We start from the raw sequence: 72089 nt of genomic DNA, 5'->3' as shown, positions 1-72089 counted from the left end.
AACGACTTTCCCTCGGCTCAACTTCCACGAACACCATTAAACCTAGGTGTACGCAGTCTCTAATTGGGTCACTGCACCTCCATGCTAAGGAGGCGTCTACATTCGTTTATGTAGTCTTTTTCTTCTCGTAGATAAGCTGGTGCCTGACTACGTTTGCCCCATGGGCTTTACATAAACGGTAGTGACATTTCACTCCAATACCGCACACTGAACACGTGTAGTTCACAAAACATTTTCTATGAAAACAGCAATACCCCTCCATCCTACATTTCCTACCGCAGGTCTCAGTCTTCCCCCTAAGTATGTACTGACATCGGTACGGGGCAGGTCTCATCTTTTGTATACTCATATGAGTACTTACACTAATTGAGAGCTCAGGCAGATTGTGAGAGAACGAGGTGTAGTGGGTTACTCTCAATTGAGGAAACCCCAACTGTTTAGCTTACTCGACATACAACCCCCTCCAACGGTAAAACAACTAAAACTCCGAGCGAAAGAGCTGGGGCTGACGGGTCATTCTCGTATGAGGAAAGCCGACCTAATCGAACGGCTGAACAACCCCGTAGTAAAGACCCACACTGTGAAACAACTCAAACAGGAAGCCCGAGAGCTGGGGTTAGTAGGTTATTCCTGTATGAGGAAGCCTGAGCTAGTCAAACTATTGAGTCAGCTCAAACTCCAAGCTGAGCAGCATGGGCTGGCGGGTTATTCCTGCCTGGGGAAAGCCGGGCTAGTCGCTAGTCTACAGAGTATGTAGACAAGAATATAGACATCGGAGACGTCAAGCCTCTGATCGCTGACAAAGTCAATGAGGAACTGAACGACCTGGGAAGTCTCAAGTTTCAAATCACGGCAAAGATGTCGCTCGATAAGCAGCAGACGGACGGTGCCATTGAGTACGTTCAGCCTTACTTCCGGGGTAAACAGGAGGTTGTGTTTCAAGCAGTATCAACTCGATCCCGCGTGGTACTACACCAGACCCGGTCTCTCTTGGGATGCCTTGCGGAAGAAAACCGGAGTTAAGCTGGAACTCCTCACCGATTACAACATGCACCTGTTCATCCAGAAAGGATTGCGAGGTGGGATCTCCATGGCTGCCAAATGCTATGTGAAAGCCAACAATGAGTACGTGAAGGGCTACGATGCTAGCAAGCCAACCAATCATCTCCTCTACCTCGACGCCAACAACCTGTACAGCTGGGCCATGAGCCAGTATCTACCCACCTGGGGGTTCGAGTGGGTGCCTGAGATAGACGTCATGAGCATACGGCCGGATTCAGGGGCAGGTTACATACTTGAAGTGGACTTGAAGTATCTAGCAGCATTACACAAGTTACACAATGGCTACCCCCTGGCTCCAGAATGTTTGATGGTGGACCCGGACTGGATGTCTGACTACCAACGGAGGATGGGGGGAAATAAGCCGGCCAACGTTGAAAAACTCGTACCCAACTTGATGCCCAAAACCAAGTACATCGTTCACTATCGCAACCTGCAGCTGTACCTGTCACTGGGTATGAGGCTGAATAAAACCCATAGGGTGCTCAAGTTCAACCAAAGCCCCTGGATGGAGCCCTACATCAGAATGAACAGGGACCTGCGAAAACCAGTGACTTCGAGAAGAACCTCTACAAGCTCATGAACAACTCGGTGTTCGGTCAGACTATGGAGAACCTGAGGAAACGCCTGACCGTGAAGCTGGTTCGGTTTAAAGAGGAAGACAAGCTCAGGAGACTGATAGCCAGCCCGGCATTCAACCGGAGCAAGATATTCACTGACGATCTCGTGGCCCTGCAAATGAGGAATAGCCACATCAAGTTCAACCGGCCCGTTGACGTTGGGATCAGCATACTCGACCTCTCCAAGCACCTGATGTACGACTTCTACTAAAACGAGCTCAAGAAGCAGTACGGCAACAGGTGCGAGGGGCTGTACACGGACACGGACTCCCTACTGATGGAGATTCGAACCGAAGACGTGTACGAGGACATGAAGAAGCACATCCATTTGTACGACACCAGTGACTACCCCAAGGGCCATGCCATGCACAGCATGGTTAACAAAAAGGTCCTCGGTAAGATGAAGGATGAGTGTGCTGGCACACCCATAGCGGTGTACATAGGCTTGAGGCCCAAGATGTACTCCATCCTGAAGGCCGACAATAGCGAGATCCAGAAAGCGAAGGGGGTCAAGAAGTACGTGGTGAAACAACACATCAAACACGCCAGGTTCAAGGAGGCCCTGTTCAGGACCCGCACCTTCAAGCATCAGATGAACACGCTGAGAAGCGAAGGACACAGGATATACGGGCTGACGATAAACAAGACGTCCCTGCCGCCGATGGACACGAAGCGTTGGATAGCCGCAGACGGGATCAACACATACGCGTAAGGGCACGAAAGATTGAATTATAAATAGACGTATGTATACGATGTCATGGAACCAGAAAAAGTTTGAGGCTATTTACTACAGCCTGCGTGGGTACTGGAAAGGAGCGAGCGCCATACATAAGCTTGCCAAAATGGCAAGAGTATCCCCAGACGAGGCCAAAGCATGGCTTGAAAAACGACCTCCTGTTCCTACCCCACGACAAGAGGTACAAGGATGCCCTAACCGTCGTTGACGTGGCAAGCCGCTACAAAGAAGCGGAACCCTTAACCGCGAAAGATTCGACACTAGGTAGCTCATGCGTTCGAGCGCATATACAAGCGCAGTCCACTGACATGGCCAACAGAGCTGCAAGTCGACCCTGGACGGGAGTTCATGGGTGAAGTGTCACAACTGCTAGCCAAGCACGGCGTCCAGGTCAGGCGTGGCGTGGCCGGGGCTCATCGCAGCCAAGCCATAGTCGAGAGGTTCAATCGGACTTTGGCCGAGCTCTTATTCGGACATCAGTATGCGAGAGAGATGGTCAATCCAGAAAAACGATCGACGGAATGGGTAGCGCGGCTCCCTCGAGTGATGTCGGCTATCAACCACGAGGCCAATCGCCTCACCGGTAAGAAACCGGCCGGCGCTATCAAACTGAAGTCAGTGACGGCCGAACCGGCTGCACCATCGCGTGGGAAGGAGGTCCTTGTGAGGTACCTCTACCAGCTGGGGGAACATGAAGGAGACACTCGAAAACGAGCTACCGAACCGACATGGTCCGTCAAGACTTACAGCATAGATAAACTGGACATCAAGGCCAACGAGCCGAACTTGTACTACTTGAAAGGGGGTTCGTCAGGGAGGAGTTGCTGATCATACCTCACGGCACCATGTTGCCACCCAAAAAATAAAGCATGTGCTAAGCATTTGCTAAGCATTTGCTAAGCATTTGCTAAGCATTGCTTGGCAATGCCTAGCACTTGGTAAGCCACGGGTTGGTCGGTCTTTAGCACGAGCTTAGCATGCTACGTCTCGGCTAGCTGCCTCTTCACCCGTTCTAGTTTGCTCATCACATCGTTCTCCCTCAAGCACTCCTCGAACGAATCCCTCTCCTTGCAGTGGAAGAAGGCTACCCATCACGTCTGAGGTATTTCAACATCGAGTTGAATTTATGCGTCAGCACCCAGACGCTGTGCTGAGCGTGCCGGCCGGAGAAGGCCAGGTACGATAGCATGTCTCTCTTTTTTGTTATCTCCTTGTTAGCGCTGCAGTCATCAAGGATGAACAGGGTCGACTCCCCCTTGAATTTCTTATGGTAAGCCTTCAGCCAGTCCTGCAGGCGTGTTCTTGGGTCGACCCTGTGCATTTCCGGGTCGGTCATCACCCAAGGTCTTTCCGTGTACGTCCTGTTCATATGCAGAGTAGGGCACATGATAACGATGTTGTCGAACACGTCCCGGTAGTACCCCTCCAGCATATCCAGCACAAAAACGGTCTTCCCACAGCCCATCTGCCCGCACACTATGGCGCAGTGTGGGTCGCGGGGTAGATCAGTAGATGGCTTGCACGAATCTCCCATTGTCTATATTAAGCTGCGCATCCATAATCGGTTGAACACCAGTCGGACCGTGCCTGGTACGATGAGGTCATTCTCACCCAGGTTTGGGAATCAAACCAGCAGCGTTTGGTTCTGGTCTATCTTGCTGTGATTGTTGGTGATAGTCACCGACTAACGCACGGCTCTGACGCCGAGGGGCTCTCTTGATCTCAATAAAGGGTCTAGCTTTCTACCGTATGACATTGTTATATATACAAAATATATAAGTTTAATATAATTAAGTAATGGCCGAAGGTGTTCACGATAACATCCAGATGGATGACTTGTGGGATGATAGTGTCCACTCGTTCGGAGAGGAGGAAACCTAGTTCTCGCAAAGCAACCGACTCCTGAAGCAGGCCGTCAATGAATACTACGACGCGTTGAAGTCAGATAGAAACTACGTTGAGCCGTGGGGCCGAGACTATTCCAGGTTAACCATCGACGAGAACGGCACGCTGCGATTGAAGGCTAACCTGGAGGTCAATCTCATGACCGTGCGCACGAGTTAACCGCTTGCCTTGGCTACCTTGGCCAGTCGCCATGGGGTCGGCCTTATCCATGATGAACTAGGCCTCATAGATTACGGTGGCGCACGGCCCAAGATTCCCCCGAAGGTCGTCCAAGATCTGCAGGCTACCAGGGCCAAACTCAACGATGAGCCCCAACGTGCCATCGAAGAACTGTTGGCCACGTACCATAACAAACCCTTACCCCGGGTTCGAATTTACCGTTCGGGAACTGCGGGGGCTGGACAAGGCCATGCAAACCATTCGTGAGTTACTCCTGGACAACACAGCCAAACTGGACGTGATCGACGCCCACATAGCCTGTTAAAGAACCAAACTCAGCGAAGCCGATGTCGGATCATGGAACGATTGTGCAACCTGGTAGAGGAAAGGTCGACCAGGCTGGAAGCGGCGTCCTCCTTCCGGGAACAGCTTCGATCCCAGATCAGCCGCGTGCGGGAAACCATCGATCGAGTCCTCCACCAGGACCCCACGCTGGCCGACAGGATCCGAATCCTCTTCCGAGAGCAAGGGATCACCATCGCCAGCGTTCTGACGGCATTGGGCTTCATCATATCAACCCTGGTCGTGTCGCTGACGGGTGGAGGTACACCAACACCCCACCTGGTGGCGATGCCAGAGACTGGGTGAGAAGACACCTGAAATCTCTCGGGGAGGCCCTGGCTAAACTCGCGGGTAAAGCCGCCGAGGCCCTGCCCGGCATCCTCGGTAGCATCGTCTCGTGGCTACTGAGTACGCTGGCTAAAACTGTCACGTGGCTCGGCCAAAACCTGTGGGCAGCCATTGTCGCCGTGGTGGGGCTGGTTTATGGCGCGTTTACTATCGAGGTGTTCCTTGTTTTCAGCCACCCGGTGTGGTGGAAGGGGCTGTCGGGGTGCGGGCTGAAGCCTGGGCTCCGGTGGTGGCACGACTATACCCGTTTCACCGGACGGTGGAGGTGGGACGTGACTCACGTTGATGCCCGGGTTGATACCCGACTTCTGGTCGGACCATGGCGATGACTATTTTGTTGTTGTAGCCCACCACTTTGTTGACTCTCAGTTGCATGTCGCTTGGAGCCATGTACAATCCCACTCCGAACACGTTGTCGACTTTCGACCGGGCGTATTCCAACACGTCTTGGTAGCGTCAGATAGCATTCAGCAGATCGACCGGTCTAGCGATAACATCCTCGACGTTGACCACGAACTGTTTCTGCACGTTGTAAGCAGTCCCGGCGCCCACGATGCTGGACCGCGTTTGTGATGTGATGATACGACTTGTACCCCAATTCTTTCATCTTTTCGCTGGCTTCCACGAGGGGCATGTTGTGAACGATTGGGATACCCAACCCATGGTTCGGCTCCGGCAAACGCCAATCCGTCTTTGGGTCTAGTTCGAATTAGTTGCAAACGCGTTCGTAGGCCCGTCGTTCGTACGGGTTCTTTACTGCGTCCCATGCCTTGTCCTGTGGGAGCGGAGCGCTGATCTCTTTGAGGATATGCCTGACCTGGTAGTACACGTGAAACGTGAACACAGACCGGCCCAGCGGGCCCCGCTAAGTGTCGCTCAGCGTCAAGCCACACCCCATTGTAGCACCACACGGCGAAGATGAGTTGGTTCTGCCAGAACTGCATAGGGTTGTTGAACCAACCGTGGACTGCCTTGACGTTCATCACCGAAAGCATATACCGGTCGAACACATCGATGAACTGGGTTACGAAGTACAACCCAGCCATGTCAACCACGATCTTCATGTTCGTGAAGTCTATGTCCATCTTAGTGTAAAACACTCCCGGGGTGTACATTTTAAAAGTATTATATAGTGGTATATATACTCTAATATGTACGTGACACTTCCAGGGATAACGAGCAGTGAGTCCGTTCGACTGATGCACATGATCGATAACACGTCGGGTCACATCGAAGTCTCACTCTGCGATATCACCTACCTGCTGCGATGGACCAACATCAACGACAGCAACAACAAGCTGTTCGTCAGTGGCATCCGCAACCACATAACCGACGGCTACTACAGCGTGTGCTCGCTAAGCGATGAAGTCTTCAAGCCCATGGGAGCTGAACTCAAGATGAACGACACAAACGGCACAGTGGTGTTAACCAACAACGGAATAAACCCCTTGAAGTCCCCTCCAGCGGTAGAACCATAGGTGATATAGTCGATACATCAGGAGTGGCCCTCAACACTCGGTTCGACCTAGTCCGCATCGGTGATAATAGATGGTCCGTATACCCGTCGTTCGGTTGCAAACTGTTCAATTTAGAAGATGTCGAGAGCACGACCGTCGCCCGAAACAAGCAGTATACCCTCGTCTTCACCGACGACGACAAGTGGGTGTTGTTACCCTCTCAAGTAGACTGGTTTCTCAACATCACGCTCGGCTCCCCCTACGTGTTCACGGAGAACAAAGACAACTACCTAAACAAAGTCGTGAACAACGGAACCCTGCTCGTGGCTTACGTTCCGGCGCAGAGGTGTAGCGTAATCATCAGTCCACTCCCGAGTATGGAAGCCCACATGCTGTCGAGTAAGCCCGGGGTACAAAACGTGGGGTTGCAGGTGGTGTCTGAATTCGAAGGCGTGTTCAACATCCTGGAGAGTCTACCGGCGAATTCCACGCTTGTCATCCAAGTCTACCTAGGGGAACCATCGCAGCGCGAAGTCGAAGTCGTGAAGGGGATCAGACTCTGGTGGGCCAAACAACATCAGTATCACGTTTGCACTGTTTACGTGCGGGTGGGGGTCGACTCCCACACAAGTCTGCAGGGGATCACCGTGACCATGGAAGACACGATATCACTCACCAAGATATTCCTACCCGACAACATACACCTCATGGGGGTGAGGTGCACCCCTGAACTACTATCAGAAAGACAGTTGGAAACTATCTTGTAATAGTAATATAGCAATGACCAGTCATCGGCCCAACGTCACGCTTGGCGACCTAGGAGACACAGAGGGGTTCGATTGGTATTGCGAGGAAGACGCCTTGTACGTCCTACACTTAAAAGACAACGTGTATAGGCGGGTGTCCCTGGCAGACTTTAAAGAACCCGAATGGTTGATCAACATGACCCTCACCGCCCCTTACATCTCTTTGAACGAGCATAGACATGTCACCGAAGTTAGGAACAATGGTATCTTAATCGGGTCCTTCACTTCGGGTGTTGGGGTAGAAACTCGTCTAATGCCAGATCACACGGGTAACATGATAAGCGCGTACGGTGGTGCAGAGTTAAGGTTTGACATACCCGATTCCCAATTGGACCTTATAACTATGAAACCGTACTCCACACTCGTCATAGAAGTCCATCTAGGGCACACTCCTGATGATATAGTACAATAACTTTTACCTGGGATGACAATACACTGGGGCGTCATAAGCGCTGGCCGACGTTGCCGTATCATCATACAACGGGGCCCAGCACACCCACCGATGCCGATATACCCCGAAGTAAGCCTCCGGGGGTTCATGTAAGCGCAGATTTACCTACTAAACTCTCACCTATTTCCCTGGGCATGAACCTAAACCTTATAAGCCTCAGATATATTGAACAACCAATAAGGGATACACAATTAAAAGATGCTTATAGAATATATTATATGCACACAGGACGGGCCTGTACCCAGTCGTAGAAGAATTAGCGAAGACACTGGAAACCGTAGACGGGTTCCGGTTGAGACAGTTATGCGACATAAAACGCCAACTAGAACAAGACCATGACAGACAGACAGCGTTATGCAAGAAGTACCATAGGGCTTTCAATGTCGTGGATGGGGTTGATACCGCCCTTATGACAACCAGCATGGGACTAGGGGCGGTAGGTGTCGGGTTGTTGGCCACCATCGTAGCCGCACCCATAGTGCTAGGCATCGAAATAACAGCTGGGGTGTCAGGGTTGGCTGTGTTGGTGTTTAAGTTTGCATCCCGCAGACTGCACCGTAAAGCGTTGAAGCACGAACGAGATCAGGGTTCTGGCTGAAGCAAAGCTGAACATGGTAAGCGACCACATCTCCACCGCACTCACTGACAGTAAAGTCTCCGAGGAGGAGTTTCGTTTGGTCCTCTCTGAACTCACCAAGTACCACGAGAAGAAGCAAGAGATCCGGACCAAGTCTCGTAAGACTCCTGTCAGCAAAGACGAGAAAAAAGTACATAGAACAAGGGGTACAACAAGCCCGGCAAGCCTTCATTACGAAGACCAAAGAGATCATAGGCGATTCACATTAAACAGTTTCATCGAGGTCAACATGATGTAGGTTGGCCAGGAAGTATGGTTCGCGGTCATAGTGACCAGGAAGTTGGTTGGGGGATTCAAAAGTGGTATATACACTGGGGGAAGAGATCGGGGCCTGATAAAGGCTTTATCTATGAAATAAAGCTTTACAGAGGCCTTTGGCAAAAGTGATCTCGTACCCCTGTTGTATATACTACTAAACCGAGATTGTTATGTTTCGTAATGAACTCAAAGCAAAAGACACTGAACTCAGTCAGTACAAAGGCGACATAAGCCCATCAATCATATCTGTTGACAAGAGCGTACGCTCTGTCGAAGGTAAGATTGACCTGATGAATACACGCAACAAGCTCATGTATTCAGAGGCTGTCAAGAGGGACGCTATGGATACCCACCAGTCGGCCGTCAAGTTGTTACCTTTCAGAGTCAACGGCCGTGTCCACAACAACCAAGCGAGGCGATAAACAACACTTGCGACAGCAGAATGGAAGACAACACTGGTGATGACGTCATCATCATGGACGACAACGTGGGACAGAACACTACCGACGAGGATTTTAACCATGATGACAATGGTCGTGATAGTGCTGATGTTACCCATCCTCATGACCAACGCACTATCACTAATAGGAAGGTGACTTTCGATAACGAGTGGTCATGGTCATTCAGTGGAGTATCAAGGACGCGTAATAAACAGTATGTACTCAGTTACGTGCATGCTGATAAACCGTTTGAGTGAGTGAGTGAGTGAGTTTAGTTTTACGCCGCACTCAGCGATATTCCAGTTATATGGCGGCGGTCTGTAAATAATCGAGCATGGACCAGACAATCCAGTGATCAACATGATGAACAACATGACATCTGTCAACCAAGTCAGCGAGCCTGACCAGCCGATCCCGTTAGTCGCCTCATAGGACAAGCATAGTCGCCGTATTTGGCAAGCATGGGTTGCTGAAGACCTAGTCTACCCCGGATCTTCACGGGTCCATGGGTTGCTGAAGACCCATTCTAACCCGGATCTTCACGGGTCATGAAACCGTTTGAAGTTGGGAAAGATTCTATCATTAACTATGCCAAATCACGGGATGTTGCCGTCACAAATGCAACATTATTGAAGCACTAGGACACTGGACGTAACGCCACACATACGATAAGAATCGCAGTATCCAGACACACTGTACATAATCTCCATGATGACTTCTGGCCTGATAATGTCTTGTGCCGCAAATGGATTCCTCGAAAAGCTTGGTACAACGAACATACACGTTCATGACCTTAACAACCATGCATATTCTTCACTGGTGTCTTATTACAATGGTGCTTCGCATTGCCACTTGGAATGTTCGTGGAACTCAGAACTGTCTAGCCGATATTGAAGTCAAGCTAGATAGCACTGACGTCATGTCTGTGAATGATCACTGGCTAGACCCATCTCAGTGTCATGTCCTTGAGACTCTACATAATGACTTCAAGGTGTTTACTAAATTCCATGTAGAACACACCTCCAAACGAGGTGCAGGCGGTGTTGCTCTGTTTGTGAGAAAGAGTACGTTTCAGAGTATCGCTAGTATAGATTTAGATGTAAGCAACCATATCATTGGTGCTAAATTAATCAGAAACGGTGCACCCCTCTACGTTATTGGTGTCCGACTACCGTCTTCAAACGGCCTGGACAGTGTGTACTTTGATGTCATGTATGATATGCTAGACGTGTATGACGAATGCTCTCAACTTGGTACAACTATCTTACTCGGTGATTTTAATGCCAATATCTGTGTACGTGATTCTTTAAAAGGTAGGGCAAAGTCTCCCGCGCGTAACCTTATTTCAATTGTACCACTAGATAGCAGCTGTACATACACATTTAGGGGTAAATGCGGCACTGTTAGAAGTATGATTAACTATATGTGTTCATAGACCTTGAACCTCGCAGTAGTGTTGTAGGCTATTACGTAGATACAAGCGTCCCATATTCTGTGTCTGATCACACCCATGTCTTAGTATGTTTCAATATGGACGCTGATAACGTAAGTTATCATGGTGAACGTCCCAACTGGCGGAAAGCAAATTGTACTGACTTTATTCTATATCGGTATGAAACCGAAAATTACTTTAGAAATGTACAGTTTGATATTTCCCATTTTTCATCTCCTGATGATTACATCGAGTATCACAATAGTTATATGACAGAATGTCTACATGCTGCAACTATACTTGCAATTCCTACTTCAAAATTCCAAGCACAATTAAAGCCATACTGGAGAAAGTATAAACTTAAAGAACATCATGACCATATGCGTAATTGCCGCAAAAATTGGATTTCTAACGGCAAAATCCACAGCTCAGATTTCAAATATTTTATTGAATATAAACAAGCTAAACGTGCATTTCGAAGAAACCACCAGAGGTCCAGAATACTTTGATGCTGGATTTACAGAGCATGTTGATAAGTTTGTAGAAGATGCTGTATATAACCCTGTAAACGACGACGGTGATTCAGTCATTCTCTCCCCGTTTACTAAAGATCAGGTACCTGATACCGTAAAACGTCTTAAAAACAACAAATCTCCAGGTCCAGATGGTATTTCAAACGAGCATGTAAAGTCTGCTGGTCGGTCTGTTATTGACCATATTGTATCACTATTTAATGCCATTGTATCGTTTGAGTATGTACCAAATGCATTTAGTGTTGATAATATTTTACCAATTCACAAAGGAAATGGTAAAAGCAAGCATGATCCATGTAATTATAGATGTATCACTCTTACACCTGTTCTCTCAAAACGTTTTGAAAGATTACTGTTCAAAAGAACTGAAACATGGACAAAAGCTGAAAACGATTTCCCACACCCTCTCCAGTTTGGATTTAGGAAGGGTGCGGGGGGAGAAACGGCACCTGTTTATTGTGCATTCCTTGATAATGAGAAAGCGTTTGATAGAGTTTGGTTGAATGGACTTTTCTATAAGCTTTACAATTTCAGAATTCGAGGTAAACTGTGGAGACTTATAAACACTATGTACACATCAATGAAATCATGTGTTAGCACTGGTGGCAGTATTTCTAACTTATTTGATGCAAAACAGGGGGTAGGTCAGGGTCGTGTCTTATCAGCTTGGCTCTTCACTCTATATATAAACAACTTACTTCAAAACATCGTTCACTCTGGGCACGGCATATATTTACCATGGGGTAAAAACACCACAGGTGCTGTTAGCCGACGACCTGTCTTTGTTAAGTGCATACCCAGATGGACTTCAAAGTTTGCTTGATGTTGTACATAAGTATGCGCAGACATGGCACTTGCGTTTTAATGCATCAAAGAGTTTATTTCTTGTATTTGGAGAAACAAAAAGAAATGTCCATCCTAAAATATACATTGATGAGAAGGAAATATCTTCCAATACACATGTAAAAATTTGCTGGTCTCCAAATGTATTCATCTGGTAGAACTATAGAACGTACGCAGTTTGTATGTGAAAGGCTTAGGATACTTTTTAATGCCAATAAGAACCATGGCCTGAGTTTTGGTGGCCATAACCCACTTCGTTGTGTCCGTACTTGGGAAAGAGTTATTCTGCCATGCGGTTTGTACTCTTGTAATGTATGGGCCCTTTACCTGAAAAGGAATATGATATGCTGGAAACTGTACAAAACTAGTTTTGTAAGAGTATCCAAGGCCATTTTAAAACGTGGATGATCCACAATAGCCAGAGACAGAGAATAGCCTGGTCACACTACGAAGATATATGCACCAGAAATCCTTGCTATTTCTCGGTAAACTATGTAACAGCTATACTGAATTTGTCTTTAAGAAAGTGCTTGTGCATAGACTCTGTCAGTACAGACAGACGTCATCACTGGAGAAAGAGCGATATACCAAGTCATCGCCAATCTTCCACAAGCTCAATCTTGTAATAATGTATGACCTAGATATGCATTTGTACAACTATGTAAACCATCTTCCATCTTAACGAAGGCTGAGTGGTCTGTACTGGTTAAAGAAAGAATACTTAAAGCTGAGGGTACATATGTTGCTTCTGTATCAAGGTTGAGACTTGCTCTTGAAACATATCAGACTATCAGATATCCTAAAAATATTCACAGACTATGGTCTGCATGTTATAAAATGCCAAAATGTTTCAATAATATTGCTGCTCTTTTACTTATCAGCACACTTAGCATTTAGTCTCTTGAGTGTGAATGTGGCATAGATGCCTATGATATTGTAAAACATGTATTTCTACACTGTGCTCTCATACAAGGTAGTAGAAACGTTTTGATTGAGTCACTAGTTGACATGCTAGATGTTGACACTTTTGTCAGTTTATGGAATGATGAAGACCTATTTGTCGCATTTATGCTCGGTGGTCTACCAAATGTATATGCTCAAGAGCTCGAACAAGAAATGTGGTTTAAATGTATAAAACTTATCGCAAGCTCTGTAAAACCCTGTCTACATCAACTAAAATACCTATTCTAAATTTGATTGTCACACTCTGTAACCTGTAAATACATCTGTATAACCTATGTTACAACCGGCTGTATCTTCGACTTCGGAGGAAATAAAGATTATCTATCTATCTGCCTGTCTTCATTAGGGTGTTGATTTCCTATATAGGTTTTCAGTGTTTGAGTATGGGAATATTTGATATTTAGTTGTTGGTTAATTTTAACATATCCTCAAAACTTAATCCTTAGCAAACCATGAATGGTAAACAGCTGAAACTAATCTAAAGCAAGGGCACATCGGCGCTTGAGTGGAAAACAAGTTATTCCAAATGATAAATGTCTGTTACAGCATAATATTTTTAGAAATATTACAAGTAATCATAATCTCAGTGTTAATTCTAACTAGCCTGGTTTGTTTGACTGCATCATATATGAGAAAATAAAGCACAAACCTATCAATTGATTGTATGTGCGATGTTAAAAATCGGAAACAAGAAAGTCAGTTTCATGCTCACAGATATGAAATATAAGTTCCTCGGCGCGCAAGACATCGAAACACATAAACAACCAAAGGGCGACATATATCAAATACGCAGCCATGGAAATGTATACATGTATATAGTATAATACAGCAACCATTTGGCGACATATATAAACTGAGCATCATTGAAAACGCACCAGTCTAAAATTGTCCATATTTTCATCAAGATGGATTTTAGCATGACAATGATCAATGAAAATAACTAACACAAAGTCGAAGGGCATGTCCAGTTGAAAAAACGCTTTAGAAACAAATTCCTGTCCACAGTATGGCTCTTAATTCCAAAGTGCATCAACATGCAGCCACGCCATGAAAAAAACGCGAATTTCATTCTGAAATCATACTGACTGTGACATTAAAAGCGGGTGTATGAGAACCGATTCTCACTGCTTCACTAACGATTGTGAAACGAGGACAGAGATGCCGAGGTTAACACCTCACGAAAGAGAACGTGCACTAGGCATGATTCAGGTTGGCACCAGCAGCAGGGATATTGCTCGACAACTTGGACTTGGCCACTCCACCATCGTTAGGCTTCATAGACGACATAAGTAGACAGGCAGCACCCGTGACCTTCAATGACCTTGGCAACAACGTGTTACGACGCTCCATCAGGATCGCCATATTGACCCTGTCCACATCAGTGATTGAACACTGCCGACAGCCAGGACTGCTGCACTAGTTCAAGGTTGACGTGGGGGTCATCGGCGCTGACTCCATGCGACCCCGTCTACAAGCTACAGGGCTCCCTGCTCGACGTCCTTACGTTGAACCAATTCTGACTGACAGACACCGTAATGAGCGTATACAATGGGCTAGCAGGCATTTTCAGTAAAGGTTACAACAATGGCATGGTGTGGTAGTCACTGACGAGTCACGTCTTCATCTACGTAATGCTGACGGCCGCTTACGTGTTTGGCGTACACGTGTCGAACGTTATGTTAATGAGTGTGTGGTTCAGACAGACCTTTGGGTGGTGGGAGTGTCATGGTCTGGGGTGGAATAAATTACAATCAAAGGACTGCCTTCATGTCTGTCAAGGGAGAGTTAATGCCCTTTATTACCGTCAGCAAATTCTTCAGAATCACATCGTATCTGTTTTCAATCACCACCAAGATGTCCATATTTTTCAACAGGGCAACGCACGGGCACACACCACAAGACTTTCCATGCAGTATCTGGCCCAGCAACACATCCAGGTTATTCATTGGCCAGTACAGTCGCCAGATGTGTCCCCAATGGAGCACTTGTGGGACGAAATTGACCAAAGTCTTTCACGGCGAAAAAAGATGCGAAACATCCGGGAACTTGAGGCTGCACTACTGCAGAAGTGGAATGCCATCCTCAAGAACTCTATTCGGATGCTTATTGACTCGATGAGGAGACGTTGAACTGCGTCTTTTCTGGGTTGTTGTGTTGCGCAGTGGAAATAAACAATGGTGCAGAGCTATGCTATGTGACTGAAAACCTAATCAACTAAAATTTTGAACTTACCTTTGGCCTAAACAAGGAACTAAACGTGACAACTATTGTCAGTGAGTAAACTATGGATGATTTACAAGGAACTAAACGTGATTCTCTTAAAGATGAAAAAAATGAAGAAAATGAACCTCTAAATAGGAACAATTACATGTATTGTTAGTAATTATTAGTAAACTTACCTCTGGATTATGGTTGCCTTATTCCTGTGGATTCCACAGACACATACAGAATGGAAATGAATTTTTAACTAAGTCATAGCTATCCCTAGTGGTATGAGTTAAAAGAGTTATGCAGTTATCTCCATTGGCTGTGACGTCACAACATAGTTGTTGAAAACCTCTCATGATTTTTCTGAAGAAAAACTAACATCTTCTGCATCTCCTCATGGGGAGGTTGGGTGGGCACTAGATCCCATAATCCAGAGGTAAGTTTACTAACAATTACTAACAATACATGTAATTGTTCCTAATTATAGGCGTAAACATTCCCTCTGGATTATGGTTGCCAGAATCACACATAAGGAAGGAGGGTTTATGCAGATGATGAATACAGCAATACCACTAATTATCCCGTTGTAGTCCATGACATAACAATTAGGATAACTATGACTTAGGTGATGAAATGTAATTTATATGGATTACCTAGATCATTCCCTGGATATTCCAGTATTCAATTACCTAAAGGAAAGGATCATACTCGTGAGGGAGAAATATTTGGTGTTTGGAGAAGACTGTGACGTCACTTCCGGTCCAAGACGTCATATCCGGTTCTGTAATAGTCTATTTGACCGATTCTCATTTTAACCGGTTTCTGTGACGTCACTTCCTGTTTGATGACGTAACTTCCGGTTCATGACGTCACTTCCGGTAAGTGATTTCAAGTCTTCTCGTAGATTATTTAACTGGAGTAATAAACTGCAGCGGATATAATAATTCCACTTACTGGTGATAAATACTAGTAGATAAGGTTCTTCAAAGATCCTCATCCTTCCGTTTACTGTTAACCTGTTACCTCCCTCACAGTCCAAAAGAGTGAACCACTGCTGAGTTTGGAGATATGTACACACACACACACACACACACACACACACACACACACACACACACACACACACACACATATTATTTTTCCCCTTCAAGGGAAAACAGGTGGAGGAGAGGCGCTGTCTGTAGGCTCGCTAAGGGTGGAATGACGTTTCGCAAAAGCAAATTGGTGTAGGGATTAGATATATTCCACCAGCATGCAGCAACAATCTGATCTATTGAAATGGACCCCCCAAGCTGCAAGTTGGTAAACAAAAGTGATGATCCTCCTAAGCCAAGATGATATAATATGCAATCAAGATCTCCAAATCAACCATTGTCTTGCATGAGATAAAAAGACAGCAGCAGCTACGTCTGATATTGAGAGTACGCTGGAGATACCATCTCAGAGCTCGAATAGGTCATAGGACCCTATGTCTGTCTGATCTAGAGGCAGAGGTAGGGAATACTTGAATCTGGTATACTCTGTGGATGAGAGACCGCTAGCAGATGCCCGATTCTTGCCAAGAAAAAACTGGTAAACTTCCACATGACAGCCATCTATAGCCTCCTGTAAAGGTGATTGACTAAAGTCTATGGCAAAAAAGTTATGGTATTCTGGAACTGGAAGCTGTAGCAATGACAAGTAGAAAACCCACCTTTTAAGGAGAAGAAATGTCAATGAATTTCCTACATAGGTTTGGAAGACGTCTGGAGGGACTACAGAATTAGACATAAAGCCAACTTGGGGAAGATTGTAGGACTAGGAGCTGAAAAAATAAATAAATAAATAAATAAATAAATTCTGAACTGGATTGATCTAATCGGCTTGTAGAGCAAGTGTTAGAACCACTGCTAGTCCTTGTATATCCTAAACAGAACGATTGCTGATCTGTAGTCCACCATAGGACTGTGTTTCAGTGTCTTAACGTCACTAAGATAAAGATAGAAATCCGCTAAGAAATCTGAATTCCCCCTCAACATAAAAAATGGAGGATCGATATCAGAACAATGAAAAATATCCAGAGATTGGTGAAACAATGTCCTCATTGGATTGTTCTGGAAGATTCTTATCTCCAGTCAAGAGGTGAGATGGTACTATTGCTGCCGAATGGTCTAACACAAACACTCAAGTGTGATTGGCATCGGAAAACTGACGTATGAAAAGATATCGATCTAGTATGCATGGGCTAAAACCTAAAACTCCCTTGGACTAGGAGGAACGTGATTTAAATGAGAACGAAAGTTTGGGATAATTTCGAGGACAGGTGTGAGAAATCCCTATCAATTTGAAGCACTGGCGAGGAAAAACAAACCCATCTTATCAAGGTTGACATGGGCTTGTCTATCCATACCCCTAGCCGAGGATGCTAAGCCTTCGTATTTACAATATTGTGACTGAATTGTCCTGCCACGTTGTACAGTGAACGCAGACACGACATCACAGAATAATATCCCCACATGGTGCATAAAATTCTTAAAGGGCATCTCCAATGGCGCGTCATATGTCTAAACAAACATACCTTCATAGAAAAAAGATATCACTAAGCAATGCGCCGTTGATTAAACCCATGATTAAACTCATGTCCGCCCGTAACACTCTACAACCTAACAACACGATGTTTACGGCGCCCATTTACAATGAAGTAGCTCTCGGCCAATCAGCTTCATTCAGTCCGCAGTAAATACTATTTATCAGCCAATGAAATAATTCGCTATATTGTAGCTTACACAAGGTCTAAGCTGGTTCCCAAGCTGGTTCCCGGCTCCCACTGTGCTCGCGAACTTGCGCCACATTGTGTATATTGCTATCAGCGAGACGGGCTCAGCTTAACACAAGGTCTCAAAGCATAGCAGAAGTAGGTAGACCAAACGGAAGATGCCATTAGCGTGTTGAGGGAGATGAGGATGATGAAAAAGTAAACTAACGACAGAATACACCTTCCAAGATCCGTCAGAATGCAGAGGGATAAATGGCACTTGTTAGAACAATAAATGTGCCCCATAACACGCCGTTTCCAGGTACAAGGCACATGCTCAAGGTGTTGACATGTTACCTTTTTATCCCCCCGATAACCCATGCTGCCAAGAGGCGAGAGAAAATTGAATAGCCACATGATTTATCCCACCAGGTACCCATGTACCCTGCTGGGTTATATAGAGTCAATTTGAATAAACTCACTTGCCTGTATTCAGTGATTGGATATCAGTCTTGTTTCAAACCTAACGGTATATCGCACGTGCCATCCCCGTTATCTGATTCATTCACCTGGCCGTCACCTGGTCCGACGCATCTACTACCTGAACTGCCGTCGCCTCGTGGGACAGCGGATTGATTTTGAACCCTGGCCTCAAATATAGCCGTGGTGTTGCTAATTCAGTAATAATAATAATAATAATAATAATGAAAAGTTACATATCACGCGAAATCCAACCACAAAGTGGATTCTCAAACGCTACAAAGTGAGGTTTGAGTTAATAGTACAGTGAAAGAGATGCATTGAAAGATGTGATCTGAACGCAATTAAAACATGGAAACAGTTTATAGCGAGGAACAGACTATTCCACAGTGATGGCGAGCAACCACTGAAAGAGCATTCTCAATAAGAGGCCAAGGCAGTCTGTAAGAAGGAGTATTCAATAAGAATTGCTTCCAGATCGCAGTTGTCTGGGTGGTTGAAAGGGCAATTCACTGAAACGATTAGAAATTCTGGTGCTGTGCCATTAAGACCCTTGTATGTGATACAGAGCACTTTAAACAACTGTACAGGGTTGTTTGGAAGCCGTGGCCTCAGGTAGATTCCAATGGAACGAGTGAATACCCGAAGTAGTAGACAAAGTAATAGGCTTAGATGATGAAAAAATATATATCCACTTGTACCACACCAAGTGGAACAGATTGTCCAGTGGAGATGAGATCGATAACTCCCTGACTAAGAGTTTGTCGTAGGCATAAAATATTAGGAGTCATAATGACTCTCTAGTGTCATATGAGAAGGAGGCATGGACATGTTTTGTGAGTCAACGTCAGTTTGGAACTTCCATTTAGACAACAAATGTTGATTGTTTAATAACGACAAACAAAACTAAGTAAGACAGGTATATATGCAGCACTGAGCAGTCAGGGCTTAGAAACCAAGTTAGATTATCTGAGCTAGAGGCCCAGTAGCAATGTAACTTGTTAAGAGGAAAGTAGTAGACGAAGTAATAAGCTCTGATGACGAAAATCTGTAGCTACCTTAAACAATGCCAAGCGTAACAGATTGTCAAGTGGAGACGAGATCGACAACCCCCGAGTCCCTTATACCAGGAGTTAAGGTGAGAATTGCAAATGCCATTAACCAGAGAAGGATGGCAAAGAGAAGGCACGTGAGACCCGTCGGCTTGTCGTAAACGGTGACTAATGGGATCGGGTGGTGAGGCTTGCTGACGTGGGTAACATAATGTGTCACCGTATCCCAAGTGCGTAGAAACCACCTCCGTAGTGTAGTGGTTAGAGCGTCCACCCGGACAGCGGAAGGTAGCGGGTTCGATCCCAGACCGCGTCATACCAAAAGACGTTAAAATATGGTACTTGTTCGTCCCTGCCTGGCGCTCGGCATTAATGGATACAAGAAGGACTGGGCGCCTCGGAGTCAGTGTAATGTGTCCGAGTTGGGTATTCATGCTTCACTGCAGTATGGTATCTCAGTGGGCTTGCACTAAAAACCCAGCTGAAGTCTGGGCTAGTACAAGCAGCCGCACATACACATACACACGCATGCACTTCATCATATGAGCGAAATATTCTCAAGGACGACGTGAAACCCAATGCCACCACACCTCACCAAGTGGCGTAGATCGAAGCTCAAGTTGATCACTGGAATGTCTGATCCAGACTTGATGAATTACAGGTCGCTGCCATAAACTGGAATATTGCTCAGTGAGGCGTGAAAACTTAATTCGCTCACTCCATGGTTGATACTCGACTTCCCGGGTACAGACTATAAAGCATCCCAACTGTCTACAAAATATAGACTCTAGACTATGGCTCTTGCCGGCGTTATATGAGTTGTACGGCTTACGACCCCGTGGGCGTGCCCCAACCACTGCCGCTGCCGTTGAGCTGTTGCGGCTACAACCCCACCATGCAGGCAAAAAACGATTGCCGTCCGTCGACCTCGTCGACATACGTGTCAGGCTGAGCCGGGACGTATCCCGTGATGCCAGCCCACCTACCAGCCGTGCATACGGCGCGGCCGGAAGATCCGCTTGCCTGAGGGATCCCGTGGGTCCCCAGCATAGGGGGGTGGCGGGACAGGAAGGTCCGAAGCCATGGAACCATACCCGACGCCAGTATGAACCAGTCCAACAGACCTCGACCCGTTGTCTCGTCAGGGACGGTTGGATGGATTGCCGGCTGTGTCTGTGTTTGTCCCGTGGACGCTGACAGAGTAGCTGTGGCCATGGGTCGAAACGCCATGGGGAACACGGACTACATGGAAAGTTATAGACACAATGAACATCGATTTTAAAGAACAGGGAGAGATGGATAGCCAGCTGTGTCTGTGTTTGTCCCGTGGACGCCGACAGATCAACAGACTGAATAGCCATGGCCATGGGTCGAAACGCCAAGGGGAACACGGACTACAGGGAAAGTTGTAGACACAAAGAACATCGTTATAAATAAAGCAGGGAGGACCCAAGCACAAGGCACAGACAAAACACGTGCAGAAACGCGCTTGTGACATATGCTTTTTGGCGGGAAAAGTAGAGTTCAATAAAGTAGAATAAAACGCAAGCAATATGTACAAAATATAGAATGCGATGGTCAGAAACATCAACCAATGCGACACTACTGACCGGGAGTCTTGTAGTTCTTTGAAAATTTGAAGAAAATTTTGAAAATACTTCCACTCTGTAAACACGTCTTCTGTGTTGTCCATACAGAAAAATTATGAGAGGTTTTCAACAACGACGCCACGTGAAGATCGTTATCTTGTGACGTCATCACGTCGCAACAGATTTGCAAGTGCACCAGATCTTGCTCAAAGTCTTCCGCGGACTACGGGAACACGAGTGCATCTGCAGCTCATCCGTAATCGTCTCCATTCTGCTTGGCTCCGTTTAACCTCAAGGCTATACCGTTAACGCCACGTCATGTTCAAGAGCGGTTAACATAGACGCGTGCCCATCAAAGATGGCGTCTTGCTCAGTGCAGGAATCTGCTGCATCACAACATTGACGTCTTAGCATGGCCAGCCAGACCACCATACCTTGAACCAATCGAACACGCCTTGGACATAATCGGGACATCCAGAATGTCAACAACCTTGGCAATGCATCCAGAATGTCAACAACCTTGGCAATGCCATTCAGCTGGAATGGGGAAACATCACCCTTCGGCAGCTCATCATAAGCATGAGAAAAAGTTGTGTGGCGGTACAGCAAGCTGAGGGCCGACACACTCCATACTGACCTCTTCTTGATTTGTGTGAATTTCACGGACCCACCCCTCTCACTTCGTAGTGCACCTTCTTTCCATTTTGTAATGACGTCACACCTGTTTGTTTCAGTTTTGTTATCGAAAATGGTCAAAGTAAAGTTTAAAACGATGCAGTGTCTCTTATCCTCATTTCTTCCGTTTATTGGACTGTTTCATTGTGTGCTGCTAAACTTTTGTTACTGAGTATATGTCAGCAAATGATCGTTGTGGGATGTTGAAAACAGATCTATATGAGTTTGTGTCTGAAGGATTCCACTGACAGGATCTTGTCAGGGCGTGATAGAACATCTCCATGGATGTTGATATAGGCAACGACAGTGGCGTTGTCCCAAGCAACTAGTAGGGAGGATTTCTTGAGGATTAGTGCCAATATTTGCGTGAGTGAATGAGTGAGCATGGTTTTAAGCCGCCTTTAGCAATTTTCCAGCAATATCATGGCACGAGAAATGGGCTTCACACATTGTACCCATGTGGCCTTTGGCGTGATGAGCGAACACTTGCCAGTATTAAACAGCTAATAATACTGATCTCATCTCCAAGCTGTTGATGTGGACTGGTGAACTCCAGGAGACTTGATGCTGTCTTGTATTCTAGATGAGCTCTACCCGTGAAGATCCGGCCGGTTAAAGTTGGTCTTCAGCAACCCATGCTTGTCGTAAAAGGCGGCTATTGGGATCGGATGGTCAGGCTCGCTGACTTGGTTGACACGTCATCATATCCCAATTACATAGATCGATGCTCATGGTCACTGGATTGTCTCGTCCAGACACGGTTATTTACAGACTGCCACCATATAGCTGGAATATTGCTATTATTGAGTGTGGCGTTAAACAACACAACAACCAACAACAACAACAACAACAACAACCTAGATGAGCTCTTCATCCTTGAGAGAGGCATCTGTGAAGAGATGAGGATCTGTAAACACATCCTGATTGGATTGTATGAGGTTGTCCGTAGATACTATGACAGAGTGTACCCGTTTCCCTCGATACTGGCTGATCAAATAATGAATGAATCTTTGATGAGTGAGTTTAGTGTTACGCCGCCTTTAGCAATATTCCATCAACATCACGGTGGGGAACACCAGAAATGGGATTAACATATTGTACCCATGTGGGGCAGAATACTCTTTCTGAGATTCCATATGGAGTCCATTCGAAACTTTGGGATCTTGGGGGTTATACCAATCGCCTATTGGATTGTCATCCAAGGAGGTCTCTGGGCAAACTGAAGATGACATCCGTCCTTGAGGTTCCACTGGTCATTTGTTATGATTTTAAAAATCTAATTAAGTTGACAAATGCTCGCCCACTGGATCCTTAAATACCTTCACTGGGAATAGTGACATGTGTTTCCGATTACCATTGTGAAGAGTCTTTGCTGCTGCTGCAAGGGAGATTTGTGAAGAGTCAGCTGGATCTAGGTCCACAATTGCCATATTTGGTGGCTGGGAAACACTTCCCATATGCTCTAGATGGGGTCATGGGCCTGCTCTTGCTGTCCTGACAGAGATCGACGCCCAAGAACTTGAATACATGACGTGATGAAGGAGCAGGAATTCCCTCTGAAACGTTGCATAAAGAATAGAAAGAAGTTATCTATAAAAACGTGTCATATATTCATGTTCGTCCAGCTTCTAAATGCCTTTATAAGAACCCCTAGAACTTCTTTTGTGTAACCAGTGTGGCCGGTTCCCTGCAGGGGCCTTTGACGAGAGGGCTTGCTTTGTTGGAGACTTGTGTGTGAGGATGAAACCGAAGTCAAAGGTCTGTGTAACTTCCTGTTCTCCTCCAACTTTCAGGCCTACTTTATAGAAGCTAGTCCTTTGTTCAAATCTTTCAGTGTATGAAAATGAAAAAATGATGGTGGAAACTTGTGTTTCTGTCTGATATTGAAAAGGGGAGCTTCAGGACTTTGTACCTCTGCAGCAAAGTCTTCTTGGACCGGCATCAGCAGCATAAATTCTGGTTAATAAAACATCATTGACAAAGGTGTATCTAAAGGTCCACCGTCTGCGGCATAACCACACCATATAACCATAGCTGGTGTGGGATGTGCAGTCACCTTCCATGACTTCCGTGCGCAAGGATACTCTTCTGATGATGTGATGGTTGCTGCCGGTGCTGGCCATGACTTAGACTACAAGCATGGGCACTTCCTTGGTGACAGCATGGCATAGTCTTCAGTCTTCTCAGCAAGAGCTGTTAATTTATCCGATAGACCTTCTACAAGATCTAGAAATGGCTTTAGGGCAGCAGACAAAATCTTCTCAGTGACATACTTCGGTTGTAGGGCTGGTGTAGATGAATAAGGTGTGACAGGCTTAGACAGGACAGGAGGGATGCCTAAGTCCGACTAAATGTTATATAACATCTCATCTTCATCGGGCACCTGCACAGGGGTATCGCGATGCAGTTTCACAGCTAATTTCTTTTCTTGAGCTCTTCCTTATTAGCAATGCATATTCCTCAAAAGGTGTAGGAGAAAGTTGTTGGCAGAGGTCACTCCTGGAGATGAAGGAAGATGGCATAACAACATATTTAATTGCACACATTTGCAGAGAACAAGTAAACACATGCGCTCAGGTGTGCCCCAGGGGCACTCCTACAGATAGCTCTCGAGAAGACCAAAGGGAAGAAAGAGAAAACAAAACCATTGATTTTAATTTTTTTATTCAAGCTAAATCTTTGGATTAGAAAAGGTTTCAGGAAATAAGGCAATCAAGTGCTAGAGAGATATATTTATAAGAAAGTTGTGATTTCCTGACCAATAATGTATTACATTTTGTCTGTTTTAAGCATTGAAGGTTCGGTTTTCTTCATAATCAAACAACTCGGAAATTGTCACTATACGTTTAACAAGTCACAGTGTACTCGGAAAGTATGAATCTATGTATTAATATTATTATCATTATATGGGTATTTATATAACGCTATATAGTCCATCCCATGCATATGCATGCTCAAAGCGCTAATCGCTATGTTTTCCCATCCATCAACCATTGGATGTCAATCTCAACAGCACATCATATTTTTCAATCTCAACTCAGCCAGTAGGCGCACCAAGGTAACGTGGCTTTACCATCCTTTCGAGGCACCCTTTCACAGCTGGGTGGACTGGAACATATAGTCACAGTACTTTGTCCAAGTTTTACTGCACATTGCTGTACCTGCAACTAGGTGTTACCACTTATTCATGTGGCCAGCATCTGGTGATTTACCAATTGATTCGTGGGTTCTTTTAAGTGCACAGGGTTGTGTACTAAACACTACGGGTTATGACAACACTGAAAGAGTCTGTACAAAAAGCTGACTCCAAGGCTTTTACATTCGGTCACCTTTTACAGCACCTTAAACTCACTAGATCACTAGCCTGGCGCCTTAGACAGCTCGCCCACCACGGGAGGCATGGCGGGCGAGCTGTATAAGGCGTGAAGTTGGTTACATCATTCACAACTGCAATCAAATGCTCATTTCTCTTACGGTCACCAGTCATATGGAAAGGACTGGATTAATTAAAACAACAAGGGTCATGCTCCCTACAATATAATAGACTCGTGCACTTTTCTTGTGGGGGATCTAACTGACAGTCAAACATAAAACTCAACAAAGGAACACTGTATTCACTGGCTATTCATCACTTCACTCAGGCAATCAGGAGGAAGGTACAAGACCTGGGGTTAGCGGTCCAGTACATGGAAGACCCGGTTGTTGGTTCATGGATAATAAGAGCTTTAGCACTAGCCCAGCTCCCTTCAACTGAATGCCTAGGTCGACACCTTGGGTGACACTCCGCCGGTCAACAACGACTAAATTGTGACCACCTCAATCTTGGACCACAAACAAACAACAATCTGGGGAGGTTCCATTACCTAATGAACATGACCCTGCCTCACAACCATCCCATCATCTTCAAGTCTGTCCAGCTAATCCAGAGGATCGAGAAGTCTGAGTTAGCAAAGATGGCACAGGCGGCTTTTGGAGCTGCTGTACACCCCAGGAAACAGGTGTATCGTCAAAAGGAGAACAGACTCGTCAGACTCGGGGATCCACATCAACCTTGCCAGAAAACGCCTCTGGAGTTCCTGCTGGATAGCTGTATGTGCCAGAGATCCAGGTAGTGAAACTGACTGACTGTATGGTGTAAAATAAGAGAAAAGTCAAGATTTTCCCTGATGTAAAATCAGAAGTACACAAGAAATGTTTTATATATTCATAAGTGTTATAAAATCAAATAAAATCTGCTTGTTCTGTTGCTGATCTGAGAATGCTTAAAATATGTAACCTATTGCATACAAATTTTGATCCAGCCAAAAATTTCTTATCCTTATTAGATGATTTGATGAACTCTTTTGTTGAGGACATTATATCATGCAAATTGTGGTATATCCTCCAAACCATTTGAGACCTGTGAAGGTCCGTGTTAGAATATTGATCTTCAGTAACCCATGCTTGTCATAAGAGGCAACTAACAGGATTGGGTGGTCAGGCTCGGTGACTTGGTTGACACATTTCATCGGTTCCCAATTGCGCAGATTGATGCTCATGTTGTTGATCACTGGATTGATTGGTCCAAACTCGAGTATTTACAGACCGCCGTCATATAGCTGGAATATTGCTGAGTGCGGCATAAACTAAACTCACTCACTCATTCCAAACCGTTTGAGGAAATTGCGTTGCTGTTACAAGCCAGCAACATAGGAAGATGTCTGTGACCATTGGAAAATTGGTTAAGGTTCTGTGATTAAGAAAATGTGCTCAACAACAAAAGCTATCCATGAAGATATGTGAACAATACTTGAGCAATTCATGTTGCTCTTCAAGAATGAATGTCCCAACCATTACACATAATGTGTCAAGTTCAGTCAGACAACTCATGTGATTATATTTGAAATCATCACTGTACACGATAGATTAAGTATGTCATACACAAACATACCTGTAAACAAAAACTACTTACAAATGTGAGTTTGATGTTAAACAAGTCTACCTGATCTAAGTAATACTACAACTGACAAGGTTATTGAATAGCATCAAGATTCTGCAACCCGTCTTAAGGTATAAAAAGGTGTTTGGAGCATCCAGTCACAAGAAGTCAGCTAGATACCATCCCAACTGAAACCCAAAATCAAATACACAATGTCATCCATGGGGTATTTGCTGATCTGGTGTCAAAGAGATAGCTTGTTGTAATGTAGTAATGCAATTAGTAATTAGCATCAATAAAGATCTACAAAAATGTAAATAACAATACCAACCATTGAGAAACTTTCATCAGATATAATTGGTCCAAACATACACAAAAGTTCTTTCAAAGCATTAGAATATAACACATCACACAGTATCTGACATTAACAATTCTTGACTGAAGGGCGAAAGTAAAAAATATCTTTTTACATATCATTAAGAAAGCTACAGACAGTTCCTCAACTTTGACTGAACATGGCACATACTGCTCTTCTATGTGGACCATATTATTTTCATATTGTTATATTTCTTCATATCAACATCAAGTTATGGTTTTGATACTGTTCATCAAACTTATCTTCTTATGCAGATACAAATTGACATCAATAAATAAATAATATCAAGTGCCAATAAATTGGCTTCTCATCTTTCTTTATGACCCACATCTTTTCAATTTTGATGATGTTCTCAGCATGACTTGGTAATCCTGTGCTGCTCATTAAAAGCACTCGTATCAATTTCCTTTTCTTCCTCCACTGGCCTTTCCACTATTTCAGGCATAGAAGGTGTATGAGGGGAATTATGGGGTGTATTGCTGTCCTGTCGCTGCCACTGAACACGGGTACGAATATCTTCCAAATTTTCACTGGTCCTTGTACGTCTATTTCTCATTTCATGCATATACAATGCACTGAAACTCATATCAGCTGACATCAACTCCCGTGTACCCTCATCAACAAAACGGGATGAGGCAATTGCACTTAGTCCACTACTGAGAAGATCTGAAGAGCTCTGTAAGCTGCCCATACTTGAGGTATAGAGAGGTCCATCTATGCTGGTGAGCGCTCCCCGAAGACGAGCAGGAAGTTGTACTGGGTGCGAAGGTCCAGGAGTGGTCATTGTGCTCTGAGTAGCATTACTTGTCACCATGTTGCTGAACTGAAACAGTTTCACAGCAGAAAACTCACCATTGTGTGCATCACCAATATAATTATTTTCACCATACAACTACAAGATAGCACTATGCTACTGCAGCTCACCTGGTACATCAATAAACCAAGCAGTTTATGTTGAAAGTTGCCATATATGCAGTAATTTATAATATGTTCCCTCACAGAGGCAGAAAGTGAAGATCTAACAATACATTTTCTATTTCATTATAAACCCGAAAATAATCAGCATTTCAAAAGAGAGCTAACTCTACTTACCTCATCAAAAGTACAAGTATGACCCACATTCGAAAATACTTTTGCAGAGAATATACACTAGCAAAGCAAACATATTATCAAAAACTATTTTTGTAAATATGAAGTATGTTTGCTACATGTTGATTACATTAGGATGTACAAATGGGTAGAATTTCAACATAACTCACTTCTACAAACATGCATCAAAACTAGAATAGTCTTAGCAATGACAATGCAGTGTATTAGATGCCATGTGAAAACAAATTGAGATTGACCCCTCTTTCCCCAAATGAGACACTAATAAAGGGAAACAATCTTCAACTTTGCAAGCATCGAAATATGGATTGGTTGTTTCTAAGGGGAATACAAATTTGATTATTAAAAGCTATAATTTGCACAGGTTTGACTTGGGTTCAGCGCTATTCTCAGTACGCTGCGCAAAGTGACACTGTAAACCGTAACCTAGCAATCAACTCTATGCACATTTTTCATAAATCTACAAGCGATTTGGTAAAATAGAGTACCCCAAAATATTACTACAACAAATTTTGGTACAATGATTGAATGAATGTGTTATTTTATCAGGCATTATATATCGTAATATTGAGTCATATAAGTTGCCACTAAATATATTTTACAGAATGACAGCATTTTGGAATAATTGATTGCTACAGCCGGATAAGTTTTTCATTTGGAACAATTTGATCAGTAACCACTGAGGCCTTACACGTTCCTGCTAAATTAATAAAAACAAGTGTTTGCCACTGATATGGCAATGTCCCCCGCCGCTAAAAAATGGAATATCTATATTTACTACTTTTTTTTTTTTGGTCACATACAAGATGCCTGAAATGACTGGTGTCTGCATAATCACCCAATGTAGGCTGTCAACATAATTGAAAACATTGGGTGCAATGTTTATGAGATATTGCGCTTAAATAAGTTTGAAAAGCTGTCAAAGTGTCGTGGTGACCTTGAAGATAAGGTCCAGGTCACCCAAAACGACTGGTGTCTGTGTAATCCCCCAATGTAGGCTGTCACCAAATTTGAAGACATTGGGTACAACAGTCGATGAGATGTCGCGTTAACAAGAGTAGGCTGTCCCCAAATTTGAAGACATTGGGTACAACATTTCATGAGATATCGCGTTAACAAGAATCGGGATGGACGCCGCTGAATACATAGTCCCCCGTTCCGCGTTGCGGCGGGGAACAATCAATGGGCAAATATCACAAGTACAACCAAAAAAGTATGATATCAGGCAGTTATCTAATTTGAGGAATATGTCCGTCCACACACAGAGAAAAATACCCCATACATCTAAAGCTGTACAACAAAACTTGTTTGATGTGACTTGTCTTTGTAGCAATCTAATATTTAATATTATCTAAAGTGTTTCTATTACACCTGTGTTCATCTCTCAACTGACTGATCATTTAGGTTTGTTTCAGCTGTTTCACATCGGTGTGATGTCTCATTGGTCACCTGATATAGCACACATGATATCTATGTTCATGATATCCATGGTCCTTTAAAATGTTTTTAATTTTGTAAGACCACAATGAACAATCAATCAACATTTTATCTGAACAAGTGAGTGAGTAAGTGAGTGAGTAAATATTTTTCGTCACATCTGCAATATTTCAGCCATTGTGACGACAAAAAGTCATAATGAGAATAAACATATTTATACATCTTTTAAAAGCTGTCAGCAAAGGACAGTATCAACTAGATTATCACAAATTAATTAAAACTTGTTTGAGTTCAGTGTAAAATGCTTGATCATTTCAAAACACAATATAAAAGGGGCTATAGATCGCCAGCAACTGAAGGTAGGTCACCATGCTAGGGACCATGGGGACTTACAGCCACAAACAATCACAGTTGTTTATTCATTCAACCAAATTTAAAAAGAACTTATTAATTACAGCACATGATCAAAAATTAGGAATCAAATCAATTTCCTTTAAAAAAAACAAGAATTAAATGAGGACTTAAATTAGAAAGATCCTTTAAATATGAAACTGTGAAATATCGATCCCTTGTAATGGAAAAATCAGTACAGTAAAGCAGGACATGCCTGACTGTGATTCTTTCTTATAAACCTATGCAGATGTCACTCTATTGTCTCACAAGGTTCTCCTTTTATCGGGTCAACCTCTACAGGCAGTTTCGCAGGCATTCTCCAAGAAATCCCAATGATTTTCTACAGAAATTGCCCAGGCCCCGAGGATTTTCTTCCAAACTGCCCGGTGATTTTCTGAGGAATAGCCCCTGACTTAGAATTATTTTACTTGTACCAGAGACCATATAATAGAGCGACGGCCCTCTCCAACAGTTTATCACTAACCATCAGCGCTACAGCCTGGCATGTAACTGATACACATCGACACCCTGCTGCTAATTTCCCTCTACCGGTACACATGCGCAACAGATGCACAGACATTCGCAAATGAGCACTCTGGTAACCACGTAAACAATATTGCGTAATATCCGGGCCAAGAGTTAATTCCAAGAGTGGGATTTTACCGGCTGCGTTTGACAGTTAAACATTACATGGACAGCTCCAATAAACTGAATACAATAATCTTAATTTTTATCATATCTCTCATTTGCACATGTCAACTGACAACATCGCAGAACATGTATCATTCGCGAAATGCGTGTCGTCATAAGCCTGGAAAATTTGTTTCAACATTCGGCATGGCCATGGACGAATTAATTCATTCACTGGGATGATTCCGACTTGGACCTTGATACTTACTTGGAGAATTTACAGACTACGACAGGACAGAGAATATAAACGAAAAATACAAAAATCAAACTAACCCAGTCAGGTAAAGGCAGTTTTAACATTACAGTTGCCAATATCGTATCGCTAAACGTATCATCACATGGCTAATCTCAAGATTTACTTGCAAGTATTCGTTGGCACAAAACGAGGGTGTGATAAAGCAGTCGATGAAAGTAAAAATTCACGCGAATTTATAAAGAATGTGCAGATTTGCAAGTGTTGGCCAATCAGAGGACTTGCTTCGACCACACCCCTGATGAGTCCGGACATATCGTCATCCATTTGTGTCAAGATCGTTTAGTTGAGAGTCAAATTCGGTTTTCAATCGACTTGCAGAAATAACAACAAAGAATTGGTAGGTGTCATGAGTGTTGCTCGATAGGCCAATCATCCATGATTATGTTTACATCAAGTTTTAATCGATTGCATGCGATTGTAGCGTAGGGATCGGCAACGCAGTCGGGCAGGGTGCACCCTAGAAGTGTCCGGCCTTGTCATTATGTATTGTATTGTGAAGCATTTCGAGTCGGGGTGTCATCTCAAAAACAATATTTTTAAAATCATGAATCCTCAGAAAGACACGAGGGCCTGTGCCTGGCTGCATGGTGTTTCACTAAATGACGCTATTATAGTCTCTGATTCTAATTTTATATTAATTCGCATAATTTTATATTATAAAGTTTATAGTCCCAACGAAACACAATTTCACATTATCCAAGAGCGTTAATGTTTTTTTAATGCCAGGTTGGGGCTAGCAGTGATTATGCTTTCCTCCGAGCCCATGAAATATACATGTTAAATGGGCTGTACTACATTACCCTATCAATTAAAAAATTTCAGCAAAGTGTCAACTTTAACTTGGCAGGAAAATGCAACAAATAACATTAAAACAGAACATCACACGTTCTTATATGTACAATGTATTTATTGTAGAATAGGACCATATATCTATATGTACAATCATGTATTACAAAATTCAACCATTTAGATATTCTTTCATTAAAAACACAGTAAATGTGAATTTCAACTGTTGCAAATAAACTCTAAACTGAAATTGAAATTAAAATTATGCAATAGTTGGTTGCCAATGCTCTTTCAAACAAGGTATATCTACTCAATCAAGATGGGAATATTGTACTTAATAGTAGGCTCTTTGAGTAGCCCTTCCGATGAGTGCCGATGAAAACTTTCTTTTTCCTGGGCATCTACAAAACAAATGATAATTTTATGATATAAATATAATGTTGAATAATGAGTTCATTTTTCATTTTTTTTGTTGCATAAGACAGGCTGTTGGTACTGTCTAAGCCCAGGTAAACTCATAATCAAACTTCATTAGGAAGAATAATGATAACAGAAAAATATATTAATTGTAGTCATGATAAAATAAGGGAAGATGATAACTTATAAACTTCTTGCAACACAACCTGCATAGTTATGTTGTCCATTTAGGACTGATTGTGAATGTAAAACATAAAATCATACAAATCTGTACACAATCTTAATATAACTTCATTAACAGATATTTTAGATATCCATGAAGTGAACTGTACATTGGATTTTAATTTCCATAATTTCTACTCATGTACTTTATTACATGTTGAATTATTAGGCAGATATTGTTGAAATAGCTCCTTCACTTATGCCTACACCAACTGGAATCAAGTCTGCAAATCTGTCTTCATAATTGCCAACACAAACATGGTATGTAGACAGTTTTGATAAAAGTTTCTTCATATCTCTTAAGAGTGGAGAAAAATGCAGGTAAACCAATCCAGAATTCATGATTTGGGCCAAAGTCACGTCAATGTGCATATATTGCAGCTGTAAAGGATGGCTTGATGACTACTGAAAGCTGGACTGAGCCTACGTCAGTCATAAAACTGCACAATAGTAATGTTTTCACGCTTATTTCTTGCAATTGTAAAATTGCCTAGCTCATCTACATGCTGAAACAGCTCCGTTTTTAATGTTAAATATTGCTGGTATCACAGGATGCCATCAACAAATTCATCTACATTGTTGTCCGGATGATACTGGTGAATTGTGTCAAAAAACCCAAAGAATTCATCAGCCGAACAACCATCAGAATCTGTTGCTTCTTCCAAGAATGGGGTATCTGTGGGTTCATCGGTGAGGTCAATGAAGAATGACTTCCATGCTTAGTCCCACAGTGCATCTCTTGAACTGAAAATGGAGATACACAATTTTAATATTAAAAAAATATAATTTGAAGTGTTCTAAATAGTTGTTAAAATTATGCAATAGTTGGTTGTCACTGCTCTTTCAAACAAGGTCTAGTTACTTACTCAAGATGGGAATATTGTACTTAATAATTTACACTATACCTTTGTTTTTACATAAGAAAAGATACAATATTAATATTTGATTTTACAATTGCTTTGATATTTTAAACTTATTTCTGCAGGTACCAGATATAAAAATACCAATAAAATAAATAAATACCAATAACCACAAAATATCAACACAAAATTACTCATTTTTTTTCAAAGACATCATTTGTGAATTTCTTACTTCCATTATTACTTACCTGCAATCATCAAGAACAGTTGATTGAACTGATGAATAAGAATGTCAAAGAGAGAGGAAGAACTGACACCTTGTTGTCTCGGACCCCTCTTTGAGTAGCCCTTCCGGCGACTGCTGATGAAAACTTTCTTTTTCCTGGGCATCTGCCAAACAAATGATAATTTATTATATAAATAGTGTAATGATATAAATAAAATGTTGATTCATTGTTGCATAAAGTCAGGCTGCTGGTACTGTATAATAATATAATAATATATAGCAATATAACTCATAACTTCAGTAGGAAGAATAATGATAACAGAAAAATATATGAATTGTTACATGATAAATAAGGACCTTTTCCACAAATATAATCATCAAAATGAACAATAATGGAAATATGTACTTTTTTTTAAAAACGATTAGGTGAATGAGCCTATTATAGAATGATTTAAATATATATTTGCGTTATATTTATGAACAAAATGAATGTTATGTCGTCTGCTACATGATAATGAATGTTCAGTATACGACGCAAATATGGGTTTACGCCAAAAATCATACAAAATAAAATACTGATTGTAGCCATATCAAAAGTGTACCAAGCAAAAGAGGAAATCGCCGTGAATGTTCACGTTTATTTCAAACATGCTAGTAATGAGCTGTTCTTGTGAAAGCGTGCGAAAATCAAGTGATGTGGAGTAAATATTTCGGAAAACATCATATTTCATCGAATTGCACGAGCCAAAATAAGGAATGACGCGACAGCCACAGACTTATAAATGCCCCTATACCAATCTTTATCTTATTTTCTTTCATTACACCCCGGTAACTAAGGATTTGTATTGAGAATTAGTATCTGTTATAGAAAATCAAAATCGGGACTTTCGCCGATTTTACACCTCCGCCATTGTTCTCACAGAACGACGAGCACACATGACAGTATTCATCAAATACAAAGACAAATATATGCTTTAGCACCCCTAATACAGCTCTAATGCACTGTTGCAAATTTAAGTATATGCATGAGAATACATGAAAAAAATCAAATCTTACCTTTGCAATGAAACTACGCGAAATCGATGACTTAAGTCAACACACGTTTTTGCCAGCTTCCGGATAGGCTGTGCAGTACAAGCGGTGGTTGATGGTTTTGCGCACTGGCTCGAGGGCCATCCCTCTATTATATGGTCTCTGCTTGTACAAGTTTTGCATACGATCATAAAATATCATATGATTGAAAACTTCCAATCTAATGTGCCGGTGCTTGGTTTCGAATCTGCAACACTTCGCTTACTAGCTTGGCAGTTTTATCCACTAGGCTACAGAAGGATCGCTTATAAATTTATTGAACATAGTGAGTAGAAAAAGGTGATGAGAACTACATTCTGTAAGAGTGATCAAAGTCTTCAGAGGCATATGTTTTGAGAAGTCTTTAGAAAGTTGCTATTCAGCCTGCAAAATATCTGCAATGTGCATTAAAGTAACAAAACTGATAATTCAGTCACTTTCATCAGCAGATTCCTTACCCCATAACCGACACCAATGCCTAGACTTGGCATTGGGCTGTACAATGAGGAAAATGCTGCATTTTCCTGCTGCATTACACTGAGTGAAGCCACATCCTTCTGGGCTGAAATGCAAAATACTTTTTAGCTTATTTGGCAAGTGTATACAAAAGTTGGGATGCTGATAGGTAGGGGCGTGTGTGTTTGGGGATGTTTTAGAAAGAGATAAATTCTTTAGAAGTTTACTGGAAAAACAATAACTGTATCAGATTTACAAAAAGAAACTTTCTTAAAATTGTTTATTTGGCATCCTGTTTGTCCAGAAAATGAAGAACATTTTGGGCTCATCTTTTCAGAGAAAGTAATAACCAAGATGTTCTGTCCTGTAGAAATTCCAGGCTCCCAAAGAACATTTCCTTCAAAGCCCAAAGTGTACTGGCTCATGTTGCTGGTGGGAAAAAATCATTATCAAAAAGCTCAAAGCCAAAACGTGTAAATGATTATCAAACTCAGTTGGCACAAATGAAAAAACAATTTAATCTCCTATGACACACATTCAGTCACATATCTTCAGGTACATTCAAGAAAATTTACAAACCATATGTTCTCTTCATGTTAGATCTTTTAATGTTTGAAAATTTGACATATTTCATTAAAAGATGTCTGTTTTTCAATGTCTATAATGTGGTAATTATTTGTGCAATAGTCTTTTGTTCAATGAAACCCCTAACATTTGAAATCACCCACAGCGCCTTGTGTTTAAATCGATTCAGCAATTATGAAGCTAGAAATGGAACAGACTAAACGTTGAAAGGCATCCTTATACACATGTGGATACACAGAGATAATGGATTGAAAAATATCCCATATACCTTGTTCTTTTATTGTGTTTACAAAAACACTGCAGTTGTCTGGAAGTTTCCATTCAGGATTTGTAAGCTGAAGCAGAGATACAACAAGTCAAGTTCATGAAACCAACATACCTTATTCAGATGGCTAACAATTAAATGCATGTTACTGAAGCTACCTGAATATGTAGTCAAAAGAAACATGTGACTAAATTTCAATATTGTTTTCTTGACGTGTAAAACAGGTGCATCTGAAGTATTTTTGTACTGATACTTTGCACTTTGTATTCTTCTAATGGATCATTGCAAAAGTAAATATCATTTGTTTTATGGTAAATACTTGTTTTGAAAACATCAACTTATAATAATGATTGCATGTCAAATGTATTTTTGAAAACTCCCAAACTATCAAAAGGCACTATACTTTATAGGCACTAGCCCTATTAATGTTCCAACTTTGGTGAAGAAATGTATGGTTTTGAAGATCTGCTCCAGAAACATCTTGCTTGGATGGAAGATGCAGATTGTAATACCCCATACATATTGCAGGGTATAAAAACAGGTACACACACAAAAACAAATATTCTTCATGTAGATATCAGGATAATTAAAACAATCCTAATCCTAATAAAATCTGATATAGCATGACATCTTTTGGTTTTGGAGAAAATGCCTGCTTACTGTCGAGGAAATGATTTGTAGATGTTACAATAAGTTTTTAGACCCGTGGAATGCCGCTGCCGATCGAATCTAGCCCTACATAGGTGCTGTCAACGTGGCTGGAATTAATAAACGAATTTAAAAGGTGAGTTTTCGCTGTCTTGGGTGATCCATGATTTTGGCTTGGAATTGCAGAGGTAGCTGTTTTTGGTGAGTCGTGGCGTATAACTTTTGAAATAATGATCCGATTGTGACCATTTATAGCTCATTTGGTAGGGAAATTATCTCGCTTTCGCTCCGGAGGCCTCGACAGGGCCTTAAAAATAGTTTACATGGTGAAATCTAACTTTCATTGAGTAGGGGGTGGTTCCGTCGTTACATCCCTTTCCTTTTATATAGGTCTAGGGTAGGGTCTATATACCTATATGTCTTTCTAACGCCGTTTCTAAGCGTGACACGCCCCTGTGACTCGAAAAGTACTTTGTCGGCTTTATAAAATAATTCCCAAGTCCAGTTAAAACAGTAATATACAAAGGAACTTTTGTGACAGACAGACTCACAATGCTTATAACATGGATGAATGTGGATCACAGTTAGATAATGTACTCACATGAAAATGCATCAGGCTAAGTTCTGTCTTGCCATCCTCTGCCTGCTGGTACTTGCTGACGGGTGTCTCAGTCTCAGCAACCCACTAAACACACAAAGTTCATAAATTTACAAAATATAACATAGCGATAATTTTGTCAAAGTCGCAGTTACTACATTTGGGTGAAGATGCTTAAGAATGACTAACTTTGAGAAGTATAAAAAAAACACACATGTGGGGATGTTGTGGGGATGTCTCTATCAGATAACACAGTTCGAATTCATTACTATTGCAAGCTGTTTTCACATTTAATAAGAATTTACTTATATCAGCAAATGTCATAGGGATATCTGTATTGTATTTACTTATATCTGTAAGAAATCAATAATGTTCTTCTAACATATCACTAAATATTCAAAAATATCTCTATTTATATTTCTGATATTAAAGAAGAATTACTATTAACTAAAAATGTTACTGAGATATCAAGAACATATTAAATTCCATTCAAGATATCTTTTACATAGTTATACATATCCACAAATGCATTACCGATAGCCTCTGACAATAAATGGGTAACAGTGAATTTATGAAGATCCTGTATTATTTTGCTTAGCATCCTCTAACCGGTCTTTATATGTTGCTTAATATGGATTGAGGCGAGGCTCACTTCAAATGGAGAAAAAATGTCTTGTGACATTGAAATGACATGGCAACGGTCAATATAGATATTTACAAAACCCCTTTAAAACATACTTCTGACAAAATGTGAAGTTTTATTGTCTAGCAACATCAGTGACATGTTTGCTACTGAACACCACTTGACATTGCCAGTGGAACCTGAAAGTTAAACAGTTGGAAAACAATATCTCATCGTCTGCCCCATGTACAAGGCAACCACTTTTCCCAGTCCCTTCTTTTCAGGCATGAAAAACTCAAGTAGTATATACAATGATTGTCCGAGACCAAGTCCAACAAAAAGCTGCTGTAAAGCTTTATTTCATAAATAAAGCTTTTGTCAGGCCCTTAGATCTTGCCACCATTGTATATACTACTTTTGAATCCCCAGTTAACTTCCCGGTCACTATGACCGCGAACTAGCACTTTCCTGATCACGTGGCACTATGTCGTGTTGACCTCAATGAAACAGTTTAATGTGAGTCGCCTATGATCTCTTTGGTGTTCATAATACATACATACATACATACATACAAATACTTGTATAGCGCCAATATCCGTAATCCGCTCAAAGGCGCTCTGGCTCTAAGATGGTCTAGATATCACATAGAGTTCAAATGCTTCAGCAAAGAGACACGTCTTCAGATTTGATTTAAAAACAGCTAAGTCTGGTTGTGTTCTGAGGTGAGATGGAAGATTATTCCAGAGATGAGGGCCAGTCGTCTCGAGTGACCTGTCACCATATGTTTTTGTCCTAGTCACAGGAATTGTCAAAAGACACTGGTCATTTGATCGGAGTGAACGTACAGGAGTATAACGGTGGAACAGAGCACAGAGGTACTGAGGTGCTAGACCATGTAAACTTTTGAAAACAAGGAGTAGAGTTTTATATTTTATGCGGTAGTGGACGGGAAGCCAATGAAGTGAGTGAAGAACGGGAGTAATGTGGTCTGATTTCTTTGACAGAGAGACCACTCTGGCTGCAGTATTCTGCACCTTCTGAAGCTTGTGTATAAGATAATTTGGGAGGCCCACAAGAAGCGCATTACAGTAGTCAAGACGAGATGTTACATATGCCTGAATAAGAGATGCTGTAGTCTTGACGTCCAGGTATCGTCGAATCATGCAGATGTTGCGAATGTGGTAGTACACCCTTCTACAGATGTTATTGATGTGTGGCTCCATGGACAGTGAAGAATCAAAAATAACTCCCAAGTTTCGCACCTCATGGTTTGGCTGAATCTCACACTCACCAATGCTGAATTTAGGAAGAGAGATACTGGGTTGGAGTTGCTTAGAGTGGAAAACTATGAGTTCAGTTTTATCATCATTCAGTTTGAGGTAGTGTGACGACATCCAGATTTTGATGCAGCTGACACACTCTTCAATGGTGAGAAATGAAGACACAGCTGATGAGGAAAGTAAGGGTTTGAATGATATGTAAATTTGAGTGTCGTCAGCATATAAATGCAGTCCAAGGTTGAAGGATCTGACGATATCTCCTAGAGGAGAAGTATAAATAGTGAAAAGTAGAGGTCCAAGAACCGATCCCTGGGGCACGCCATAAGCAAGATCCTTAGGACTGGAGATGTGACCATCAATGATCACCGATTGATGTCTATCTGCTATGTATGACTCAAACCACTGAAGAGCAGTTCCTCTAATACCCATCCTGGTCTCAAGTGTATGCATCAGAATAGTATGGTCGATAGTATCGAAGGCACTACTCAAATCAAGTAGAACCAATACTGCAGCACCATCTTTGTCTACGACTCTCAGTATGTTATTGTGCACTTTAACGAGTGCGGTTTCCGTGGAGTGGAAATTCCGGTATGCTGATTGCATGACTTCGAAACACCCATTTAAGGTCATGTGTTCCTTGAGTCTTGTTGTCACCACACGCTCAATCACTTTTGAGGTGAATGGTAGATTTGTGACTGGCCGATAATTTTTCAAGAGCTCTTGATCTAAACCTTTCTTCTTCAGGAGTGGAACAACTCCATTTTTCAATGTATCCGGCATCATACCTTCCTGAAGAGATTTATTGACAACAGAGGTCAATATAGGGGCAAAGGTATCCAGAGAGTTCTTAAGAAGCCATGTAGGTATAGGGGCAAGAATACATGACTTTGTCGGTGACTTAGAAACAAGTTTCACAATCTCTGCTTCTGTTCTGGTCGGAAATGGGATAGGCATGGAAATGCAGCTATTGGTTGGGGCTCACTGTGTGGAAGGTCATCATGTGAAAGTGAGTCTTTGATTGTGGAAATCTTCTGAGAAAAGAAGTCTGAGAACTTGTCAACTAATTGATCAAGGGATGAATGAGATGGAAGAGTCAGGGAATTATCCTTAAACAGAAGCCTGTTAGCTATCCTGAACACGTCCTTCTGTCAATCCACATCCTGCAGTGCAGCTTTGTAATAGCTTGACTTGGCTTTCTCCATAAGAGAGTGAACATGATGTCTCTGGTTGTCATACATCTGCTTATGAATGGCTAACTTGGTGTGTCTAAACTGTTTCTCGAGTTTACGCCTCAGGCGTTTAGCTGATCGAATGTCGTCATTATACCAGGGTGATTCTGGATGAGGAGTTACAGTACAGGACTTCAATGGAGCATGATGGTCAGCAAGTTTCCTGAGCTGAGTGTCATACAGAGTAACATATTCAGTGGCGGTGAGATCTGAAGAGCTAGAAATAGCTGTTGTCATATCTAGCAGAAACTCTTGAAGATCAATGTCCTTCCACTTGCGAAATGAGATGTTCTTTCTGGTTCGTCTTTCAACTGAGATGTTGACATTGAACAAGACACTGTAGTGATCAGACCTTACAGAATGATCAAATCTTACGTTACTGACCATAAGTTCATTCTCACGCACAATCACCAGGTCTAGAATATGTCCCTGAGCATGAGTTGGCTCATGTATAACTTGAGTTAGACCATGAGCTTCCAGAATATTGAGCAGCTTCTGTGCATCTCTGTCATTTGTCTTGTCAATGTGGTAATTAAAGTCCCCACATATTAAGAGCTTACCGGGTGTTGTCGTCAGAGAATCAAGAAGTGCACAAAAGTCATCAAAGAAAGTACCAGGTAATGAAGGCTTGCTGGGCTTTTCGTAACCCCTGTTCTATGTACTTTTTTTTCTCGTCTTCGCTGATAGCAGACTTACGAGACTTGGACCGGATTTCTTGTTTCATCTTACGTTACTTGTTGAGTTCAGAGAGGATTGAACGAAATTCCTCCTCTGAGATCTTACTGTCAGTGAGTGCCGTGGAAATACGCTCGCCTACCGTGTTCAGCTTTGCTTCGGCCAGAACCCTGATCTCGTCGTGTTTCAACGCTTTACGGTGCAGTCTGCGGGATGCAAACTTAAACACCAACCCTGCCACCCCTACCACCCCAGCTGTTATTTCAATGCCTAGCACTATAGGTGTGGCCACGATGGTGGCCAACAACCCAACACCTGCCGCCCCTAGTCCCATGCTGGTTGTCGTGAGGACAGTATCAGCCCCGTCCACGATATTGAAAGCTCTATGGTACTTCTTACATAGTGCTTTCCGTGTGTCGCGGTCTTGTTCTAGTTGGCGTTTTACATCGCATAACTGTCTCAAGCGGAATCTGTCTACAGTTTCCAGTGTCTTCGCGACTTCCTCTACGACTGGGTACAGTCCCATCCTGTGTGTATAATATATTATATGAGATACTTTTTAATTGGGTTTCCTATCTGTTCAATATATTTGAGACTTATAAGGTTTAGATTCTCGTGCAGGGAAATAGGTGAGAGTTTAATGGGTAAATCTATGATTACACGAGCCCACGGGGGGATACTAAGGGGAATATTAAATCCTGTGTCGCCCGCCGTTGTATGGTGATATGGAAACGTTTGTGAATGCCTATGGTGCCCTGGTGTATTGTCAACCCAGGTAAAAGTTGATGCCCTTTATCAAAAGGATCAGCTCTTAGCTGGACTTCTATGATGAGTGTGAAGTCCGGTTTCATAGTTATAAGATCCAATTGGGAATCGGGTACGTTAAACCTTAACTCTGCTTTAAATTCACCACTTATCATGTTACCCGTGTGATCTGGTATTAGATGAGTTTCTATAGCCCTCACATAACTCGGAATGAAAGACCCGATTAAGATACCATTGTTTCTAATTTCGGTGCAGTGAGGGTCATGTTAATCAACCATTCGGGTTCTTTAAAGTCTGCCAGGGACACCCGCCTATACATGTTATCTTTTAAGCATAGGGCGTACAAGGCGTCTTCCTCGCCGGGCAGATCGAACCCTTCCGTGTCTCCTAGATCGTTAAGCGTGGCGTTGGGCCGATGACTAGTCATTGTTATATTACTATCATAAGATAGTTTCCAACTGTTTTTCTGATAATTTCTCAGGGGTGCACTTCACCCCCATGAAGTGTATGTTGTCGGGTAAGAAGATCTTGGTGAGTGATATCGTGCCTTCCACGGTCACGGTGACCCCCTGCAGACTGGTGTGGGAGTCGACACCCACCCGCACGTAAACAGTGCAAACCTGATACTGGTGCCGTTTCACCCACCGGAGTTTGATCCCCTTCACGATTTCGACTTCATCCTGCGATGGTTCCCTTAGGTAGACTTGGATGACCAGCGTGGAGTTCGCGGGAAGGCTCGCCAGGATGTTGACCACGCCTTCGAATTCAGACACCACCTGCAATGCCACGTTTTGCATCCTGGGCTTGCTCGACAGCATGTGGGGCTGTAGCACTTGAGAGTGGGCTGATGACTACGCTACGTCTCTGCGTCGGGACGTAAGCCACGAGCAGGGTTCCGTTGTTCACGAGTTTGTTAAGGTAGTTGTCTTTGTTTTCCGTGAATACGTAGGGGGAGCCGAGCCTAATGTTGAGAAACCAATCTACTCGAGAGGGTAACAACACCCACTTGTCGTCGTCGGTGAAGACGAGGGTATACTGCTTGTTTCGGGCGACGGTCGTGCTCTCAACATCTTCTAAGTCGAACAGTTTGCCTCCGAACGATTGCGCAGTGGGCAAACTGGCTAAAGCGCCAGGCTGGTGATCCAGCGAGCTTGAGGTGACGGGATCGAGCCCACCTGTGACCGGGTGTAAAAACCTTGGAGTCAACTTCGTGTGCATACTCTTTCAGTGTTGTCACAACCCCTAGTGTACAGTACACAACCCTGTGCACTTAAAAGAACCCGAGAATCCGTTGGTATATGACCAGATGGTGGCCACATGAATACGTGCAAACACCCAGTTGCGGGTATAGCGCAACGTGCAGTAAACTTGGACAAAGTACTGTGACTATGTGTCCCAGTCCACCCAGCTGTGAATGGGTACCTCGTACGGATGGGAATGCCACAGTAACTCGGTGCGCCTAGGGGCTGCAAGAGTTGTATGCACCCCAGGGAGTTGAGATTGACAATACGATGTGCCGTTGAGATTGACATCCAGTGAACGAGGGAAAAACAAAGCGCCTTTGAGCAGCTGAGCTGAGCTGGATATCGGCGCTATAGAAATGTTAGTATGTATGTATGTATGTATGTATACCGCCCATCTATCATCACCAATGCGGACTAGGTCGAACCGAGTGTTGAGGGCTGCTCCTGAGGTATCTACTATGTCACCTAAGGTTCTACCGATGGAGGGGACTTCAACGCGTTTGTAAATGTTGTTTTTCAGTTGCAAGGCATACAATTTACCATCTACTCCGGGGTCGTCGAATCCGCGTGTGTCCCCGAGGTTGGAGATCCCCACATTGACGCATTTCTTAAACTTCATTCCGGGACCTTGTGCGCTAGTCATTTTATGTGCAGCGTTATGCTGAGGTATCCTATATTCACAGGATTATGCTTTATATCTAAAAGCGATATTACCAACTCAGGGATGTTGCCCCGAGTTAACCTCTTATACTGCCGCGGTGAAAACAACTCTCGGTTCTACCATCGTTGTATTTCTCTGTTTTCACCGGTACGGCTCCCAGTATCGTGGAAGGGTGACCACCTTGAATGTTGTCCGCTGTGCTCAACTGACCGAGATGAATGCACAGCTCTCGGTACGGTACTAGGTCGGGTAACTTTGTGCCTGTGACGGTAGTTGTGGATTTTATCTCGTCCGGCGACATCCCAGTTCGAGGAAGCTGATTATTTTCTCGCGAGCGATGTGCTCATTGATTTCGTTCAGTTTCCCAATGTTGTTCACGAGTTCTCCGCGTACACGTTTCAAGGCTTCGTCTAGGCCTCGCAGTTCTCGAACAGGAAATTCTAAACCAGGCAAGGGTTTGTCATGGCACGTGGCCAATATTTTTTCGATACTGTCTGATGTTTCTTTGGCATCACCTTCACCGCTGAGTTAGGCCCTGATGTTTTGCAGATCTTGGACGACCTTCGGGGGAAGCTTAGGCCGTGCGCTACCGTAATCTATGAAGCCTAGTTCATCACGGATCAGTTGCCCACCATAACGACTGACTAGCGTAGACAAGGCAAGTGGTTTTCTCGTGCGCTTATTCACGAGATCGATCTCCGGATGAGCTTTCAATCGCAGTGTGCCCTTCTTATCGATGGTAAACTTGGAATAGTCTAGCCCCAACAGATCGACGTAGTTTCTATCTGACTTCCACGCATTGTAATGATCGTCGACGGTTGATTTTAAAAGTTCATTGCTAACGGTGTCGCCCATGAATGAGGTGTCATCGTAATCCCGATCATACGCACCAGCGCCAAAATCATCCATCGGGATGTCCTCATGGCTGCCTTCAGCCATTATTTATATTAAACTTTTATATTTTATCTATATAACAATGTATGGTAGGAAACCAGATCCTTTCCGAAGATCAAGAGAGCCTCTAGGCGTCAGAGCCGTGTGCCAGTCAGTGACCATCACCAACAATCCCAGCAAGATAGACCAGAACCAAACGCTGCTGGTTGGATCCCCAACCCGCATCGACAACGGCAGCGAGGGGATAACAATCCAGATTACCAAGAAGGCTCAACCCGCGGGCAAGTTGAAATTATATCTGTATGTGATTATGGACGCGCAACTTAACATAGAGAATGGAAGATTCGTGCAAGCCATCTATTGATTTGCCTGGCGGCAAGGCATCTATTGATCTACCCCGTGACCCGCGCTGCGCCATAGTGTGCGGGCAGACGGGATGTGGGAAGACCGTTTTTGTGCTGGATATGTTGGAGGGGTACTACCGGAATGTGTTTGATAACATCTTTATCATGTGCCCTTTATCATGTGCCCTAATACATCGGGTATTATATTATTAAAACTAAAACTTGCTTATTACATTATAAGATGGAGTGTGATGAACTGCTCGAACAACTGTTGGTGCCGCAGGATCAGAGTGACGACAAGCCAGAGAGACTGGTGGCGCTGGCAGTCGGGGGTAAAGCCAAACAATACTTTGGGGACTACACTCCCGATAAAATTCACAAAATGCCAGCCGAAGAAATCGATAAGCTGTACGCGAGATACGAGGCTAGACTCGGGGCCGAGATGACAAAGACTATAGGATCGGCTATGACCCAGATCTACACTGGTATAGCGTCGTACTTCCTTCCCATTCCCCAGGAACGTCGACTTTACCTGTGGGAGGACCTTGAGAAAGACCCGTTTATTGAACACGCCTTGAGCTCTGTCAGCTGCATGCTGTACCACAAATACGGTATGTTTTTAGCCCCGGTGATGGCGGCGATTATCACGGCGAAGCATTGCCAATTTAAGGAGGGAAAAAATAATAATAATGGTATACAAGATGGATCAAGAAGTGACTCCGACCCCGATAGGGGAGACCCCAATAGAGGAAACCCCAATGGGGAATCCACCCCGGGAGGGTTTCCCTCCCCATCCTACAGTCACCAGGAAGAAAAACCCTAAGAGAGTCGCCGCCGGTAGAAAAGGAGGCTTAGCCAAGCAACATCAGAGTAACTACACTCTGTGGATTGCAGGCGCAACTGCTGCCGCGGCTCTCTCATTATTGTTATATAATAAAAGCCCAGCACCCCCAGCACCACAACCACAATTAGAGGTCAACCCACATATCATGTTATAATTATATATTTTTATATCATATACATAATGTCTGAGGTGAAAACGTTCGGCAACGATGCATACCACGCCACTGTAGTCGTCAGTCTAGCCGTAGGGTACGCTCGGTTGACCAAAATGGTGCTTACACAACCGACTATCAAGCTAGATTTCAACCTGCAGGATATGGGTATGCTCATAATGAACCTGGGTATGGCGATGGCCACCAAGGACATCCTCGTAAAACAAGGGATCATACCGGAAAATATTTTGAAGTAAATGTAACTATATATAGGATGGCTCGTGCCATAATGGTCGGCGGGGCGTTAGTAAACGCCCTGGCATTTTCCGGGAGTAATTTCCTCTTCTCGAAACTACGGGAGTCGAACGCGGCCGAGATAGAGGCTGAACGAAAACGGCACGATATAGCCGCAGAGAAACTGCAAGCCGCGCAAGCTGAGTACGGGAAGAAACGTATACAGAGGATTGATTACATTAACGAACAACTCCAGCGTGAGAACCATGCCGTTAAAACATTCGAGAACGTTGAAGACGCCGCGAGCGAGAAATATACCTGCTAACTGGTAAACAGCTAGAACCACTCCATAAGCCCACACTCACTCAGTACTACACACCATCCCCGGGGCAAAAGGACCGGGAATTGATCTTCATCGCGCTGGGTCTAGCAGCGACTGCGTTGGTTGTAAAGCAATTAGACTAAGTCCCCATATGAGTATACCAAAGATGAGACCTGCCCGTACCGATGCCAGTACATACTTAGGGGGAAGACCGAGACCTGCGGTAGGAAATGTAGGATGGAGGGGTACTGCTGTTTTCATAGGAGGTGTTTCATAAACTACACGTGTTCCGTGTGGGGTATTGGAGTGAAATGTCACTACTGTTTATGTGAAGCCCACGGGGCAAACGTAGTCAGGCACCAGCTTATCTACGAGAAGAAAAAGGACTACATAAATGAATGTAGGCGCCTCCTTAGTATGGAGGTGTAATTTTTAAATGGTTACCCAATTAGAAACTGTGTACACCTAGGTATAATAATGCTTGCGTTCATACGAATTCCACCCCCCGGCTTTTGGCCTGAGAAGCTGGTTGATGTTTCCGGGTAAATGTAGTATTGATTACATCAGAACTCTGGTCATTAGCAAACTCGAAGAGGAAATAAACGAATTGGGACACATCAACTTTCAAATGATTGTTACTACAAAGCTGGATGTCTTCAGAGAACAAGTATTGACTGAATCAGCTAATATATATATGTGTATCCCCAACGTTCTGGAAATAATAAAACGGGAAAGCTATCCTGAACCCAGAATCGATACGGTTATTCTAAATATAGCGCTGGAGGAGTTACCTCCCTTGTTGACAGCCAATTAGAGATTGTAACACATGGATATAACAATGCCTACTGTCTGAGAGCTCAAGCAGATTGCAAGAGAACGAGGTGTAGTGGGTTACTCCAGAATGAGGAAACCAGAGTTGTCGAGATTACTCAAGATACAACCCCCCTCCCGCGGTAAAACAACTAAAATTCCAAGCGAAAGAGCTGGGGCTGACGGGTTATTCTCGTATGAGGAAAGCCGACCTAATTGAACGGCTGAACGACCCCGTACGTCCCCACACTGTGAAACAACTCAAACAGGAAGCTCGAGAGCTGGGGTTAGTAGGTCATTCTCGTATGAGGAAAGCCGACCTAATTGAACTATTGCGTCAGAATATAGCTGTTGATCTACAGTTCGTGCGCACTGAGCGCGCTGTAGGTAACTATCTGAGAGGCTGGCGCATGCATGTTGATAAGAACATAGACATCGCCGACATCAAGCCTCTAATCGCTGATAAAGTTAATGAGGAACTAAACGATTTGGGAAGTATAAAGTTTCAAATCACAGTGAAAATGCCACTCGATAAACAGCAGAATGGGGCTATTGAGTACGTTCAGCCTTACTTCCGAGGTAAACAAGAAGTCGTGACTCATACTGAGACTATAGACGAGTCAATCGATATCAGTTTTCAGCAGATACGAGAATACCTAGAACGCTACACGCACATGGGTTCCGAGTGGGTCGTGGATAAAATCGATAAGGTCTATCTAGACATAGCTAACTACATACTGTTCAGAGGTGGGTCGTACCTAGACTTACCCCCCTACTATAAGAAAAAACAGGCCATTGTCAACATCAAGAATAGAGGAGACGATTGTACGAGGTTAGCTATCAGGTCAGCCTTGTTTCCGGCCGACGTACATTCGGACAGACCTTCTAGCTATCCCCAAAATGATGGGCTCAACTGGGATGGTATAGATGAACCCACCCCCATATCCCAGATCACTAAAATAGAAAAACAGAATGATATAGCTATTAACGTCTTTGGGCACGAAGGTAACACATCGGTCGTGCACAGGGTCAGCCCACAGCAGGGTCGCCGCGTGATCAATATATTCATGATCAGGCGAGGTAGGAAGTACCACTACGCCTGGATCAAAAACCTCAGCAGGCTGTTGCACGACCAGTCGAAACAAGTGGGGAAAAAACACTTTTGCTTACGATGCCTACACAGCTACACGAGCTGATTTATTAGAATCCCACCGGGAGGATTGCCAAGGTGTGGGGCAGACGGCCATACGAATCGACATGCCCAAGGAAGGCGACAATATCCTAAAATTCGCAAACCACAAGAATCAAATGCCCGTGCCTTACAACATCTACGCCGACTTCGAAGCCTTGATCAAAAACGTTGACACACACAAAACACAGGAGCACGAGGCCTGTGGGTTTGGATACGTGGTCGTCCGATGTGATGGGGAAACGAAAGCTCCCGTAGTATACAGGGGTGCCGACGCGGCTGAAAAGGTTCTAAAGTGTTTGCAGGAGGAAGAGAAAACTATCAAGAATGCACTGTACACAGTCGCTCCCATGCGTATGACTCAAGCCAACCAACTAGCCCATGGCTGCAGCACTCACTGTCACGTGTGCGATAAACCGCTGACCGGCGATTCGGTGAGAGATCACTGCCATGTCACTGGTAAGTATAGAGGCGCTGCTCACAGCGCGTGCAACCTCAAGCTCAGAATCAACCCCAAGACAATAAACATCCACGTGGTCTTCCACAACTTGAGAGGGTACGACTCTCACTTGATCATGCAGGCCATCGCGAGGGTTGACAGCAACCTGACGTGCATCCCCAACAATATGGAGAGATACATCTCCTTCTCCCTGAACGGCCTGAGGTTCATCGACTCGGTTCAGTTCCTCCTGTCGTCACTCGACAGTCTGGTCAAGGCCAACGATACCTTCCCCATCACTGATCGATACACCAACGCCGAGACTCGACCCCTGCTGATGAGGAAGGGTGTTTACCCCTATGAGTACATGGATGGCTGGGCCAAGTTCGCCGAGACTCGCTTGCCTCCCATCGGCCGATTTTACAGCAACCTGACCAACTCGACAATCACCAAAGACGATTACTCGCACGCGATTAACGTATGGAATAAACTGGGCTGTAAGAATCTGGGTGACTACCACGACCTGTACTTGAGAACAGACGTACTCCTGCTAGCCGACGTGTTCGAGACGTTTAGGAGGACGTGTTTTAAGCAGTATCAACTCGACCCCGCATGGTACTACACCAGCCCAGGTCTATCTTGGGATGCCTTGCTGAAGAAAACCGGAGTTAAGTTGGAATTGCTCACCGATTACGACATGCACTTGTTCATTGAGAAAGGCTTGCGAGGTGGGATTTCCATGGCCTCTAAACGCTATGCGAAAGCCAATAATCAATACGTGAAGGGCTACGACTCGAGCAAGCCAACCACTCACATCCTCTACCTCGACGCCAACAACCTGTACGGTTGGGCCATGAGCCAGTATCTACCCACAGGGGGATTCGAATGGGCATCACCCGAGATCGATGTTATGAGCATCGTGCCGGATTCGAACAAAGGCTATATCCTCGAAGTGGACTTGGAATACCCAACAGCATTGCACACATTGCACAACAGCTACTCCCTGGCCCCAGAATGTTTGAGGGTTAACCCGGACTGGATGTCCGAGTACCAACATAACTTGCTGGGTGGGCGGGGTGGCAGACGTTGAAAAACTCGTGCCCAACTTAATACATTGTTCACTATCGTAACCTACAGCTGTACCTGTCGTTGGGTATGAGGCTGGCCAAAATACACAGGGTGCTCGTGTTCGACCAGAGCCCGTGGATGGAGCCCTACATCAGAATGAACACGGACCTGCGAAAGCTGGCCACCAGTGACTTCGAGAAAAACCTCAACAAGCTCATGAACAACTCGGTGTTCGGTAAGACGATGGAGAACCTGAGGAAAGGCGTGACCGTGAAGCTGGTTCGGTCGAAAGAGGAAGACAAGCTCAGGAAACTGATAGCCAGCCCGGCATTCAACCGGAGCAAGATATTCACCGACGACCTGGTGGCCCTGCACATGAAGAAAAGCCACATCAAATTCAACTGGCCTGTTTATGTGGGGATGAGCATCCTCGATTTATCCAAACACCTGATGTATGACTTTTACTACAACGAGCTCAAGAAGCAGTACGGAGCCAGGTGTGAAGTGCTGTATACGGACACTGATTCCCTGCTGATGGAGATTCGAACCGAGGAAGTGTACGAGGACATGAAGAAACGCCTCGATTTGTACGACACCAGCGACTACCCCAAGGACCATGCCATACACAGCACAGTAAATAAAAAAGTGCTCGGCAAGATGAAGGACGAGTGTGCCGGCACGCCCATAGCTGAGTACATAGGCTTGAGACCCAAGATGTACGCTATCCTGAAGGCCGACAATGGTGAGATCCGAAAGGCTAAGGGTGTCAAGAAGTACGTGGTTAAACAACACATCAAACACGCCAGATTCAAGGAAGCCCTGTTCAAGACCCGCACCTTCAGGCATCAAATGAACACGCTTAGAAGCGACTGGCACAGGATATACGGACTGACGATAAACAAGACGTCCCTGTCCTCGATGGACGGGATCAACACGTACACGTATACGGGCATGAGAAAATTGAACCAAGAACATAGGTGTATATATAAATACCCTGTCGGGGCGACAACGATGTCACGGAACCAAAGAAAGTTTGAGGCTATTTACTACAGCCGCGTGGGTACTGGAAAGGAGCTAGCACCGTACATAAGCTGGCTAAAATGGCACGGGTACCCCCAAACGAGGCCAAAGCGTGGCTTGAAAAACAAGCCCTGTGGCAGATCTATTTACCGGCACCACGCTACGTGCCTCGAAGAAGGTTCGGCATTACCGTACCCAATAGCCCCCACCAGGCCGACCTCCTGTTCCTACCCCACGACAGGAGGTACAAGTATGCCCTAACCGTCGTTGACGTTGCCAGCCGCTACAAGGAACACGAACCCTTGACCGCGAAGGATGCGGCCCAAGTAGCCCCCGGATTCGAACGCATATACAAACACAGACCACTGACATGGCCCACAGAGCTGCAAGTCGACCCTGGGCGGGAGTTCATGGGTGCCGTGTCACAACTGCTAGACAAACACGATACCAAGGTCAGGCATGGCGCGGCCGGAGCCCATCGGAGCCAAGCCATAGTCGAGAGATTCAATCGGACTTTGGCCGAGTGCTTATTCGGGCACCAGTATGCGAGAGAGATGGTCAACCCGGGGAAACGATCAACGGAATGGTTAGCTCGGCTACCTCAGGTGGTGTCGGCCATCAACCACGAAACCACCCGTCTCACCGGCAAGAAACCAGCCGACGCTATCAAACTGAAATCAGTGGTGGCTGAGTCGGCTGTACCATCGCGTGGGAAGGAGAAACAGATACCCGATAGGGCCCTCGTGAGGTACCTCTACCAGCCGGGGGGAACACAAAGGGGACACTCGGAAACGAGCCACCGATCTGATATGGTCAGTCAAAACTTACAACATAGATAAAGTGGACATCAAAGCCGACAAGCCAAACTTGTACTACTTGAAAGATTGGCCAGGGAGAGGTTTCGTCAGAGAGGAATTATTGGTCATACCATACGGCACTATACCAATGTTGCCACCCAAGCAAAATATTTAACACTCACCTTGTCGAGTGATTCACATTAAACTGTTTCCTCGAGGTCAACACGACATAGTGCCACGTGATCAGGAAAGTGCTAATTCGCGGTCATAGTGACCGGGAAGTTAACTGGGGATTCAAAAGTAGTATATACAATGGTGGCAAGATCTAAGGGCCTGACAAAAGCTTTATTTATGAAATAAAGCTATACTGCGGCTTTTGTTGGACTTGGTCTCGGACAATCATTGTATATACTACTACTCACAATATGCACAACGATTTGTTTGAAACAGGTATTAATACAAAAAATGTACTGCATCATTTGTGTCATATTTACACAATGTAAGTCAAATCCAGTGCTAGAAATTAAAGGAGAATACGGAAATATTGTAAAATTGACTCGGTTAAAGATAAAATCATCAGAAACATATTCCCCAATTTTTTATCCAAAAGTATTGTTATTGATATTTTAATCAGAGAAACAGTATCTGCTATCTCAGTTTCAGCCATTATGCATATTCCACAAGCAAGTCCTTGAACACACATGACCTTTTACACTCATGATGTCATATGTGAATCAGGTCGGCCATAATGTGTACTGCCAAGTGCTACAGTAATGTAAACCACTTAATTATTGATGTGAACATTCCCTCTGGATTGTGCTAGCCTTTCCCTCTCCACTTCATTGACCATTCCAAACTATCCTTAGAAAACAAATAAAGATAATTAGGGGAGATAATTCCCTTTGGATGTTTCCCTGTGTGGAGTAGCAGTTATGTCCCTAGACTAGCTCTCCCTGAAAACCACCATATTGCTACTTCATACTTTCCTCTGTAACCACTCAGTGCAGACGTATGAACAGGCTATCTTCAGAATAAAAATTCATCTGAGGTTTTTCTATGGAATTCTTCTGTGGATCAACAGCTGAGTGGAAAGGAACTGTAAACAAGTTTCCAGCCTCTCTTGTACCATTTGCCTGAACACTCCCCACTGCTCCCATTCCTGGACAAGCTTTGTAGCCTCTGAAGCATGCTGCATGCTCTCTGGTTGATCATGTGACTCATTTTGTCTGATCATTCTCTTCTTGGAACTAAGTCATAATCTGTGTAGTGCAGTAGGTCGGTCGGGCATCCATCGTGTGAGATAGGAAAAGTATTTATAAATATACAATTTGTAGTTAAAATTTTCAAATTTTTAAAACTTATCCTATCTCACCTCTTGTACTTATTCAAGTGGGCCGCAGATTACTCAGTGTCTGTAGTTGCATAATAACCATGGCAAATGATGATGCCGTACAAGGAGGCCCAATATGATTGTAGTCTGACAATTAACTACATAACTCCAATGCTTGTAACACCATTAGCTTCATCCTTGCCTAGGGGCGGGTGGGGTAGCCCAGTGGTTAAAGCGTTCGCTCGTCACGCCGAAGGCCCGGGTTCGATTCCCCACATGGGCACATTGTGTGAAGCCCATTTCTGGTGTCCCCCGCCGTGATATTGCTTGAATATTGCTAAAAGCGGCGTACAACCCAACTCACTCACTCACTCATCCTTGCCTAAGCTAGCCAATAATGTTTCGGGACTTCGGAGCATAACGCTTCGAACATCACTGAAGTTCGGTATTCACATTTCACTGAAGTGATTGCTCGTTAGAGTAGAGGACAGTAAGCATGAGCACTGATCACCTCTGCATTCTAATATAAGGCTGTTTCTTCTCAGTCTGTGACGAAGTCGCTCAATGGCAACTATACTATTATGCCCAAGTATAAATCCAGGTTAGGTCGATCTAAGTCCAAAAAAGAGAACAAGACTAAAATACAACAAATATATGTTTATAACATATATACTGTATATTACCATAGATAAGTCGACTCCCATAGATAAGCCGATCCAATAACTTGACCCTTAAAATCAGTGTCAAAACGGTATGTTTGGTACATGAGCCGACCCCCCTCAATTGGTTCCTAATCGCGGCCAACTCAGACCACAAGACAACAGGATGTAATATGTGAGTATGTTTGGTGAGAATAGTATCTAATAAAGATTTTACTGACCCCTACGGTAGGAACCTGTGTTTGTTTTATTTTTAATATCATAACGATCACTTTTGGTATCAACAATGAGATAATGTTAAAAAAAGAATATATTTGTAACTTAGGCAAGCATTATTCACAGCAATCACTAACATAGTGCGTCTACTCACGTCTCGAAATGAAGTGTAGTTGACATAAAATGGATACGCACACATATTTTGTTTCGCCAAAGGTCATAGTTAGTGAAGCTGGATGATCACATGTCAACAAACTGTTTACGAGGTGGAAATAGCAAGAACGTGCAAAACCACATCGGTGACAGGTCAAATTGTTCCATGCACAAAACTGTTCCATTCCAGAAAACTGTCGCATAACCTTAGTTATGATTATAAATATTTTACATGTATAGAGCAAAACCTGCAATTAAAATGACACAATACTAGAATATATTTTTTTTATATAATAGTTACACACAGTAATCTTAATCCTTGCATATAAGACAATGCCAAGCAAAAAACAAATTTTCACTGAATAGGTAAATTATGTTATCTAGTGTTGTTTAATTTGACCTCTTTACTGACAAAATCGTCTACTCTTGTTTGTTAGATAAGCCGCCCTCCTCCTACAGACTGCTTTTTTTTCATCCTCAAAATTCGGCTTTTCTACGGTAATATACAATACAAGGTAACACTGATATCACAAATGATATCCGATGATGCCTTTATCTTGGTTGTTTGGCCAAGGACAGTTGCTGCGCAGGTACCAAGGGACCAAATAGATGTAGTCCTTCCGGATCAGTCACTGATAGATCACATAAGTAGTGGGAGGCAAAGACCGTCTCAAACTTCCAAAAGCATCCCTCCATGGTGAAAGTTAACAAATAGTTGCCGTGTAAAACCATCGTAGAGGCTAGTGCTCGAGTTTCATGCCAGTCGATGTATCTGGAGGGGTAAGTCAGGCGAAGGTGTAAACTTGAAGAATAGTCAATCTCATCCAGAATGCTTCTGCCAAAGAAGCTGCTGAAAGCGGAATGAAGAGACGTTTATGTAGCCTCTGACTGTCTTGTGAAGCAACAATGTAGATCCTTAAAGAAGCTAATGTAAATGCATGTGCCCAAATAAATATAATACATACCAAAATATTGTCAAAATGTGTGACATTGTGCCTTTAAGGCTCTAACTGGGCAGAGTGAGAGATCCTCCATATGATCTGGCCTGAGAATAGTGGCCAATGGTGGGATAATGAAGAGCCTATCCACATGCCCTGCCCTATAAAGTCCCACGGAAGACCCAGGAAAACTTCCACGTTTCTTCCCCTCGAATTGAACATGATTAACATCCATAGCATGGAGTTCCAACATTCAAGCCACAGTAGCTAATACTACCAGGAAGAAGGTCTTGAAAGTAATGCGCTCAAAACTCTTCTCACCTAGAGGTTCATAGTCATTCGAGACGAGTTGCTGAAGCATGATGGAAAGATCACAAGCAGAAGCTCAGAATTTCTTGGACTGATCGGCTAGCTTGTATGAGCCGATATTTTGATGCCCGCAGCCGTAGCTAAAGTGGTTCCATTAAACTGCTTAGATGTTCCCAAATGTTGTAGGTACTTGGCAACAGTCTGCTGGGCAGAAACTGCAGTAGGGGACAGAATACCCTTCACTCTGCAGTAACCCTAAAAATTCTTACATTTATCATCATAGAGAAAGTGTTGAAGAACAATGAGCTGAGGTAATAGCCCCAGCCAATCTCTTGGAATAAACCTTGGCAATCATGCAAATGCGTCATACATGAATATGGAATGTCTGCAGGGACCCCTGAAGTCAATCTGTGTGTGGATGGACCAGTGCATCATCTCAGACGGGTAGAACCACTCTGGATCGGCGACTTTTAGAAAGTCTACGAACCAACTTCAAGCCGACCAGTAAGGCACAAAAATAACCAGAGTCATTTTCTTGGTGGACTATAGCTGCTGTAATACTCGAGGTAGTAGAGCCGGTGGCGGAAATGCATAAACGTTCAGATTCTCCCAAGACATTGCTTTGTCCCATCCTAGAGCATCTGGGATTGGAGAGACAAACCTGGGTAACTAGTTGTTGAACCTTATTACAAATAGATCCACCTGAGGGTAGGTGATTGGGAGACAGATGGATTGGAAGATATGTGGATAGGGATGGTCAGTCTGATCGTGATAGGGCATCTACGATGACGTTCTTCCACCCATGGTATCTGTCTGGCTCTCGCTGTGATGTTCAGGGAGTCTATCAGCTGGAAGAACTGAATCGCCCGATTGATGTACCATACAACCGTCAAGTTGTTTGACTATATGAGAAGACTGGTCGACTGAAGGTCCAATGAGATATGGCTAGAATGACTGACTTGAACTCCAGATTATTTTATGTGATGGGACTGCTTGTCTGATTACCACATCCCTGCCACCTGAAGATCGTGAAAGTGAGCTCCCCAACCTCAGAGTGATGTGGCAACGAACAGATGATGAACCAAAGCTGGCAAAAAAGTTAAACTCTGTAGCGTTCATCACACGAAGTGGATCACGTAGTCTGATTGCTAGCATGTATCCTCGGAAGTGTGTGATCTGGTTGAGTACTACCTGGAACGGATCATGTATGATGTGCACCTGCTCCTGAGTCACAGTATGTGGTTGATACAGTTGATGGAAGGAAGGGTCCGACGTATTCCAGTATCCAAGTGCATAGGTTCTCAGTCCACGATGAGGAAAGGTGAATCATTCCACTTAGGACAAAGTGAAAATATGTCCTCATCAACAGTAGGTGAAACGATCAGATTGCCGAACCCAAGTACTTGAGCTTCTGACAACGAGAACTTGGACAGAAAATCTATCACAAACCCGCTTTAACTTCTTAAAGGCCTCATCTAATTAAGCCGCCATCTGAGTGATACACGGATGAGGTGGTAAACTAATGGATACAAGTCCTGATCCTTCATGTGAAAAGTGGTCAACATATCCTCTGATGATCTACTCTTCAATAATTTAAGATTGTCCACAATCCAAGCTAACATCATTGTAGGGTCCACTTAGTCAATAGCCCCCTCTGGGGTGGACAAATCTTCCGAGTATGAAGGAGATGGAGATGAGGATCATGAAATTGTAGTGGGTCCAATCTGAAAGTTCGGGGGTGAGGTCTCCCCAACATGCTGTTCCAGTCGACATTGTTCGGGCTGTTGTATTTGTCTCCACACAGTGGAAAGTGCACATACCATCATGTCAAAGTTGCGGTTGAGTGTCTCGCGTGTGATCCCAAGAAACCGGTAAAACTTATTGTGATGAATTAGTGGTCTGAGGCTCCGGTATCCCACTACTGTAGGGATAAGTTGAATCCCAAGGCTGATACGTGGAACTGAATTGAATCGCTGATCTGGAACGAACTGCCAAACCGCCCCAACTGGTGCGATTCACTGAACCTGACTGGCCCGCCATTCGTAGGACATGGATATAGGTGAAGTCGTAAGCTGCGCTGTAACCGTCAAAGAAGGCTGATCTGCTGACACTGCTGAAGACTGGATCATAGATTGGACGGTTGATACACGGGAGACGCTCCGTCACGCCCTCTGTATCTGACGGGGTTGGTGTGGGATATTGTTCATCCTGAGACTGATTAACCACCACCACCACCACTCTGGATACGACTGTAGACTTGGGTGGTTCTACATCAGGACAGAACAAGCTTCTCAAATATTTGTTCAAATAAAAGTCTGATGAGACCTTGCATTGATAGCAAAATTTCCATTTTCTAAATGAAGAATCTTGCTTGCTCATGGTGTTATAGGATTGAGTGAAATTATAACTTCAGTTACAGCACATCTGCACTGCTGTGCGATAAGAAAGAGAATGATGAGACAAAGGAGTCACATGATCAACCGGAGAGCATGCTGCATGCTTCAGAGGCTTAAAGGATGTCCAGTAATGGGAGCTGTGGGGAGTGTTTGGGTGAATGGTACAAGAGAGGCTGGAAACTTTGTTTACAGTTCATTTCCATTCAGGTGTCGAACATGAGAGAGAGAGAGAGAGAGTACAAGACGTGAGAAAGGATAAGTTTTAAATATTATACATTGTCCTGACTATTATTTTCAGGACATAATTTAATGAAAAGAAATTCAATTCCCATCTCTTACATATTACAAATGCATCTATGTTAAGATGGTTGACAACATATATTGTTTCTGTAATCCTCTCAGACTGGCAATAATCTCAACTGAAAACAATGCCAGTATATAGAGAGATGATCGAGGCCAACATGTGGAGCTTTTATTGCGAACCGACAGAGGTTGTAATACTCACATGCTGTTTTATCCAAATTTGGGGGAAACAATCATGTGATTTTATTGATCCAAAGGTTCTGGAGAAAAATATGGCACCTTAGATAATTGGGCCACCCCTGACTTTACAGCACCCAACAATTAGCACAGATGCCACCCCCAAAGTGTTGCAAATAGTAGTTTCGAGGATCAAAATTAGTAGTTTGACCATAAAATTAGTAGTCAACTAAATACTTAAAATCATGATGGATTCTGAGAAAGGTAATATGAGACTAATCAAGAGTGAAGATTTCATTTCACATACCTCCAACAGCAGAGTTCAAAATAATCAGCACTGCATTTCTCCTTGTCTCTTTTTGGTGAAAATGTATTTAATCAACGAAAATATATGTTTTTGTCTATATATCTGATTTTTAATGAATTTTCTTCAAATTTCGTAGAAATTCTAGTGCAATCGTATTGGCATAGTTTGAGGATAAAATTTGTAGCGACTACGATAAAATCATAGAGGTTGGCATCTCTGAATTAGTAGACTGATACACTGGCCCAAAGGAGTTTTTTAACATAGATGACTTAACATAGATGTTTTAAATCTCAGACAGCAGCACTTTGCATTGCAATTTCCTGTTTCATTTATTCAAAAATACAATGTGAAACCTGGATGCAACAAAGATTTAAAAATTATATTCACTTATAACTGATGTACAGATAAGAAATGACAGGCCAGTGATTATCCTGGAAGGAAACACTTTCGAGATACTTAAGTGCTAATGTGTCACTGAGGTGGTTACACATACAAATTCCATGCATTCTCACCTGTGGGTTTCCATGTTTCCTAATGTCCATCTGAGCAAAGGAGCAGACATCACCAACCCCAACAACCTCCACTGTGAAGTTCCGAAAAAAATCAACAATTTCTAGTGATTTTTTCCTCAGACAAAAGCAAAGAATGAATGGTGTAATGATGGGGCTCAGGAGCTCTTCCACAAGGTATATCTGTAAAATAGAACACATACACTATGACCTTGAATCAAAGTAGCCTGGTGCTGACTGATTTGGAACATGCTTTGATCTTTCAGAAGTGCATAAGAAATATCCTCTAGTAGACTTGATCTAAATGTTTACATAGACCAGTATCATTACAATTAAACAGACTAGGAAAAAGCGCAAGGGCAGTTTTAATAAATCAAATCGGGTCTACACCTACATTAACAAGAGTCATCAGAAGATGACATATCCTCCCAACCCCCACATATTTGAAAGAACAAATCATCTGACAGTTACTTTAAGTCCAGCTTGATTCTTTTTATTTAGACTAAGTCGAAATCGTTTCCATGGAAACCGGGAAAAACATAAATGCCAAAAATCTGTAATTAGCAAAAGGCACCACTTCAAAATCTGTCTCATATATCTGCCAAGTTCTGTTGAAAGATATTGAACAGTTTTTGAGATGTGCTCCGGAAACAAAACCAACCCTTCCCTTTTGAGGCTAAGCCTGAATCGTTTCAATGGAAACCGAGAAAATAGTAAATCACAAAAATCTGTAAATAGCAGAAGGCAACACTTTAAGTTCTGTTTCATATAACTACCAATTTTTGCAGAAAAATATTGAACTGTTTTTGAATTGTGCTCTGGAAACAAAGTCCACCCCTCCCTTTTGAAGCTAAGTCCGAAACGTTTCCATGGAAACCGGGAAAAATAAAAATGCCAAAAATCTGCAAATAGCAAAAGGCACCACTTTGGGATCTGTCTCATGTATCTGCCAAGTTTTGTTGAAATATATTGAATGGTTTTGAGTTGTGCTGTGGAAACGAAACCCACCCCTCCCTTTGAGACTAAGTCCAAACCGAGAAAAATAAAAATGACAAAAATCTGTAAATAGCAAAAGGCACCACCTTTAATTCTGTTTGATATATCTAGCAAGTTTTGTTGAAAAATATTGAACGGTTTTTGAGTTATGCTCCGGAAACAAAATGATTACAGACGGCCGGATGCGGTGTCGACTATTACATGCTGGGGGGATGAAAATCAAACATCAAATCAAACTTTAGAAGGTAGGTTTCTTATTGTTATGTTGTTAACTTGCGTGTGACCTCAACAGTAAATATCCTCAATCGCCTAGATTACAATCAATTATTGATCGATTGCTGAGCTTCGGTTATCAATCTGTACATTGTGAGCGATAACCAGCACTACCACTGACCACTTCAGCTGAACTTTTCTATGTGCTGCAAGATCAGTGGTTCAGACTCCCTCAAATCGCCATTTGGCGACTTATCCAAACCATGCCTTCTTGAGTGAATGAATGCTTAACACACAGTCGCAGTAGAACACACTGCGACTAATCCCATACATCAGCTTTGAAATTTCCTGTCTGCATGTTTCAGCTGGAGATTACTGATGCCATTACAGGACATTTGATACATATATACAACGCCCTACTAGTGCATTTGGATGTTTTGTATTGAACGAGAATATGTCATGGAGAGCAGAGAAACAACGAGTTCAAGAACGAAGTTGTTTCTCTGCTCCCATGACATCTTCGAAGTTACTTAATAAAACAAATCATAAGCGTAATGGCAGGGGTTCAATATGGATGACGTCGTCAAATTCGTGATTGCACCCCTGTATTACTATCCTAAGTTTACATGGGTATATATAATAAACCATACTACAGACTGTGTTCTGGACATAAAACTCAACAGATGTCAGAAAACAAATTATATACTCACAGCTTTATACTGGAAGAGCAGAGCAAACTCATCACAAGACCTTGTATGTGTGCGCATTGCCATTCCAATGACTCCGGCATGTAGTGAATATGAGCCAGAATGTTCTTCATCAGCCTTTCAGGTGAGTACACAGCATGCTGTAAGAAGATGTTCCAAATTAATACCATGTTCTTTCCAGGTATAATTTATTCAGCAGAGGATAAGCTGTAAGAAGGTACCAGCATTTTATATTTGTTACCATCACAGTTACAAGTGTGGTGAACGCATCATCAGTGGAGGAGCACTGTTCATAACAAATGCAGTTTTTGTGATGTTAGAATTTTATCCCAAGTTTAATGAGCATTCATATGTAAGACATACCAAGATCTAGTTATTGTCATTATCTATGTCCAAAATACTTTTTCAATCACGAATTGGAAATCATGAATTTAACGATTCACCTCATCAACGACAACTAACGAAAAAAATAGCAGAGTAACTGCTGTTGAAAAATATTTCAATCTGGGGTTGACAAATTCAACCCCTGGACCCTGTACTGCAGGCATCCAGTGATAGTGATTCAGTACAGTGAGCGCGCCAGTGATAGTGATCGGGGATTACGGACAATATAAGATGATATCATGTTTGTAACAGTTTAGTGCTCATTTGGGCCAATTTCCTGGTTATTTACTGTACTATTTTTAGAGAATTTATCAAAAATGTTTGATGAAGTGATCGTGATCGTGTGACTGTACGTGCTCTGTACACACTTCCAGTGATTGTGTTTTTTTGTTGCAGTTATTGGAGTTAGCATTCATAATCTCATGCGTCAGTGGCTTCATAACAACTAAAATGATTGAAGTTGCACTCCTTGATCTCAGCTTCATTAGCATTGGAAGCGAAACAGAATAAATGCTATTAAAAAGGTCGAGCATGTTGATGACAAGGGGCTTACAGCCTGTACAATATGTAACTATACAACAAAAGTACCAAGTACTACAAGACTCATGAAGTGTTCAGTGTGACCAGCACGTTGTAGCCCTGTAGTTTTACCCCACTTTTAGCAATATTCCAGCAATATCATGGCGGGGACACCAGAAATGGGCTTCACACATTGTACCCATGTGGGGAATCGAAACCCAGAATGAGCAAACGCTATAACCAATAGGCTAACCCACAAGGTGAGGTGAGGTGAGGTGAAAGTCGGTTTTACGTCGTGCTTGAGAATATTTTGCTCATATGACGACATGCATGCGTGTGTATGTGTATGTGCGCCTGCTTGTACTAGCCCAGACTTAGGCTGGTTTTATAGTGCTAGCCCACTGAGATACCATGCCGCAGTGAAGCATGAATACCCCACTCAGACACATTATACTGACTCCGAGCCGACCAGTCCTTGCTGTACCCATTAATGCCCAGTGCCAGGCAGGGACCAACAAGTACCATATCTTAACGTCTGTTGGTATGACGCGGTCGGGGATCGAACCCGCGACCTTCCGCTCTGCGGGCGGACGCTCTAACCACTACACCACGGAGTTGGTCTAACCCACAAGGAAATGACTGATCATTTGAGTGCAGAGCATAGCTAGGTTTGCATTGTAACAACTCAGCTATTGAAGGTAAACGTGGAACAAATTCCTGGTCCAATTTCAGTGAACCCGCTTCCATAAAAGAACTAGCCATATTTCACTTTCATACTAGAAGTCTACGATACAAACTGCCTCGCATGTCTAATCAAAATTCTGAAAACGACATATTGTGTTCAACTGAAACACACCTTGATGATTCTGCAAGCAAAAATTATTTGAAATTAGACCTTTTTCATTCTTGTTTTAGAAAGTGAGTGAGTGAGTTTGGTTTTACACCGCTTTTAGCAATATTCCAGCAATATCACGGCGGGGGACACCAGAAATGGACTTTAACACATTAGTAGTATATACACTGGGGGTACGAGATCAAGTCCAACAAAAGACTCTGTAAAGCTTCATTTATGAAATAAAGCTTTTGTCAGGCCCTTATCTCTCTCCGCTATTGTATATACCAGGTTTGAACCCCGAGTTAACTTCCTGGTCACTATGACCGTGAACCAACACTTTCCTGATCACGTGACATGATAGCTCTATGTCGTGTTGACCTCGAGGAAACAGTTGGCTACAGGATACTATTAGGATCACTCGACAAGGTAAGTGTTAAATATTTTGCTTGGGGGGTAACATTGTGCCGTGATTCCTCTCTGACGGCGGCCCGTGGCTACCCTACATGATGTTGATCTCAGCAAAACAGTTTAACGTGAATCTCCTATGATTTCTTTGATTTTCGTAATGAAGGCTTGCTGGGCTTGTTGTATCCCCTGTTCTATGTACTTTTTTTTCTCGTCTTCACTGATGACAGTTCTTTTACGAGACTTGTTTCGAATTTCGTTTCATTTCATGATATTTTGCGAGTTCAGAGAGGACCAAACGAAACTCTCCCTCTGAGATTTTATGGTCAGTGAGTGCGGTGGAAATATGGTCGTCTATGGTGTTTAACTTTGCATCGGCTAGGATCCTGATCTCATCGTGTTTCAATGCCTTACGATGCAGTCTGCATGACGCAAACTTAAACATCAATCCAGCCAACCCTGACACCCCAGCTGTTATTTCGATGCCTAGCACTACGGGTGCGGCTACGATGGTGGTCAACAACCCCACACCTACTGCCCCTAACCCCATACTGATAGCCATAAGGGTGGTATCAACCCCATCCACAACATTGAAAGCTCTATGGTACTTCTTGTACAATGCTGCCCGTGTGTCGCGGTCTTGTTTTAGTTGGCGTTTTACGTCACATAACTGTTTCAACCGAAACCCGTCTACGGTTTCCAGTGTCTTCGCGACTTCCTCTACGACTGGGTACAGGCCCATCCTGTGCGTATAATATACTACAAGATATTTTTTAATTGGGCTTCATGTAATAGTCAATCAATGTACTTGATAAGGCCTTATAAGGCCTTCGTGCTCGTGTAGATGAATAGTGGAAAGGTTAATAGGTAACTCTTGTTCTATACTAACTATATGGTTGCTTATTAAGGGGGGCAGCAACCCCAGTGAGGGGTCCAAGCTCCGTCGTATGATGATACGACAATGGCGGTCCCTAAATGGATATGAATGTGGCCATTTTATTTCCACCCCAGGTAAAAGGCGCCAGGGGGGACCCCAGCCCCTAGCCTCATCAATGTCGTCTCTGAAAAAGAATTCTATGATGAATGTGGAGCCTGGGGGCATAACCATAGAATGTAGTAGGCCAGCGTATAATGTAAATGTTAAACGTGCATCCTCGGTTGTATTTAACATGTAGCCCGGGCGATTTGGTGTTTGGGAAACTCTTATACTCTGAAAGTTTGGGGGGATGAAACCCCCGAGCAAGATACCATTGTTCTTAATTTCGGTGATATGACTAGTGATAGGACCACCCTTGGGAAAAGAGACGTAAGGTGTGGTGAGGGTCATGTTGATCAACCATTTGGGCTCTCTAAAGTCGTCTGCCAGAGGCACCCGCACGTACACGCCGCCTCTTAATCGCAGGGCGTACGAGGTGCCGTTCACGCCGGGCTGATGGAATTCCTCTATGCCTCCTAGGTCCCCGAGTGTGATGTTGGGTCGATGATCGGCCATTGCCGCCCGCCTATACACATTGTCTTTCAAGTGTAGGACGTACAAGGCGTCTTCCTCGCCAGGCAGATCGAATCCCTCCGTGTCTCCTAGATCGTTAAGCGTGGCATTGGGTCGATGACTGGTCATTGCTATATTACTATTACGAGACAGTTTCCAACTGTTTTTCTGATAACCTCTCAGGGGTGCACTTCAACCCCATGAGGTGTATGTTGTCGGGTAGGAAGATCTTGGTGAGTGATATCGTGTCTTCCACGGTCACGGTGACCCCCTGCAGACTGGTGTGAGAGTCTACACCCAGCCGCACGTAAACAGTGCAAACCTGATACTGGTGCCGTTTCACCCACCCGAGTTTGATTCCCTTCACGACTTCGACTTCGTCCGGCGATGGTTCCCCTAGGTAGACTTGGATGGCCAGCGTGGAATTTGCTGGTAGACCTTCCAGGATTCTAACCACACCGCCGAATTCAGACACCATCTGCAATGCCACGTCTTGCACCCTCGGTTTACTCGATAGCATGTGGGCTGCCATACCTCGAGAGTGGGCTGATGATTACACTACGCCTCTGCGCCGGGACGTAAGCCACGAGCAGGGTTCAGTTGTTCACGACTTTGTTTAGGTAGTTGTCTTTGTTCTCCGTGAACACGAAGGGGGAGCCGAGACTAATGTTGAGAAACCAGTCGACTTGAGTGGGCAACAACACCCACTTGTCAGCGTCGGTGAAAACGAGGGTAAAATGCTTGCTTCTAACAATGGCCGTGCTTCTCAACATCTTCTAAGTCAAACAGTTTGCCTTCGAAGATGGGTATACCGACCATCTATCATCACCGATGAGGACTAGGTCGAACCGAAAGTGTTGAGGGCAGCCCTGAGGTATCTACTATATCACCTAGGGTTCTACCGATGGAGGGGACTTCAACGCCGCTTGTAAATGCTGCTTTTAAGCTGCAAGGCATATAGTTTTCCATCTACTCTGGGGTCGCCGAATCCGGTGTGTCCTCGAGGTCGAAGATCCCCACATTGACGCATTTTTCAACTTCATTCGGGACCTTGTGCGCTAGTCATTTTATGTGCAGCGTTATGCTGAGGTATCCTATATTCACAGGATTATGCTTTATATCTAAAACCGATATTACCAACTCAGGGATGGTGCCCCGAGTTAACCTCTTGTACTGCCGCGGTGAAAACGACTCGGTTCTGCCGTCGTTGTACTTCTCCGTTTTCACCGGTACGGCTCTCAGTACTGACTGAGTTTGGTTTTAAGCCGCTTTTAGCAATATTCCAGCAACATCACGGCGGGGGACACCAGAAATGGGCTTCACACATTGTACCCATGTGGGGATTCGAACCCGGGTCTTCGGCGTGACAAGCCAACGATTTAACCATTAGGCTACCCCACGGCCCCCAGTATCGTGGAAGGGTGGCCACGTTGAATGTTGTCTGTTGTGCTCAACTGACTGAGATGAATGCACAGCTCTCGTTACGGTACTAGGTCGGGTAACTTCGTGCCTGTGACGGTAGTTGTGGGTTTCTTCTCATCCGGCGACATCCCGAGAGTCCTCGCCAATGGTCGACCGAGCATGAAGGGTTTTTTTCCGTTGTTGGTTAACACCACTGTGCCGTTTGAGTCGTTCATCTTGAGTTCAGCTCCCATGGGCTTGAAGACTTCATCGCTTAGCGAAAGCACACTGTAGTAGCCGCCGGAAGGGAGATTCGTGCAAGCCATCTATTGATCTACCCATGACCCGCGCGACTGCGCCATAGTGCGCGCAGATGGGCTGTGGGAAGACCGTTTTCGTGCTGGATATGCTGGAGGGGTACTACCGGGATGTGTTTGATAACATCGTTATCATGTGCCCTACTTTGCACATGAATAGAACGTACACGGAAAGACCTTGGGTGATGACGGACCCGGGAACACGTCTGCAGGACTGGTTGAAGGCTTATCACAGGAAATTTAAAGGAGTCGACGCTTGTTCATCCTGGGCGACTGCAGCGCTAACAAGGAGATAACAAAAAAGAGAGACATGCTATCGTACCTGGCCTTCTCCGGCAGGCACGCAAAGCACAGCGTCTGGGTGCTAACGCAGAAGTTCAACTCGGTGTTGAAAGACCTCAGGGAGCAGACGCGATGGGAGGCCTTATTCCACTGCAAGGACAGGGATTACGTTCAAGGAGTGTTTGAGAGAGAACGATGTGATGAGCAAACTAGAACGGGAATGGGTGAAGAGGCAGCTAGCCGAGACGAAGCATGCTAAGCTCGTGCTCAAGACCGACCAACCCGTGGACTATAGGGTGTTTTAGCTTAGCAATGCTAAGCAATGTTGAGCAAATGCCAAGCAATGCTAAGCAATGTCTTAGCAATTAAAAGTTACTATTCTATATGGCTTGTGAAGTGCTCATCGCCTGCAATTTAACCTTTATCTCGCTGTGTTTTTTAGCCTTCGTATCGGTTATTATATCATTAGAGTTCGCTTGTCATATTATAGGATGGAGTGCAACGCTCTGCTCGAACAACTGTTGGTGGAGGGTGATAAGCGACCTGATGACGACAAGCGAGAGAAACTAATGGCGCTGGCGGTCGGCGGCAAGGCCAAACAATACTTTGGGGACAATATCACTACTGATAAGATTCAGAAACTACCCGCCGATGAGGTTGATAAGCTGTACGCGAGATATGAGTCCCGGCTCGGGGCCTAGATGACGAAGACCATAAAATCGACCATGGCGCAGATCTACACCGGTTTGGCATCGTATGTCCTCCCCATTCCCCCGGAACGTCGACTCTACCTGTGGGAGGACCTCGAAGGACCCCCTTTATCGAACAGCTTCTGCTGTACCATAAGTACGGTATGTTCTTAGCCCCGGTGACAGCTGCATCATCAAGGCGAAAGCATTGTCAATTTAAAGAGGGAATAATAATCATAATAGTATACAAGATGGATGCTGCCCAGACAACCCCGTTGTCAGAGGAGATACCGACCCCAGTACAAGTCACCAAGCAGAAGAACCCTAAAAGGGTCGCCGCCGGTACAAAAGGTGGTTTGGCTAAGCATCACAAGAGTAACTATACTCTGTGGATAGCTGTAGGCACAACTGCTGCGGCTCTCTCATTATTCATGCTACATCGTAAATCCCCAAAGCCAACCCCACCCCCACAGGCACGAGTAGAGGTAAACCCCCATATTATGATGTAATTAAATATATATTTCTATATCATATACATCATGTCTGAGGGGAAAAACGTTCAGAACGAAGCATACCACGCCACCACGCCTAGCCGTAGGATACGCCGTCGGTTGACCAAGATGGTCCTCAAACAACCGACTAACAAGCTCGACTTCGACCTGCAGGATATGGGCATGCTCATCATGAATTTGGGTATGGCGATGGCCACCAAGGATATCCTCGTGAAGCAAGGGATCATACCGAGAATATTTTTTGAAGTAAATATAGACATATATAGGGATGGCTACGATCGCTATGATGGTCGCAGGGCTTTAGTCAACGGCCTGGCATTTTCCGGGAGTAATTACCTGTTCTCGAAACTACGGGAGTCGAACGACTCCAGCGTGAGAACCATGCCGTTAAAACGTTCCATGACGTCGACGACGCAGCGAGAGAATACTACCTACTAACCGGCAAACAGCTCGAACCACTCCACGAGCCCACACTTGCTCAGTACTACACACCATCCCCGCATGGACAAAAGGACCGAGAACTGACTTTCGCACGCGTGCTGGGTCTAGCAGCGACTGCGCTTAATCGTAAAAGCAATTAAACTAGGTCCCCATATGAGTATACCAAAGATGAGACCTGCCCCGTACCGATGCCAGTACATACTTATGGGGAAGACCAAGACCTGCGGTAGGAGATGTAGGACTGAGGGGTACTGCTGTTTTCATAGGAGGTATTTCGCGAACTACACGTGTTCCGTGTGCGGTATTGGAGTGAAATGTCACTACTGTTTATGTAAAGCCCACGGGGCAAACGTAGTCAGGCACCAGCTTATCTCGTGGAGAAAAAGGACTACATAAACGAATGTAGGCGCCTCCTTAGTATGGAGACCTAATTAGAAATTGTGTACACGTATAATGATGAATAGTCTACAGTTCGTGGAAGTTGAACCCAGGGAATGCCTGAGAAGCTGGCGGATGGATGTAGGCAGAAGTATAGAGGTCAGTGCCCTCAAACCTCTGGTTGTTGGTGAACTCTTTAAGCTGGGGTGCTTCGCATTTGCAATCACAGTGAAAGTAGGGTTTGATGTACCGTGGGCTGGGTACACTTGGAATTACTTTCATGGTGGACGAGTAGATGTGCACGGGGAGATAGATATGTATGTCGACGCCTCGTTGCAAATAATACAAGACACCATACTACTCTGCGCATGTTCTGGGTGGGTTGAGGGTATAATCGATGAGGTCTATCTAGATATTTACTAAGGATTTTACGGTGCCTCCTTTTTTGATTAAGGTTGGAGGAGTTACCTCCCTTGTTGGCGACCCAATTAGAGATTGTATACACCTGGGTATAAAACTGCCTACAGTCCGAGAGCTCAAGCAGATTCGCAGAGAACGAGGTGTAGTGGGTTACTCCTGAATGAGGAGACCCCAACTGTTTACATTACTCGACATACAACCCTCCCCACAGTGAAACAGCTCAAACGCCAAGCCAGAGAGCTGGGGTTAACTGGTTATTCACGCATGAGGAAACCCCGGCTAGTCGCGACTGTTGCACGCACCCGCATAACCTCCCCACACTCAGTGAAACAACTCAAACGGGAAGCCCGAGAGCTGGGGTTAGTAGGTTATTCCCGTGATGAGGAAGTCCGGAGCTCGTCGAACTGTTGCATCAGCACAGAGTTGTTGATCTAGGAGTTCGGTAAGCACTGAATGCTTCTGTAGGTAACTATCTGAGAGGCTGGTGCATGCATGTGGATAAGAACATAGACATCGGCGACGCTGTCAAGCTTTGATCGCTGACAAAGTTAATGAGGAACTGAACAATTTGGGAAGTCTAAAGTTTCAAATAACGGCAAAATGTTGCTCGATACAAAGCAGAATGGTGCCATTGAGTATGTTCAGCCTTACTCCGGGGTAAACATGAAGTCGTGACTCATGCCGGACTATAGGACGAAGAAAACCGGAGTTGAGCTGGAATTCCTCACCGATTGCAACATGCACCTGTTCATCCAGAAAGGATTGGCGAGGTGGGATTTCCATGGCTGCCAAACGGTATGCAAGAGCCAACAATAAGTAATGCGTGAAGGGCTACAATGCTAGCAAACCCATTAATCATCTCCTCTATCTCGATGCCAACAACCTGTACGGTTGGGCCATGAGCCAGTATCTACCCACCGGGAGGGTCGAGTGGGTGCCTGAGATAGACGCCATGAGCTTACGCATACACCGATTCGGGTAGGGTTACATACCGAGGGTTGACTTGGAGTACCCAACAGCATTACATAAGTCACACAACAGCTACCCCTGGCTCCAGAACGTTTGACGGTAGACCCGGACTGGATGTCCGACTACCAACGGAGGGTGGGGGTAATAAGCCAGCCAACGCCGAAAAACTCGTACTCAAACTTGATGAACAAGACCAAGTACATTGTTCACTATCGCATCTCTGCAGCTGTACCTGTCGCTGGGTATGAGGCTGACTAAAACCCATAGGGTGCTCAAGTTCGACTAGAGCCCGCGGATGGATCCCTACATCAGAATGAACACGGACCTGCAAAAGCTGGCCACCAGTGACTTCGAGGAAGAACTCTCTACAAGCTCATGAACAACTTCGGTGTTCGGTAAGATGATGGAGAATTTCGCGAAAAACAGCAGGGTTAACAAAAGGTCCTCGGTAAGATGAAGGACGAAAGTGTGCCGGCACGCCGATCGCCCGAGTACATAGGCTTGAGACCTAAGATGTACTCTATCCTGAAGGCCGACAATGGTGAGATCCGAAAGGCAAAGGGTGTCAAGAAGTATGTGGTGAAACAACACATCAAACACGCCAGATTCAAGGAAGCCCTGTTCAAGACCCGCACCTTCAGGCATCAGATGAACACGCTGAGAAGCGATGGACACAAGATATAATGGACTGACGATAAACAAGACGCCCCTATCACCCGATGGACACGGGCGTTGGATAGCCATCGACGGGATCAACACGCACGCAGTACAGGCATGAGAAAATTGAACCAAGAACATAGGTGTATATATACGATGTCACGGAACCAAAGAAAGTTTGAGGCTATTTACTACAGCCCGCGTGGGTACTGGAAAGGAGCGAGCGCCATACATAAGCTTGCCAAAATGGCGAGAGTACCCCCAAACGAGGCCAAAGCGTGGCTTGAAAAACAAGCCCTGTGGCAGATCTATTTACCGGCACCGCGCTACGTGCCTAGAAGAAAGTTCGGCATTGCCGTACCCAATAGCGTCCACCAGGCCGACCTCCTGTTCCTACCCCACGAGAAGAGGTACAAGTATGCCCTAACTGTCGTGGACGTGGCCAGCCGCTACAAAGAAGCCGAACCCTTAACCGCGGTAGCCCGCGGATTCGAACGCATATACAAGCGCAGCCCGCTGACATGGCCCACTGAACTGCAAGTCAATCCCGGACGGGAGTTCATGGGTGCCATGTCACAACTGCTAGCCAAGCACGGCGTCCAGGTCAGGCGAGGCGCGGCCGGGGCTCATCGCAGTCAAGCCATAGTTGAGAGATTCAATAGGACTTTGGCCGAGCGCTTATTCGGGCATCAGTATGCGAGAGAAATGGCCACCCTGGAAAACGATCGACGGAATGGATAGCGCTACACTCAAGTGGCAGTGTCGCCATCAACCACGAAAACCACTTCGGCTAACCGAAGAAACCGGACGACGCTTATCAAACTGAAATCAGTGATAGCCGAACCGGGCTAGTACCATCATCGCAAGTGGGGAAGGAGAAACAGATACCTGATAGGGCCCTCGTGAGGTACCTCTACGAGCCGGGGAACACGAAGGGGACACTCGAAACGACCCACCGATCCGACATGGTCAGTCAACACTTACAACATAGATAAAGTGGACATCAAAGCCGACGAGCCGAACTTGTACTACTTGAAAGATGGACCAGAGAGAGGTTTCGTCAGAGAGGAATTATTGATCATACCATACGGCACAATGTTACCCGCCAAGCAAAATATTTAACTGTCGAGTGATCCCAATAGTATCCTGTAACCAACTGTTTCCTCGAGGTCAACACGACATAGAGCTATCGTGTCACGTGATCAGGAAAGTGTTGGTTCACGGTCATAGTGACCAGGAAGTTAACTGGGGGTTCAAACAGTGGTATATACAATTGCGGAGAGAGATAAGGGACTGACAAAAGCTTTATTTCATAAATGAAGCTTTACAGAGTCTTTTGTTGGACTTGATCTCGTACCCTCAGTGTATATACTACTCACATTGCACCCATGTGGGAATCGAACCCGGGTCTTCAGCGTGAAGAGCGAACACTTTAACCACTAGGCTACCCCAACGCCCCTGTTTTAGAAAGGGTAGATGTATCGATGAATATATTTCATAGTTTTACGTTTAACACAGAGAAGATTTAGAGTCAAACATCTATGAAAATATG

The 72089-nt window shown here is 44.0% G+C and overlaps 1 protein-coding gene and 1 long non-coding RNA gene across 2 annotated transcripts; both read right to left on the bottom strand.

The window, feature by feature from the left end:
* Window positions 1–26983: 26983 nt before the first annotated feature.
* Window positions 26984–60875, bottom strand: LOC124271473 (autophagy-related protein 9A-like). The gene is made up of 6 exons (XM_046706629.1): window positions 60843–60875; window positions 58927–59106; window positions 37042–37125; window positions 35796–35862; window positions 34945–35048; window positions 26984–27844 (listed from the first exon to the last, which is right to left on the bottom strand). Exons 2-6 carry the CDS (start codon window positions 58954–58956, stop codon window positions 27374–27376), a joined length of 756 nt encoding a protein of 251 aa, XP_046562585.1. The 5' UTR covers window positions 58957–59106; window positions 60843–60875; the 3' UTR covers window positions 26984–27373.
* Window positions 32382–34937, bottom strand: LOC124271474. Its single transcript, XR_006897047.1, has 3 exons — window positions 34472–34937; window positions 33438–33579; window positions 32382–33073 (listed from the first exon to the last, which is right to left on the bottom strand). It is a non-coding gene; the product is annotated as an uncharacterized LOC124271474 (long non-coding RNA).
* Window positions 60876–72089: the final 11214 nt, after the last annotated feature.

The sequence above is a fragment of the Haliotis rubra genome, unplaced genomic scaffold (genome assembly GCF_003918875.1).
Source record: "Haliotis rubra isolate DU_JTF1 unplaced genomic scaffold, ASM391887v1 Scf1601, whole genome shotgun sequence".
In the NCBI taxonomy this organism is placed as follows: domain Eukaryota; kingdom Metazoa; phylum Mollusca; class Gastropoda; order Lepetellida; family Haliotidae; genus Haliotis; species Haliotis rubra.
Note: the sequence above shows the minus strand (reverse complement) of the source record. Positions and strands in the feature narration are given on the sequence as shown.

Excerpts from the sequence above, each read along its gene's own strand:
- LOC124271473 (XM_046706629.1), bottom strand. The coding sequence starts at position 58,956 with ATGGACATTAGGAAACATGGAAACCCACAG. Across the intron at positions 37,126-58,926 it reads GGAAACATGGAAACCCACAG|TGGGTTGCTGAGACTGAGAC; the intron begins GTGAGAATGCAT and ends TTGTGTGTTTAG. Across the intron at positions 35,049-35,795 it reads AAACACAATAAAAGAACAAG|CCCAGAAGGATGTGGCTTCA; the intron begins GTATATGGGATA and ends TTTGCATTTCAG.